Raw genomic sequence first — 72,089 nt, 5'->3', positions numbered from 1 at the left:
ATTATTAATTTAAAAAATATGTTTAGTATAAATCACAATTGATAGTAATTTTTTATATTTTTCTTATTAATATTGTTAATATTATTTATAACACCTATATAAATAAGGTGTTGGAATTGTTGTGTCGATGTGATGGATTACAAACAACTTAAACAAACATTATATGTATAGATAACACAATGGAATAAAATAAGCAATTAAAACCAAAACAACCATAAAATTCTATTTGTGCTTGTGCACGTAATTCAAAACTTTTAAACACGAATCTATTTGGAATCAAATCTAAAATCAAGACATCGTAATCAATAGTTAAAACAACCGTTGGTTGTGTTGAAAAAAAAAATCAAGACTAAACCCATCAAAGCGTTCGGCTTTCAATTATGATCCACTCAGCAACTATTGTTGAAACTTTCACAACGAAAGATTCTAACCCGTGCTAATATGTGTTTTAATTAGAAACCAATCCTTTCTTGGCTATTGTTGTAATGGTTTTGTGTCTATCCGACGAATTTAAAAATAAAATAAAAACAAAATAAAATCGCCACTAATTTTTTTTTATTATGTATGATTGATCACCTATTAAAATATATCTTTCTAATAAAATTTTAAAATTTATTAAAATGATAATTTTATGATCTACGTAACAATTTGAGTTCGGGAGTCGATTACGTGTTGGGAAGGATTAGTACCCCCACAGCGCCCATTTAAAACGGTACCAATTAACTACGTGTTATCTTTTGATTTTGATAAAAAAAATAGTCCTATTTTCGGTGTTTGAAATATAATTTTCTTGATTTTTTATTTATTGTTTTTATATTCAAATATTATTCAAGAAAAATAAATTAGAACATTTTTATTGAAATAATTCTTAAAATATTTTAATACATTAGTAACATTAAAAAAACTCTTTCTCACCTAGAGATTTCCTAGGCTTCACTTCTCGTAATACCTTAGAATCTCATCTTTAGAGGTTCGAATTTACTTTTCGTAAAAATTGTGTCATATATGCAATGCAAATATTAACATGTTAATGCACACATTTTTTTTATATTTTATTAATTGTTTTAATAATTTTTATTTTTTTAATTTTGAAGAAAAAAAAGAATTTTTATTGTAATGAAGATTTTTTATAAATATTCTCATACGTTGGTAATATTTAAAAAAAAAATATTCTCACCTAGGGATTTCTTAAAGCATCTCTACTCGGAATACTTTTAGAATCTCATCATTGGATAAAATTTCCTTTTTTCCTTGTTTATATTACGTATTCTTAATTTATTAATTAATTTTTATTTATTGTTAATAAAAAAAATTTGTAATTGTATTAAATTTTTTTTATAAATACTCAAATACACTGATAGTATTTAAAAAAATTCTTCTCACATAGAGATTTCATAGGCATCACTATTTGGAATACCTTTAAATCCCATCATTGGATAAAATTTCCTTTTCTTATTTTTTTTTATCAATTTTATATTATTAATTAATATTATAAAACAATAAAAATTTATTTCGATAAATTTAAACATTTTTACATGCATAAATAATAATAATAATTATTAAAATAACAAAAATAATATATAAAAAAATCTTTTAAAAAATTCAAAAAAAATTTTTTTTTTACCTGAACCGAACCGATCAACGGTCCGTTCAACAGGGGTCCGATCGGATCAGCGGCTCGGTTAGGTCTGACTATTCAGGGATGGTTCGGTCTGGAAGTTCAGGGACGGCTCGGTCTGGGTCGGTTCAGCAGTTCGGGCACGGTCTAATTCGATCTGATCCAGTTCAGATGGATCAGTCAGGGGCTGAAGGAGAAACGGATCGTCGATAGGGTGCGCGGATCCCGGGTCAGATCTGGGTAGACGCACGGATCCTCCTAAGTCCAATACGACGTTGTTTTGGCTTTTAGGCCTCTATATATAACTTAAAAAAAATTTTTCATTATTTTTCTGTTTCAAAAAAAAAAGGAGGAGAGCTTTGGGGAACGCTCCAAAGCTCTCGTAGTCCGGTCGCCAGACCATCGTGTCGACTGTCGCCTAGATCACTGCCGGTGGTTTCTGGTCATCGAAAACATCAAAATTTTTCTAGAAGCTCTATTCAACGTTCTCTTTCCAGATCTGACTTTCTTTTCGCCAGAAATAGCTCTGATCATAGTTGATCGGGGCTCAAAATTTTTTGAGTTTTTTGTTTTCTTCTTTTTTTTTTGAAAACCCGTACTAACCGTTCTCTTTTTTGTTGCAGGAAAGCTTTTGACGCTGGGGTTCTTCCCTATAGGAAAGACTGTTTGTTTTTATTTTTTGTGATTTTTTATTTTTTCTGGCAGAATGATTTTTTTTCTTTTTTTTGGGCCTTTTCGGTTTTTTTTTTTTAATTGATCCCTCTTTTTGTTTGCAGATTACAAGCTGTATTTATAAAATTTGTTGGGATTCGAATCCCAGATCTTCTGGGATTCGAATCCCATTTTTCAACCGAAAATTCACGTTTATCACGCATGTTAGGCGACTTGTCGGTTGGCCGCTGGCAGCTAACGATGACGATTTTGGACTTTAGGGTTGTGCATTTAATGCACTAAATTTGAATCGGATAAGAAAGAAGAAGAAAGAAAAAAAAAACAAAAAAAATAATAATAAATAACAATTAAGAAAAATGGTGTTTACAGTTGCCCCTCTTTGCCTATTTCTGATAATCAGGAATAAGGCAAAAACAAACAAACAATCATTTTGTTCTTGAAAGAAAAAAAACATTGAGCTAAAAAAAAATTTTTTTTTAAGGCTCAAGAAGTTCAGCAACATTTTTAAAAATTTAAAAGGCTCCTCTAAGCAGAGGCTTAATAACTTTAAAATTCTCTTGAAAAAACTCCTCTCAGTAGTTTAAAATTCTCTCATCTTGAAAAAGCTCCTCTTAACAAAGGCTCAACAACTTAAACTTAAAAAATTTGATCTTAAAAAAGCTCCTCTTAACAGAGGCTCAACAACTTTAAAAAAATCTTTCATCTTAGAAAAGCTCCTCTCAACAGAGGCTCAACAACTTTTAAAATTCTCATCTTGAAAAAGCTCTTCTCAGTAGAGGCTCAATAACTTTAAAATTCTCTTATCTTGGAAAAGCTCCTTTCAGCAGAGGCTTAATAACTTTAAAATTTTTCTGAAAAAGCTCCTCTTAGCAGAGGCTCAACAACTTTAAACTTTATCTTGAAAAAGCTCCTCTCAAGAAAGGCTCAACAACTTTAAAATTTCATCTGTTTTCAAATTCGAGTTCTCATCTTTGAATAAGTAAATTTTTCTCTTTTGAATTCTTTTGTTTGATCATTGTCTTTATCAAAATCTTGTTGTTCATTAAGAAATGGAAAATTTTTATCTTTGTTACAACTTTTCATAGATACATGTACTGAGTGCTCTAAATGCAATGCATGTAATACAATCAAAATTATGTATTGTAGTAAAAAGGTTCTCGAAAATCTTTCATTTTTTGCTTCTTTTATCTGAATTCTCAACAATTGCTATATAACCAATTTGTTCTTAACTTCTGACCATTTTATTCTTCATTTTTCTTCTTCTAAAGTCTGCAACATCAATGTCTTGTCATACTTTTCTTATCCTTTTTCATTTGCCTTTGTCAACTTTAAACAGTAATGTTGAGATCTTTCATGTTTGTTTTTTTTTTCATCATTTTAAGTTCGAGACAAACAAAATGCAATCACACATTTCTCTTATTTACTTATACGATGAACAAAAATATCATATAAGGATAAAGGAAATGATAGGCATTATTTTCAAAAGAAAGATAACGTGTTTTATTAGGCTAATAATAAGTGCATGGCAAAGTGTTTGAGTTGAAACAAAGGTGCCCAAATAATGATTACAAGATAATCATGAACAAGATATTCCCAGATTCTTTCTCTAAAACTAAATCAAATGACTTTCTTGATTCTTCAAAGTTCGTCAAACTATATTTGCCCCTATGTTATGGGATCTTTTTCTAATGATGCTTATGTTTCACATCCAAGCCACCTTTTTAGGTTTTCAGCTTAGATAAGTTAACCTTTTTTTAAGAAAAATATTTTTTTACAGCATCTGAATTTATTGGAGTGGGTAAATCACATCCATCCATCTCTGTGAAAATCAATTCCCTATCGGAAAATGCTTTTTTTACCATATACGGGCCTTTTCAATTTGGTGTCCATTTTTCTCGATTATCATGTTGATTTGAAAGGATTCTTTTTAGCACTAAGTCTCTTTCCCTAAAGCAACAGGGATAAATTTTCTTGTCATGTGATCTCATCATCTTTTTTTGATATAATTGACCATGACAAAGTGTTGACAGTCTTTTCTCTTTAATGAAGTTTAACTGCTCGTAGCGATTTTGAACCCATTATGCTTCCTTTAACTCTACCTCCATCAGGACTCTCAGTGAAGGAATTTTTACTGCGACCGATACCACAGCTTCCATTCCATATACCAAAAAGAATGAGGTGGCTCTAGTAGATGTTCGGACTAATGTTCTATAAGCATGCAAAGTAAAAGGTAACTTCTCATGCCAATCTTTACAAGTACAGTCATTTTTTCCAGAATTCTTTTGATATTTTTATTCTCAACTTCCACTGCCCAATTTATTTTCGGACGATTCAGTGTCGAATTACGATGACGGATCTTAAACTGAGTGTATACTTCATTCATCATTTTGTTGTTCAAATTTTTGGCATTGTTAAAAATAATTGTCTCAGAAAGCCCATAACTACATATTATCTCCTTTTTTATGAATTTGCATACCACAGATTAGGTCACACTAGCATACGATACAGCTTCTACCCACTTAGTGAAGTAATAAATTATCACAAAGATGAATCTATGCCCATTCAAAGCTTTTGGAGTAATGGGACCGATGACATCCATGCCCCACATTGAGAATGGCCACGAAAAAGCCAAAACATGTAATGTTGATGGTGAAGCATGAATCTTGTCAACATAAATATGACATTTATGACATCTCCTAACATAATCAATATAGTCGCCCTCTATTGTTAACCAATATAGCTAGCCCTCATAATTTTTCTAGCCATCATATGACCATTTGCATATGCCCCACAAACACCATCATGCACTTTTTTAATAATCTTCTTTGCTTCAGCTGCATTTACACATCTTAAGAGCATTTGATCTTGACCTCTTTTGTAAAGGATATCTCCATTAATGAAGAAACTCATAGCCAATCTTCTGATAGTCTTTTTGTCATTTTCTGTTGCATATTCTAGGTATTGCTAGCTTTTAATGTATTGCATGATATCATAATACCATGGCCTCCCATCAACTTTTTTTTCGACATATAAGCAATGTGCTGGTACATCTTTCACATCCAGCTAAATGGGTTAGATTTCAGTATTTGCATCTATTTTAATCATTGCAGCTATAGTAACCAGTGCATCAACAATTTGGTTTTTCTCTCTGGGTAGATGCTTAAACTGAACTTCTTTAAATTGCTTGATCAACTCAGAGATGTATTTATGATCGGATCAACTTAGAGTCTCTTGTCTCTCATTCACCTCGTAATTGATAAATAACTAAAGCTGAATCTCTAAACACATCTAATACTTTGATCTTCTTTTCAATTGCTGCTTGTAGACCCATAACACAAGCCTCATATTTAGCCACATTGTTTATGCTATTGAAATTTAACCTGGCTGTGATGAGATAATAATGCCCATCAGAAGATATCAAAATTACTCTAACACCATGACCCAAAGCATTAGCAGCTCCATAAAAAATACATTCTCCATGATTTTTCAACAAGTTCATTTTCTTTAATGGCTATCACATTCTCATCAGAAAAATCTAATTTCATTGGCTCATAATCTTTGACTGTACGATCAGCAAGGAATTCAACTATTGCACTTCCTTTAATAGCCTTTTGAGTCATATAAATAATATCATATTCTGAAAGCATAACTTGCCATTGTGCTATTCTCCCTGTCAATGAGGGCTTTTCGAAGATATACTTAATAGGATCTAACTTTGTTATGAGCCAAGTAGTGTGATAAAGCATGTATTGTCTAAGCTTTCAAGCTGTCCAAGTTAATGCACAACACATCTTCTCTAATGGTGAATATTTTGACTCGTAATCAGTGAATTTCTTACTCAAGTAGTAAATTGCTTGTTCTTTCTTATCAGTTTCATCTATTTGCCCCAGCACACATCCCATCGAATTTTCATACACTTCAAGTACAAAATTAAAAGTTTTTCTGGCATTGGTGGCACCAACATAGGTGAATTTAACAAGTATTCTTTGATTTTATCAAAAACTTCTTGGTATTCGTCATTTCATTCTTCAGGATCATATTTTTTAAGAAGCTTGAAAATAGGATCACACTTATAAGTGGAGTTGAAAGATGAAACGAGCAATGTAGTTTAATCTCTCTAAGAAATCTCGTACTTTTTTTGAGGTATGAGAAGGAGATAAGTTTTGAATGGCTTGTATCTTATCCGGATCAACTTTGATTCTTTTTTCACTGACCACAAAGCCCAATAGTTTTTTTGATTTGGCTTCAAATGTATATTTGGCAGGATTCAACTTCAACTGAAATCTTCTCAACCTGTTGAATAGCTTTTTAAAATTGACTACATGATCCTTTCCTTCACGAGATTTTATGATCATATCATCTATATACATTTCTATCTTTTTATGCATCATATCATGAAAGAGAGTCACCATTGCTCTTTGATAAGTAGCACCAGTATTTTTTAACCTAAAAGTCATGACTTTATAACAGAATGTTTCCCACATGGTCATAAATGTTATTTTTTCTATATCATTTTAAGCCATCTTGATCTGATTATAGCTTAAGAAACCATCCATAAAGGAAAATGTGGAGTGCCTAGCAGTATTATCTACTAGAGTATCGATATGGGGTAGAGAAAAGTTATCCTTGGGACTTACCCTATTTAGGTCTCGATAATTGACACGCATTCTCACTTTTCCATCCTTCTTGAGAACTGGTACTATGTTGGCTATCCATTCAAGATATTTTGCCACCTTCAAAATTTTTGTATCAAATTACTTTTTTACTTCCTCTTTATTTTTAGCAGCATCTCTGGTTTTATATGCCTTAGCTTTTCCTGTACTAGTTTAAATTTTGATTTCAAAAGTAACTTATGTTCTACAATATCAATACTGAGTCCTAGCATATCCTGGTAAGACCATACGAATATATCCACATGTTCTCAGAGTAGCTCTTCTAGCTTTTGCCTTTCAACTGGTAAAAAAAATGTACCAACTTTGACCTCTTTTTATTTTCACCATCTCTCAAATTTATTGATTTGATAGTTTTTTGGTGGGGTTTAATTGGCTTATCTTCATGCTCCATTAATTTTAACAAATCAGGAGGCAGTGTGTAATTATTGAATTTTCATCATTATCAAGTTCATCAATATGAATTAAGTTTTCAAAATTAAATCTAAGATTATTGCCATGATTATATTCATGTTCATTATTTGGGACCTTGTAAAAGGGTAAGATGAAGAGAATATTAGCACACAAAAATGGAATGGTAAAAAAAAATGATGAAAAAAGCAAATGGAAAGCAAAATGAAGATGAAAACAATAGAAAAAATACGGATGCATCTTCTAAGTCTTTTATTAAAATGACAAACATAAAGACACCACAAAAGATCACCCAATGCTCATAAAAGTAATTAGAGATTTAAAGTTTCACATTACTTTTCAGAAGTTTTAAAGACAACAGGCAGCTCTACTACTTTCTAGTTATTTAGCTCAAAATTTATAAGACAATGGTGCACGAACAACTCTTCATCTCGACTATTCTTTTTTTCGTCATCTACCATTTGAATGGCTAGCTTAGAAAACTCTCTATGAATCTTGCATTTAGAGCTGTAGGTAGATCTGGGTAAATATATTCTCCCGAACGAAAAGAATCATAAAGGTATGGAATGACCATGGGCTCTAACTCCAACTCATATCCCCCAAGATTAGCCATCATCTTATTTTTCTTTTCATTCACCATTCTTACTTTGTCCCCTCTTATTGGTTTATACCCTAAGCCAAATCTATCTTTCTTGTCATGTATGGCTGATAGCTTCATGATTCATTGTAAGTTTTTCCCAAGTTCAGCTCTAGGTCACTATCCTATCTTGGTAAGCTATTTGACAACCATTTCAGTTATCGTAAACAAGTGTAACGAATATAGTTTAGATCCCTCAGCCACATATGCTGCATTAGCAATCTTAAAAGATCTATATGAGCATTCTAGGGCTTCATCCACTACTTTTACATAATGAGTATTTACTGGTTAAGTGACCAATAAATCTTCTTCTCCTATTATATATATCAATTTTCTATCAACAATGAATTTAACTTTCTGATGTAATGAGTATGGAATAACACCTATCATATGAATCCATGGTCTACCCGGTAAGTAACTGTATAAAAGAAAAATATCCATAACTTGGAATTGTATATTGAAAGTGTACGAGCCAATCTATAATGGCATTTTTATATCTTCCAATACCTCTCTTCGGATCCCGTTGAAGGCTCGAACTATCATATGACTAGGTTTCATATAAGATTCATCAACATGAAGTTTTGCTAGAGTAGTCATAGGCATAACATTGATGGATGAGCCATTATCAATCAAAACCTTAGCCATTATATAACTCTTACATTTAACAGTAATGTGGAGAGCTTTGGTATTATTACGACCTTCAAAAAGAATCTCTTCATCACTAAAAGAGATATAGTTTGTAATTCTCAAATTACTTACAAGTTGTTTCACATATTCAACGAAAAATTATGAGACACATATGCCTGATTTAGCATTTTCAACAAAGCATTATGGTGTGACTCTGAGCTGAGTAATAACGATAATAACAAAATTTTAGCTGGCATCTTGTTCAACTATTCTACCACGCTATACTCGCTATGTTTTATTAGCTTTAAAAATTCACAAGCTTCACTCTCAAAGATTGGTTTCTAAAATTCTTTCCCTAGGGCTGTGACAAGATTATTCTAACTTTTCTCTTCTTCTCTTACCTTTGCTTTTTCTTTCCTGGCTTTCTCTAAATCTTCTGGAGTATAACATCTCTCACTTTGGGTCATGCCTTCTACACCCATTATGTTTACAGTATTTGGATTCACTATGACATCACAATCATACTTTCACGGTACTACTTTATCATTCTGATATGAAAAAAGATCAAGAATTTTAATTATCACCACTTATCGAAAGATGAGCTTTTTCAGCTTCAATGTCAGCTTTTCATCATAATAGATAGTTACCGATCTACGTATAAACTTATTCTTTGAATCAATATAGACACTTCAGCTTTCGCCAACTTTTTTTTTCTTCGTAAAACTCTATCTGGCCTATATCATCAACTTCTGCACCTCTTGATAAAATTTATGACAACTCTCGATAGAATGCCTCAAAGCACTTTTATGATAATTGTAGCTCTTAGTTGAGTTAATTACTTTAGAGCAATTTTGAGATTCTATTGACTTCAATATGTCAGCTTTGACTAAAGCTTCAAACACTTTAGCCATAAGAGTTTTGACCTCTTCTATTCTTTTTTTCACATAGCTTGTTTACCCATCAACCAAAATAGCTTGTTTACCCATCAACCAAAGCATTTATTGATGGCCTAGCATGATTCGGTAGAGGGTTCCTATTAACATTTGGAGTCCTTTATTGGTTAGTATCAAAGTTTAACACCCTTTCATTGATTAACCCTTGCATTTTATGCTTTAAAGCACTACAATTCTCAGTGGAATGACCTGAATTTCCATAGTAATAATCACAATGTGAATTTAGGTCATACCATTTGGGAAACAGAAGTTTCAAAGGTTTAATAATAAGAGGAGCAAGTAAATGTTTCTCAACAAGTCAGGGATACAAAATCTGTGTATGTCATGAGATCGAAAGTGAGTTTTTCTTGGGTATTTCTTTAGGCTTTTGGATCACTATTAGTCTCCATTTTGGTCTTATAGGTACAGCAGACAATTATAGGAATAGGTGGGTATTTAAAAAGATGGCTGAAAATGAGATGGATAAGCTGGTGGTTGTAGTGATTGGTATGGTTGATATGGATGAAAGATAGATGTAACATTATTTACGGAAGGGTAATGGTTTGGTAGATTGGTACAGAGTAAGGCATGAAACCTTTGAACTGTTGCCCTACATAGTTTACTGTTTGGGATTCATTCTTTTGAGAGCTCTACCTTTTTTTACTCCACTTATCTCTCCTATATCGAGCTTGTCATTCTTTATGGCACTTTCGATAATCTCACTCGATATCACTATATCTATAAAGTTTTTGGTTGCATTACCTATCAATCTCTCATAGTATGGTATTTTCAGAGTATTCACAAATAAAATAATTGTCTCTTTCTCGATGAGAGGAGGTTAGACTTGTGTAGCTATATCTCTCCACTTTTATGTATATTCATTGAAGTTTTTAGTTGCTTTCTTTTTCATACTTTGTAGAGATAGACGGTTTGAAACCAGATCCGTGACATGTCGATATTGTGTAAGGAATGCCTTTGTAAGCTCTTGCTAAGAACGAATACAAGTCTTATCTAATTGAACATACCATCTAGCTGCAGTACCTGTAAAACTATCTTGAAATATGTGCATAATAACTTCTCATCGCGAGTATGTGCTATCATCTTTCGATAGTACATGGTGATATAGGTTATTGGGTATTTTATGCCATCATATTTTTCAAATTCAAAGACCTTGAATTTAGGTGGAATGATCACATCAGGGACTAAACAAAGCTCGGTTACATCTGTGAAACCATAAAAATTCATTCTTTCCACTGTTCTAAGCCTTTCTTCTAATAACTTCATCTTTTCCTGGGCACTATTATCTTTTACTTTCTTAGATATCTTTATCCCTAGCTTTTCTCTTTCTTTGAAATTATCCAAATCAGGAACTAGGATTGGCTCAGGTGGTTTTTTCATCATAACAGGATTAACAAAATTTTGAAATTGTCCCAGAGCAAGTGTAGATGTCATTTCTGAATAAAGATTGGGATATCCACAAGGAATAAGAATTTGTACTCTAGTTTTTTGAGAAAGTTGAGTCGGTTGTGGCTCAAACCCTGGAGGGTAAACAGGATCCACCATGTCTGATGATTGCTCTTCAAAGTTGAGATTTTCTTCACTGTTTTTTCCTTAACAAGTTTTCTAAGCATATCCATTATTGTATTGAGATTCCCTCTTAATTCTTCTTGAGCTTTCGATTCTCTCAAATTGACTGGTCTGTTCTTATTCCATAATTCTTGTTTGAGTGCTTGTGTTGTATGAATGATGAATGGGTTGAGTCAAAATTTTTAAAGTGCAATTTATTCTTGAACCTTTATTTCCATAAAATTTTAAAAAAAAATCAGAATGCCATGTGTCAAAAATTTTATTTTTGTTTGAAAATGTTTTTTGAAAAAAAAAAGGTACCAATAATGCATGAATGCAAGTGAAAAATATTTACTTTTGGATAAATTTCAACATTAAAAATTTTCATTGATTCCATACAACTTTGATTACATGAGATTTATCATCCTAGAATTATATCCATAGAAGCATTTAACTTGCTCATAATGGTCCTTCACCTCATCTAGAAAGTTTACTAGGCGCTATCTATATTCTCCTACATGATTTACTTCTTGTCTTAATGCTTCTACATTTTCAACCATCTCCCATGCCTTTTTTACTGCCTTACAAACTTGACTGGTTATGTGCTTTATGTACTGTTGCTTCCTTAAACGTTCTGCTTTCCACATCATGCGAGCATCTCTTTTTGAATCACATATGAAGATCTAATCTTTTTATCTTTTATGCCACTCATCTATCATTGCTGAAATATGGTTCTTGTGACCTTGTAATTGTAGCTCTAATCCTTGGATTATCCAGTGAGGTGATTCTTTCTCATTTAGTATTTCAAAGTGCTTTTTTCTCTCTTTTGCAAGCATGGCTTTTAACCTTTCCTTTTCTTTTTGGCATTCCACCACTTTTGCTGAGGTTGTAGAGTATAACCCCTTCCAATTCTGGCATTCTTGAAAAATTCTAGTGGTCTCCTCTTACTTTTTTTGAGCTTTGCCTTTTCATTGATTTATTTTTTCTTAGAGCTCATCACTTCGTGTTACCGACTAAGGTAAGACTTAGTGACTTTTTCAGTTTTGAATTGGATTCGTAACTTCTTATTTTTCTGGTGTAGATCTTTCGAATCACTATTAATCACATCCGTTCTTTTATGGTTTTTTCTAATTTACTCTCTTGTATCTCTGCTTCATATTTTAGTTATTCCATCTTTTCATGAAGTCTCAAATTTTTTCTTTTTATTTCTTTTTTTTAGCTTCTAATTCTTTCTTCACAAGCTCAACTTCTGATAATTATCCTTTTGTTGAAAGATTAGCTGATTGGTGTGAGCTATCATCAGGAGAGAGTACTATGTCTTTAGGCCGTCTTATTTTATAAATTTGGTAATCAGGAATGACTTTATCGATGTGAGGCCCTAATCTTATTCTTCGTATTTTTTTTCATGCTTGGATTAACTGCTCCGAGGTTCTTGGTGAATTTAGTTCTCTATAAATGAATTCTACTTGAACCAAGCCATGAGTGGCGGGAACAAACTGTTTTGCACCAAATTGCCTAAGCACCATCAACGATGCGTAACTTACAATACCCCATAATCCTAACAACGATATCCACGGCTCATTTCCTCCACGATACAACAAAGGCACTCGAGGCATTCAATGTGCCATCCATTCAATTTCATCATCGATAATCCTTTGTAAGAAAATGACCCACTCTTCCTTAATCTTCAATGTTTTCCATTGACTCTCGCAGAACTCTTCAATTGGTGCTTTGTTTCATGGATACGGCTTTGAAAATGCACTTTTCTTGCATTTAAAATGACTTTTAACCCACACATATAATAACGATGCACATCCTATGAACCGTCTTTTTTCATTTCGTTGACAAAAATTCAATGATCGAATGGTTTTTACTAAGACTGCTAGTGCGAGATTAATTGCTTGGGTTTTAATTTTCTCAAAAAAATCCACCACAGTTATCTCAATGTAACCCAAAGTCTTTAGAAAGATTACCATGTCATACAATGATAAAGCAAACACAGTCATGCCTTTGTCATCATTTAAATACTCCTGAATGAAGTTTCGAAGAAAGTCCTAACGAATGTCGAGATGTTTACCTTTAGGCTTTGTAAAAAAATCAATGATTTTCACTTTAACCCCCATAAGCTTGGCCATCTTTTTACGATAACCTGATTTTGGCTTTCGGGTGAATACTTTATCTGGACACTGTAGTTTTATCCCAGCAAAATCGAATACTCTTCAATAGTTGGTATCAAATCTTTTCGATTAAAAGTGAAGCATCTATATGATAGATCCCAAAATTGTATAGCTATCCTTATCAATTGCTCATTGATCACTACTGAAATGAGGGTGCAATCTGCCCATACTTTTCACAAAAGCTTTTTTTTCTTTCTTCATTTAATTATCCCCAGATAGCAGCTAAATCTTCTAAATCATTTTGTGTGAGATCTAAATACACCTTATCGGGTAACTTTGACACATAGTCGATAGGCAAGCAATCTTCATTATTTTGTTGGGCTTCTTTTGACCAAACGTATACTTCATTATATGGCTCACATGGGACACTGACTGAAGATGAGCAAATATGAAGTTCTACGAGATCCATGTAAACTTCTTAGGGAGAAATATGTCATAGAGCAAATATCTCAATGCAAAACTATATGATATGATTTATGTAAAAAAAAAAAATTGAGTTAGTGTGAGGATGGGGTTTGAAAACAAATTTTTTTTTTGAGATTTTTTGTTTTGTTTTGTATTACATATAACTTTTATGCATAGGTATTTCCTACAAGAAAGTAGACGAGGCTGTACCTAAGGTTGGTTTTATAGACTTATTACATGCTGGGTTTGGATTGACACGTATCTAAAGGTTCTCAAATTATTCTTCACTGTCATTCACGTTGGACTGGTAAGGGACCCCGATCCTCACCCATTACAGCCTATGAACGAAAAGGGTTCAATTTGAGTGGAAGTACTTCACTTGCCATTGCGGAGGTTATCACCTCACGAGGGTATAAGTACTTTACTTCCTCCTATAAGGGACAGAGCTCGGGTATAGAGCTCATGCATGAGATGCAGCATGTCATTGTATGTGCAAATGTATCCTAATTTATTAAGAGTAATATATACAAAAAAATAAAGTATAAAAAAAAGGCATAGTAAAAGAAATGTGTGTGAACTTTTTTTTATTTTTTATTTTTTATTTTACTTTTTTTTGGTTGAAAATGAAAAATAAAAATCTAAAAAATCAATTAGGACAATTTAAATCAAAATTTGAGGATAACACGTAGTTAATTTTGACATGATTTTTAAAAACAAATGTGTCTCCAGTGGAGTTGTCAAGCTATCGTAACGGTTTTGTGTCCAACCGACGAATTTGAAAATGAAATAAAAACAAAACAGAGATGCCATCAATCTTTTTTGGTTAGGTGCGATTGGCCATCTATTAAAATATATCCTTTTAATGAAATCTTAAAATTTATTAAAAGGATAATTTTATGGTCTGCACAATAATCTGGGTTTGGGAGTTGGTTACATGTGGGGAAGGATTAGCACCCCCACAGCACCCGTTTAAAATGGTACCAATTAACTACGTGTTATCTTTTGATTTTGATAAAAAAAATTAGTCCTATTTTCGATGTTTGAAAGATAATTTTCTTGATTTTTTATTTATTGTTTTTATATTCAAATATTATTCAAGAAAAATAAATTAGAACCTTTTTATTGAAATAATTCTTAAAATATTTCAGTACGTTGGTAACATTAGAAAAACTTTTTCTCACACAGAGATTTCTTAGCCATCGCTTCTCGAAATACCTTAGAATCTCATCTTTAAAGGTCTGAATTTACTTTTCGTAAAAATTGTGTCACGTATGCAATGCAAATAATAACATGTTGATGCACACATTTTATTTTCTTTTTTTAAAAATTTTATTAATTGTTTTATTTTTTTAATTTTGAAGGAAAAAAAAGAATTTTTATTGTCTTGAAGATTTTCTATAAATATTTCAATACGTTGGTAATATTTTAAAAAAAATCTTCTCACCTAGGGATTTCTTAAAACATCTCTACTCGAAATACTTTTAGAATCCCATTAGTGGATAAAATTTCCTTTTTTTCCTTGTTTATATTACTTATTCTTAATTTATTAATTAATTTTTATTTATTGTTAATAAAAAGAAAATTTTTATTGTATTAAAAAAATTTTATAAATACTCCAATACACTGGTAGTATTTAAAAAAATTCTTCTCACCTAGAGATTTCATAGGCATCACTACTTGAATACCTTTAAATCCCATCATTGAATAAAATTTTTTTTTCTTATTTTTTATCAATTTTATATTATTAATTAATATTATAAAAGAATAAAAATTTATTTTGGTAACTTTAAACATTTTTACATGCATAAATATTAATAATAATAATAATTTAAATAACAAAAATAATATATAAAAAAATCTTTAAAAAAATTCAAAATAAAAATTTTTTTTACCTGAACCGGACCGGTTAACGCGAGCCTTGTCAGATTGGCAGCTTGGTTCGTTTGGCAATTCAGGGACGGTTCGATCTGGGTCGGTTCAGCGGTCCGGGCGCAGTTCGGTTCGATCTGGTCCGATTCAAATGGATCGATCAGGGGCTGAAGGAGAAATGGGTCGTCGGGTCAGGTGCGTAGTCCTAGGTCGGATCCGGGTAGACACGCAAATCCTCCTAAGTCCAATATAATGTTGTTTTGGCTTTTAGGCCTCTATATATAACTCAAAAAAAAAATTTTTATTCTTTTTCTGTTTCAAAAAAAAAAAGGGAGAGCTCTAGAGCTCTCGCCGTCCGATCGTCGGACCGTCACGCCGACCGTCGCCTAAGTCACCACCGGTAGTTGCTGTCAGTGGTTTTTGGTCGTCGAAAAATGTCAAAATTTTTTTGGAAGCTCTTTTCAACGTTCTCTTTTCATATCTGACTTTTTTTTCGTCATAAACAGCTCTGATCGTCGTAGATCAACGCTTAAAGTTTTTTGAGTTTTCTATTTCCTTTTTTTTTTGAAAACCCGCACTGACCGCTCTCTTTTTTGTTGCAGGAAAGCTCTAGGCGCTAGGATTCCTCCCTACGGGAAGGACTGTTTGTTTTTATTTTTTGTGATTTTTTATTTTTTTGGTAGAATGATTTTTTTTCTTTTTTTTTCGAGGCCTCCCTGATTTTTTTTTTAATCGATCCCCTATTTTGTTTGCAGATTACAAGCTCTATTTATAAAGCTTACTGGGATTCGAATCCCAAATCTTCTAGGATTCGAATCTCATTTTTCAACCAAAAATTCACACTTGTCATACATGTTAGGTGGCTTGTCAGTCGGTCATTAGCAGCTAACGGCCGCTAGGGACTAGTAGCCTATTCAGTCGCTTCTCTCAAAAGCACGGGCACATATAGAACACCAGCCTACCAAACAAGTTCTAACCATGAGTGTTCCATAGACAAGTGCAACGTCTTTACAAAAAATTTTCCTAAGTCCTCATCTTTTGGTCCCTATGGCTCTACCAACCTTCTAGCTCGTCCAAGGATAGTCACTGCTTCTTAATATGACACGTTAGCAATTGAGCTCACCAAAGATGCTCATATCGCCCCCAATAAGACATATCATTACAAAAGTCTCTCCAAGACATAGAAACCCCTTGTCAAAACACTTTTGCCCTAATTTTCTTTAACTTATTTCCTCAAGTTCTAGACAAGAATCAAAAGGCGATCACTTTATAACCCCCTCAAACCAAAGGGTAATTGTTATGCTTAAGTTAACTAGTCAACCGTTAAAGCTTGATCAACACAGTTGGGTCCTTGGATAACTCGAGAAAAGTACTCCTAAATGCTACATCACATGCTCTAAGGGGATGGCTTGCCATCCATCAAAGGAAGGACTCGCCCAAAGTCCCACTAATTACTTGTCAAAGCAACCACATTAGAAATGACCCATGCATCGAATTTACCTAAGATTATTAAATGTAGCCTAAACTTACCTGGGATTATTAAATGTAATTACCATCCATTTACGTGGATCTTTTTCGAGCTCTACACAAACATCCTATTGATTGTCAACTGTTTCAATTGAGCCATCACCTTTGATCTCAAATAAGAAAGAGGTGAAAAACTAGATACTCAAGGTAACACAAACTAGACCTAACATTTTTGAAACTTTCTCTCTATTGAAGCTTTACACACACATTTTACCATCTCCATCTTTCTCCTTACTTTCTAACCTTACCTCAGGCATTATACAGGCTTGAGTGTCAAGGTGTGCCTTGAAGTAACAACTCCAACACCTCCTGATCATGTTCTCTGGCTACATATCATAGCTGTCTTTCCTTTTTATCTCATTCCATTCCTTCCAACCAAGACATTCAAGAACACCATCAACAAAAATAATATTATATTTCTAATTAAATTGATAAATAAAATCAATCCTCAAACAAAACTCAAACACTATTTATATAAAGTTAAGCAAAAGGAAAAATATTCTATTTAATTTAAATGATAAGAAAAAATCAATAATCTACCATACTTCCGAACATATTGTACAAGACTTAATACAATGTTTCTTACCTTAGGTTCTTTTTATTTTAAAAATTTCTTAGTACCAATATATATATATATTATATGAAGAGAAATTTATTTAAATTAGTGTAAAAATAAAATGTTTTGCATTTTTTTGTGATCTTTAGATCAAAATTAAATCCCTAACTGATTGGGATAAAAATAAAATTTTTAATTTTATCCATATATTTATTTTTAATTCAAGGTATAAAGATAAGTGTAGAACTTTTTACATTAATATAAATAGATCTTTAATATATATATATATGAAATCTATTTATACTAACTAAAGTCTTACACTTTTTTATCCTTTGATCAAAATTAAATCTATGACTAATTTGAATTAAAATAATATTTTTAATTTTAGTCATTTTGATCTTAAAGTCAATAAAAAATGTAAAATTTTTATTAGTATAAATGAATACCTTTTTTTATATTTATATTTATGAAGTTAAGTAAAGGGGAAAATACTTTGTTGAATTTAAATGATTAGAAAACTTAATCAGCCATACTCCAGGGATTGTTGTGACTTGAACCAATGTTTCCTACCAAATGGTTCTTTATATTTTAAAAATGTTTTTGTACGATATATATGTATATATATATATATACATATATATATATAAGATTAACAAAATATAAATAGTATAAAAAATATAAAATGATTTACAATTGAATTAATTTTACATTGATACAAGTGGATTTTTATTTTATTTATAGAGAAAGAAACAGAGCTTGGTATTTTATGTCAAAAAATTTTGTGAATGTAAGCTTGGAAGAAGAAGCATTATCCTTGGGAGAATCAGCTGCAAGAACCCTTCCTCTTGAGACAATGTAAAGGTGAGAGAGCATTCTTGAAAGAAGTAAAGCAATAGTTCATTTAAGTAATCTAGCTTCACATTTATGGCAGACCTTCTTCATGAATTTTGTAGGGCATATACATATCTTTGATTTGACTATGAATATGATCCTAAGAACCAAGTTTACACTCGAGAACTCCCTCATGTCGCCTATCCATTTCTCATGACCTTTGTTATTATTAGGATTAACTCCTCATTTATTCAAATTCAATTAGTAAGTTTTTCTGTTGTTCCTTTTGAATTTATTGTTCTCTGAACGGTATGTTATGCTTTTTAAGTATATATAAACTATTAATTATTTTAGTTTCCAATTTGAAACTTTTCCCAATATATACATACTTAGATTCATTTATATTGGAAACATATTTTATTCCTAAAAAGTTAATATAACTCCTAAAGAGAATTGAATTTGAAATTTAACTCAATTGGTTCATGAGTCATTATGAAAAAATAACATTCAATAGATATGGGATTTGAATCCCAACATATGCAATCCCTTATCCTATGATTCCTAGATTGCAGCCTCATATGTACCAAAAACTTTTAAGTAGAATTGAAGTTGATCTGAATATAAAAAATCTGTTCGGTTCATCCATGTAGACACCGGTTTTGTTCGGGTCCACTATTAATAATAATAATAATAATAAATATATTTTTTTAAAAAATAATTATCAATTTTATAAAAAAACAAAAAAAAAGAGAAACAGAAAACGGTAGAAAGTAGGGCGGCTGATGCCTGGCACCAACCACCCTGCAGCCACTACTAGCTGCCCACACTCACCAGCTTATAACCACCCTACAGCCACCATCTATCCCCATATTTGAAGCTCTTTAAAACCCACAGCCTCTTCCCCTTCAACCTCTCTCTCGGATGCCCAAGAGTCCATTTTTTCACCCCTACCAGAAATCACCAAGCTTAGACGAACTACCCCCTCAAAACACTTTCAACAGCCCCAGATAGAACCCTCATCCCCACGCATAAAAAACCCAAATTTCTAACCCACACCAACCACCAAAAAAACAAACAAAAAAATAGAAACAAAAAAAGGGACAAACACAATCCTCCTCACAAGAAGGAACCCAGCGCCAAAGCTACCTGTAAAAGTAAAAAATCATGTCAGTCTTGTTTCAACAAAACAAATAAAAAAAAAAGAAAAAGGGGGAAACAAAAACTTTGAGCCTCAATATACGTTGATCGAGACAGTTTTTGATAAACAGAAGGTCAGATCTAGGAAGAACGCATTGAAGAGCGCTTCTGAGAGTATTTTGGCATTTTTCGATCACTGACGACCACCGATAGCGATCGCCGATGGTGACCCAGACGACGATCGACGTGGCGGTCCGACGATCGGAAGGCGAGAGAGCTCTGGAGCTCTCCCCTTTTTTTTTTGAAAACAGAAACAGAATGAACGAAAAAAAAATTTAGTTATATATAAAAGACTAAGAAGCAAAACGACGTCGTTTTAGGCCAAAGAGGATCTGCGCGTTGACTTGGATCCAACCCGGGATCCGTGCAACCCGACCCATGGACTAGCTCTTCCAATAGTTGCTGATCGATCTAATTGAACTGAGTCAAACCGTAAACCGCTAGCTCGAATCGTTAACTAAATCGTAGAATCGATCAGACCGGTTCAAACCAGCATTGATCGGTCCGATTCAAGTAAAAAAATTTTTTTTTATATTATTATTTTTGTTATTTTGAGTATTTTTTTATGCATAATAAGTTCTTAAATTTGTTAGGATAAATTTTTAATTGTTTTTAAAATAATAAAATTGAAAACAAGCAACAAATAAAAATATATATTAAAAATGCTAAAAAATAATAATAATTATTATTATTATTTTTTCTGCCTAGATGTTGGAGGGAATAAAAAATATTTTTCTAAAGAAATAATTTCGCCTAGATGTTGGAAAATTATTATTAATAAATTTTTTAAAAATATATATATAAAAAATTTTTAATTAATTTTTAGAAATCACTAAAATCGAACTTGCTTCGAAAATCCACCTAGATGTTGGAAATTTTTAGAGATGTTCGTATTTTCTTAAAAACGAAACCTTAAACACTATTTTTTAATTTTCAAAATCCTAAGTTTCTAAATCCCCCTAAAATCCAAAGCACCTTGAAATCCAAAATCCTAAAAATCTTAAAGACGCGTGTGAAAATTCCATTTGAAGCAATTTGTTCCCGAATGCCGCCTAGATGATGGGATATTTAGAAAATTTTACTTCGTTAAGTCTTTTCACATGATTTCGTAATTCACATTGATAATAAGATTAATAAATAAAAAGTATAATAGTAAATTAGGATCTTAAATATAAACAGTCGCACCTAAGCTTTGCCAAGATGTTGGAGAGTCGTGGTGGTCTCATTATACTTAAGAATCCAACTTTTAAATTACATTTCATTTTATATGACATTCATTAGCATACATACGTTAGTATGTTATTATCAATAATTATATGCACTATTCTGTCTTTAATTTTTATTTACTACTTGGTGATAACATATTTTATAATAAAAAAGAATAATACTTTTTTTAAAAAAAATTTGTGATATTACAAAATAAAATAAAAATAACATTCTGAAAGAAATAATTCTTGGTACTCTGTCTAGATGTTGGAGAGTCACCAATAATTTTTTATAAAGAGTGTTATTTCATTTTAAGGATTATTGTGCTAAATCTTAAGCGAAAAGAGTTATTTTAAATTCTGCCTAGATATTGAAGAATTTTAAGATAATTCTTTAACTTAAAGATTTTCTCAATATTTCTAAATAAAAATTTTAGCAAAAATATTTTTTAAAACGAAAGGAATTAGTATTAAATTTCAAGTCAAAACCATTTTTATCCAACACAAAAAATAACGCATAATTAAATGGTACCAATTTATGGGCGTTGTGGGGGTGCTAATCCTTTCCCACACGTAATCGACTCCTGAACCCAACCTAGTTTTTCGTAGACTGAAATTTATCTTTTTAATAAACTTTAAACCTGTTTTTATAGTTTTATTAAAAAGATAAACTTTTGGGTGGCCAATCACACCCTAATAAAGATTGGTGGCGACTCTCTTTTATTTTTTCTCGATTTTAAAACTCTTTTACGTCTGGCGGTCCCAAAATCGTTACGATAGCTTGGCAACTCCATCGAAGACTTGTTTGAGAGTCAGGCTAAAATTTTAATTATGCGCTATTGACAATGGTTGGATTTAATTGATTTTATTTGATATTTAATTTAATTCTTTTTATTTTATTTTTTGAAAACATTCATGTTAATAAATAAAATAAATTATGTGTTAGTTATTGCTTCATTTTGATTTTTTTTTTTGGTTATGATTTATTCATGCTATTTTGATTAATCTATTACCTTGCACACACTTTGCATATTCACTCGCATGAATGAGCTCTATACCTGGGCTCCATCTTTTTTAGGAGAAAGTGATGTAGTTATGCTCTCGTGAGGTGATAACCTCCACATTTGCTAGCAAAACACTTCCACTCAGATTGAACCATCTCCGTTAATAACCCATAATGGGCGAGGATCGGGGAACTTACTAGTCTATAATAGGCGATGATGTGAGGAATAATCTGGGAACCTTTAGACAGATAAATTCTAACCCAGCATATCATGAGCCATAAGAAGCCTGCCTAAGATAGAGCCATGCCACCTTTTTAGAAAATTACCAAAAATTAAGACATTATACATTATATTATTTTGTTGTATGGTTATTATATTATTTCTCTTACTTGTTTGTTTTGAATTCTTGAGTCATTTTATTTTTTTTATTTTATATATATTCTTTGATTGTGTGCATTATATTTGAATTTGTGGTATTTATTTTAGGTCAATCATTGAAAAAAAAAGAAAAAAAGAAAAAAAAGGCAAAAGACCATTTTCAAAGATTAATGATTTTTCTTAAATTCTTTGTTTATTGGCCAAATAAAGACTAATTTTCAAGCCTTATTTATTTCATTTTTCCTTCTCAAAACAAAAAATTTTGTATTTTACTTCATCTTTCGCATTTCATGCATCAAGATGAAATAATACATGTATCCCATCCTATGCGCATCATGATAGGATAATATGAGCATTCCATCATATCCACATCAATGGACAGTACATGTATCCCATGTTATACACTTGTTGATAAATGATACATGCCTACCATATGCATCTTAATAAGTAGTGCGCACATTCCATCTCATTACATGTTTAAAGGTAGCGTTAGTTCATTAGGATGACATAACATAAGCATTGCATTTCATGTAAAAATATAATGAGCACTTGATAGGTTCATGCATTCTATAAAAGTATGCTGCATTAGTCATAGGAATACATCTCATCATTCACATAAATATGTCATTGCATTTCATGCATATAGATTCATGAATAATAGGGTCGCATGAAACATACATTACATTTCATATCCTACCATTCTTGCAACATAACATTGCATTTTTTTGCATACAAATTCATGATTAACGAAAATTTTTATTTGGATCCTTGTACATATAAAAATCTATTGTCATAAGTATGCATGCATTTCGTGACATTCTCATATTCATGTATTCATAAACATACTTTATGTGTCTTTGTTTTTGTGATATTCATTCAATAAGGGTAATAGTCTAGAATTTTTAGTCTAAGTCTCGAAATAAAATGTCTGTCTTGGTAGAAATTAGAATGGCAAAAATGGGAGATCAATTGGAAGCAAGGATTAGTGCTTTGGAGTTGAATCAAGATGAATTATGGCTTGAGCTTCGAGAGATGATATGACAAATGGCTCAATTGATAAAATGGTTAAAAGTAGTGGTAGAGTTTAGTTTGTTCCTCCTCAAATATCGTTGTCACTTTCGATTCCATCAAGTCAAGATCAATCGACTCCTTTTAGTTCTAGCACTCTTTCAGAGCATCTTAAGGCATTGGATGATTTGAACAGTAATCGAAGTTTGGGTGAACTCAAGAGAGGAATGGGTGAACTAGCCACGTAAATGACTGAGCTCAAGAGTTTGATTTCCAATAAGGAGTCACCTGGCTTCAAACAACCATCACCAACTATCTCAAGTCCTAACCCGTTTCTAAATCTTCCTTATGACTACTTCCAACCTCCTTTTCAAGCACCTAGAATTAAGCCCCCAAGTGTTATACAATCTTAAAAAATTTCACACTTGAATTCATGTCCCCCACCTCATATTTCACAATTGTTTGTTCAACATGCTATCCAATCACCACTTTATTAGCCTAATTTTTAACCTAGAGTTTCTTAATTCACCTCGAGACTAACTATACCAGCACCTTTTCAGTAAAGCAAACTAGCTATAAGATAAAAAAACTCTAGCAACACCAAAGAAAAGGCTCTTATTGATTCAATACCCATGTCCTACACAGAGTTATACCCAATGTTCCTAGAAAACTACCTTATTGTCCCTATCCCTACTAAACCTTGCAAACCACCTTTTTTTAAATGGTATAACCTTAATGCCCAATGTGAATACCATTTTGGTGTTATGGGCCATTCTCTAGAAGACTATACAGCTTTGAAACATAGGGTACAAAGATTGATAAAAGTTAGATATCTGAGTTTTGATGCCAAGATAAAGCCATTTATTCATGAGAACCCTTCTTTGATCCATATCAAAATGGTAAGCAATGCTGCAGGCAACAGTAAAATTGGTTAGGATGATAAATAAAAAGCTTTTTAAGTAAAGAGTTGCCCCTCCTAGTAATCATAGTCAACTATTTTTTAGGTAAGACAAAGAAAAGTGGGAGCAAGTCTGGCACTTTTTGGCCCCAGCCCTAGAATGGTTTATGATGTGTAAACTTGATACTTTTGAAATAAATGAAAACTTCTTTTAACCTAAATTTCCTATGAATTGATGCTTCTGTCCACCTTTAATAATTGGAGCCAGTGAAAAAGAGTGACGGTTGTGAATATGCTTTCATCAAACTTTCAAAGAGGAAAGAATGTCTTTAGATAATCCAGCCAGAATATATGATGGAACTCGAGTTTTTCCCTTCTTAATAATAATAAAATTTGGCTTACACATCATGCATCATCTGTTTGAATTCATTGTTTTTCATGCAAGTTAAAGATAAAATATGATGATTATAAACATGCTTTTGTTAAACCTTCAAAGCCAAAAGATTTTTGATGATAAAATTCATGTTGTGTATTTCTGATTTTTGATAATTAATAAAAGGTTTAAGGATAGCTATCCTAGGAAACGAGGTTAGTTCAGTCTGTACACTTATAGCACTCGAGTTTGTATCAAAGTCATAGAAAATGAAAATGCAAATCGAATGGACAGAGTAGAAAAAGCTCAGGGAGAGATCAACGAAACAGTCACAAGAATGCAACAAAACATGAACAGACAATTGGTAGAATTAAAACAGATGATAGTGGAATTGACAAAAGAAAAATGAGTTGTTGAAAAGCATAAGACATGGGAGGAAACAATTATTGAGATACCATTGTATCCATCTAGGTTCACATATGTTCAAGATCCCCATGTGTCACAAGCACCTTCTACAACTCATCAACCTTATATTGGACATTTTGCCAAGTTACCATCAGTTCAGACAAATGTCAATCCTGGGCATACTCATCACGACTTCACTATTGTACCTAATGTGAATGATCATAAAGAATTGAAGAAATTGAAACGAGTGTCAGATCCATCAGAAGATTTAGTGATGAAATATAAGTATGATATGTTAGAAGAGAGATTGAAAGTAATTGAAAGCCATGATATGTACGAGAATATTGGTACCAGTGAACTTAGTCTAGTACCTGATCTTGTTATTCCATCAAAATTTAAAGCCTCAGGTTTCGATAAGTACGATGGAACAAAATGCCCTTTAATACACATTACCATGTATTGTCGAAAGATGACAGGCTACACTCATGATGATAAATTACTGATCCATTGCTTTCAAGATAGTCTCACTAGACCTATAGTAAGATAGTATACTCAGTTAGATCGAAGTAAGATTTGCTCTTAGAATGAATTGGCTAAGGTTTTTCTAGCATAATACAAGCATGTTGAAGATATGATGCCAAATAGGTTGTCCTTGCAGAATATAAAGAAAAGATCAACTAAAACATTCAAAGAATATATACATAGATGGAGAGACATAGCAGCTTAAGTACAACCACCTTTGTCAGAGAAAGAAATTACTATTATGTTTGTCAATTCTTTGGACACTCCCTATTATGAAAGAATGATTGGGAATCTCTTCAAAAACTTTTCAGACATGGTGATTTCTAGTGAAATTTTAGAAAATGCAATTAAGAATGGCAAGATTAAGTTAAAAGATGCGACAAATGTTGAAAAAAAAAGTACATCAAAACAGAATAAAGAAGAGGTACAAGTAGTCACAATAGATGTGCATCTACTTAATAGCTTTATCCCGTACCCTGTTTATTAACCCCATCATCCTACCATAAGTCATATCTCTCAAAACCCATATTTTTGTCAACCAAGCCAACATTTGAGCTTTCCAGTAAACTTTCATCCTCAAACGGTCATTCATGATCTTGTTCCTACATTTGAACCCACCATCCAACCAACAAAGAATCAAAGAAACCAAAGAATGATAAAAAAAAATTACCTATCCCTATTTCTCACCTTTTACCTTTGTTAATAAAAGGTCGATATCTGACTCCTGTGCCTCTAAAAATAACACCAAATCCATCAGTAAGGAGTTACAATCCCAATGACAAGTGTGATTACCATATGAGGGCAATTGGCCACTCAACTGAAAAATACAAGCAGTTGAAAGAAAAGGTTGAAGATCTTATCAAGAATGGTATTCTGATTTCGGAGGTAATAGAACAATGGAAGTTATTTACTCCATTCAATTGTCAAATGTGAGAAGTTGAGATGAAAAATGAGGTGTCAAGTTTTGAAAATCAGGATAAGATGTTTTTTTTTATTGTTTTTACTATGTATGTATGACATGCGCATTGTGTCTCTAGGAGTTATCTAACTTATTTGGAAAAATTGAATACTTTGGATCTTTTTCATGAAATTTTCTTTTTATGCATTTGTTTGAATAAAAGTTCCATATAAGTAACTTTCAAGATTTCAAAAAAAATAAAAATAAAAAAAAGAAAAAAAGAAGTTTTATTTTGCAATAAAGATGGAAGGATTCTTAAAGGAAATGGTGATTACTATTAGGAAAAGCTAATCAAATACCTCAACACCTTTTCAAATACTTTCATGTCCCTAATCATTTAAATGATTGGAATCATCAACCCTAACCTTTTAAGGAATGTAAGTTTGAGTTCATACCTTAAAGGGCCGATAATCTTTTCTTGGATAAAAAATAAAAGAGATTAATTTGAAAGTTTGTTTTGAATTTCAAAAATCGGATACTTTTTCAAATTTTCAATTGATAATTTAATGTGTGTCAAAATTTTGCTATGACCATGGATACAAAAACGCTTGAGCTTTTTCTTAAATAACCTTTGTTCCATGTCTTAAGGCACATTGAGAAAAAAAAAATCCCTTTCTTCCTAAGATAATTTATTTCATACCTTATACCTTTTCTCTTCCTTTCACCAAGAAAATACCAAAAAATTTTGGAGCCCAAAGAGACTTTTTAAATTATGCGATCGATCCTATACAACTTGATCGTCATTAGAACCTTGAGTAAAAAAAGGATGGGGCATAAAAAAACAAAAAAAAGGAAAAAAATAAACAAAAAGGACATATTCAATGATTTGCTTTTTTAGCCAAGTGATCATGTTTGAAATGATGAATGGCCATCTTTTTCTATCCTTTTCATACATAAAAATTATCCATTTGCTACCCATTTGAGCCTATTAAATTTTTTGTTCTAAAATAAACTCTAGCCAATGATCATTTTCTACATTGGGGGGTAAAATTAGAATATATTCAAGATCAACTTCAAGAAAAGTATCCAACAATTGAAAGTCATCTAACATGCCCTTCGGAGGTGAAAGTCTAGGGCAAAAAGTGAACAAGGCTTCAATTGAAATTTCAAGATTCAAGAAAGTGAACAGTCAAAAATGAAGTTAAGTATTTCTAAGGCAAGGCAAAGAAACCTTAGAAATAAGAATCTGAAGCTTTAGTTAGAAAAAAAAGGTAAGAGAAAAAGAAGAGAAAATATGTACTTTGAAAATGAAAATTCAGGGTAAAAAAGGGGGTGAATAAAGTTGCTGAAATTAAAGCCAAATGTTTTTAAAAAAAAAGGGGTAAAGGAAGAAAGTCAAAGAATGCTCCTCAAGATCCTTAGCCTAATTACCCTGAATAATATATTTTGAGCCTATTTATCCATTCTTTCAGAAGCCCTAACCTTGGCCTATATTACATACCTTGAAAAGTCTATTTTGATTAAATGTTGACACTTGGATTAAAGAGCAATGTCCTTGAATTTGTATATACTTGTTGAATTCTTCATTGATAGAAAATATAGCTCTAAGGTGAAAACCCTAAAAGGGCAATTTAGAGCTAAAGTCATTTTTGAGGCCCCAAAATGAATTTCAGAGTTTCAAGGTTCTATCCGAAATAAAATATCTCGACACAAAGCCTTTTGAAAGACCAGTACCTATTAAAGACATTCTTTTAAAAAAAAATAGCCTTATCTTCTTCTCAAATCTTGTTTGAAAAGTAATGGCTAGTTTTGACTCACATTAGAGTATCATGTTTTTAATAAAAAAAATGTTTTAAAAATTTATCTCTTTTGTGAGCCCAAGAGAAATCCTTGCAACCCTCGTCGAGCTTTCCATGAGATATGCCTTCCAGTAAAAGGAGTTGAATTGTTAATTACCCTCCTATCCATAAGCTTTCCAAATAGTGGTCACGACTTCCAAAAGATTCGGAAGTCTTGAGTTCTAAATTTTTCATTAATTATGAAGATACTTTATGTAGGGCAATTTTTTATCACTTTTAAAAATTTTCAAGATTATTTAAGCATTTTGTACATAATACTGAGATCATTTTTTGGGTCAAAATGAAACAATGAAAATTTAAACAGAAATTTTTCAACAAAAAAAAGAGGCAAGAAGAGTCTTTGTATTTGCATCACTTGCATCTGCATCATAAGAAAGACATTTGTATTTCCATCACTTACGTTAGCATTTGTATAAGATATTTGCATCCACACCATAAGAAGAATTTACATTTGTATTATGGTATCTGCATCCTAAGAAAAAGTATTTGTAGGAGCATCTACATGAAAAGGACATTATCATTTGCATTGTGAAAAATTCAAATGTATCAAGCATTTGCATTCTTACGTTGGCATTGACATTTGCATCGACATTTTCATTAGCATCATTTGATGAGAATAGACATTTGTATCATGTTTGCATTTATCAACTTTGTAAGTATTAAAAACAAAAAAAAAAGGCATGTTTTTAAAGTTTTAAAGTCTTTGTTTAAGAGGAACCATTCTCAATCAAGATTTCAAAGCCTTTGTTTAAGAGGAACCAATTTCAATCAAGATTTTAAACCCTCCGTTTAGAGGGAACCTTCCTCAGAAAAGACCTTTAGAGTCTCAAAAATCTATGATCAGGCGAAAGCCATGTTTAAAAAGATTTTTAAATTTTTAAAGTTTCATTGCCTCTTATTATAAGGAGCATTCAAAGATTTTGAGATTTGTAAGACCTCCGGACATAATCTTTAAGACCTTTGGGTACAACTTTCAAGACCTCCGGACATAATTTCGATTCGCGATGTTATCCCGATCAATTCTTTATTTTTTAACTTGCGGTGTTATCTCAGTCGATTTTGTAAAAACTCCGGGCATGATTTCTAAGACCTCCGGGCATAATTTTGATTCACGGTGTTATCCCGATCGATTTTTTATTTTTTGACTTGCAATGTTATCACAGTCAATTCTATAAGACCTACGGGTATAATTTCAATTCGTAATGTTATCTCGATCAATTCTTCATTTTTTGACTTATGAGGTTTGTCCCAATCGATTCTGTAAGATCTCCGAACATGATTTCTAAGACCTCCGGGCATAAATTCGATTCGCGGTATTATCCTGATCGATTCTTAATTTTTTGACTTACGGTGTTGTCCCAGTCGATTTTGTAGGACCTCTGGACATGATTTCTAAGATCTCTGGGCATAAATTCGATTCTCGATGTTGTCCCGATTGATTCATTATTTTTGACTTACGATGTTATTCTGATCGATTCTGTAAGACCTCTAAGCATGATTCTTAAGACTTTTGAACATGATTTCTAAGACCTCCGAGCATAAATTTGATTCGCGGTATTACCTCAATCGATTCATTATTTTTTGACTTGCGGTGTCATCCCAATTGTTTTGTGTTTTTTTCAAAAAAAAAAATCCACGATTTGCTTTCGAACAAAATCATTGTCTTTGTCTTTGCCCTATTCCTGATTCTCGGTAATGTGCAAAGAGGGGTAGCTGTACACATCGATTTTGTCTTGGTCTACTATTAATAATAATAATAATAATAAATATATTTTTTTTAAAAAATAATTTTTAATTTTATAAAAAAATAAAAAAAAAAACAAAAAATGGCAAAAAGTAGGGCGGCTGATACCTGGCATCAGCCACCCTACAACCACCATTAGCTGCCCATGCTCACCAGCCTACAGCCACCCTACAACCACCATTTATCCCCCTATTTGAAGCTCTTTAAAACCCACAGCCTCTTCCCCTTCAACCTTTCTTTCGGACACCGAAGAGTTCATTTTTTCACCCCTACCAGAAATCACCAAGCTCGAACGAACTACCCCCTCAAAACACTTTCAACAGCCCCAGATAGAACCCTCATCCCCATGCATAAAAAACCCAAATTTCAAACCCACACCAACCATAAAAAAAAATAAACAAAACAACAAAAATAAAAAAGGACAAACACAGTCCTCCCTACAATGAGGAACCCGGCGCCAAAGTTACCTGCAAAAGCAAAAAATCACATCAATCTTGTTTCAACAAAACAAACAAAAAAAAAAAGAAAAGAAAAAAGGGGAAACAGAAACTTTGAGCCCCGATCTACGTTGATCGGGGCTGTTTTTAACAAAAAAAAAGTCAGATCTAAGAAGAGCGCATTAAAGAGTGCTTCTGGGAGTATTTTGACATTTTTCGATCATCGACAACCACCGACAACGGCCGCCAACAGTGACCCATACGGCGGCCGACGCGACGATCCAGCGATCGGACAGCAAGAGAGCTCTGGACCTCTCCCTAGAGCTCTCCCTTTTTTTTTTTGAAAACAGAAACAGAATGAACAAAAAAAATTTCAATTATATATAAAAGACTAAGGAGCAAAACGACATCGTTTTAGGCCAAAGAGGATTCGCGCGTTGATCAGGATTTGACCCGAAATTCGTGCAACCCAACCCATAGACCCGCTCTTCCAACAGCTGCTGATCGGTCCAATTGAACCAGTTTGAACCGGGTCGAACCATAGACCGCTAGCTCGAACCGTTGACTGAACCGTAGAACCGATCAGATCGATCTAGACCAGTGTTGATTGGACCGTTGACCGGTCCGGTTTAGGTAAAAAAAAATTTTTTGTTTTTGAATTTTTTTAAATTTTTTTTATATTATTATTTTTGTTATTTTGAGTTTTTTTATTTATTTATGCATGATAAGTTCTTAAATTTGTTAGGATAATTTTTTAATTGTTTTAATAATAATAAAATTAAAAATAAGTAATAATTAAAAACATATATTAAAAATGCTAAAAAAAAATTATTATTATTATTATTTTTCTTGCTTAGATGTTGGAGGGAATAAAAAATATTTTTCTTAAGAAATAATTTCACCTAGATGTTAGGAAATTATTATTAATAAATTTTCAAAAAAAAACATATAAGAAATTTTTAATTAATTTTCAAAAATTACCAAAATTGAACTTACTTCAAAAATTCGCCTAGATGTTGGAAATTTTTAGAGATATTCGTATTTTCTTAAAAATGAAACCTTAAACACTATTTTTTTAATTTTCAAAATCCTAGGTTTCTAAAACCCCATAAAATCCAAAATCCTAAAAACCCTAAGGACACGTGTGAAAATTCCATTTGAAGTAATTTGTTCCCGAATGCCGCCTAGATGATGGGGTATTTAAGAAATTTTACTTCGTTAAATCTTTTCACACGATTTCGAAATTCGCATTGATAATAAGATTAATAAATAAAAAGTATAACCGTAAATGAGGATCTTAAATATAAACAGTCGCACCTAAGCTTTGCCTAGATGTTGGAGAGTCGTGGTGGTTTCATTATACTTAAGGATCTAACTTTTAAATTGCATTTCATTTTATATGACATTCATTAGCATACATACGTTAGCATGTTATTATCAGTAATTATTTGTACTATTCTGTCTTTAATTTTTATTTACTACTTGATAATAAAATATTTTATTATAAAAAAGAATAATACTTTTTTTAAAAAAATTGTGATATTACAAAATAAAATAAAAATAACATTTCGAAAGCAATAATTCTTGCTACTCTATCTAGATGTTGGAGAGTCACCAAAAATTTTCTATAAAGAGTGTTATTTCATTTTAAGGATTGTTGTGCTAAATCTTAAGTAAAAAAAGTTATTTTAAATTTTGCCTAGATGTTGGAGAATTTTAAGATAATTCTTTAACTTAAAGATTTTCTCAATATTTCTAAATAAAAATTTTAGCAAAAATATTTTTTAAAACGAAGAAAATTAGTATTAAATTTCAAGTCAAAACCATTTTTATCCAACATCGAAAATAGCGCATAATTAAATGGTACTAATTTATGGGCATTATGGGGGTGCTAATCCTTCCCCACACGTAATCGACTCTCGAACCGAACCTGATTTTTTGTAGATCGAAATTTATTTTTTTAATAAACTTTAAACTCGTTTTTATAGTTTTATTAAAAAGATAAACTTTTGAATAGCTAATCATATCCTAATAAAGATTGGTGGCGACTCTTTTTTATTTTTTCTCAATTTTAAAACTCTTTTATGACTGACGGTCCCAAAACCGTTACGACAATCCAAACTCGAGTGATTCAAAAGATTAACTCTAACCTTTCACATATTCAACCTTTTCCTCTCAACTTAAGGATTCACCCAAACTTAACGATGAGGAATGAGGTTAACAAGCCGTAGCGTTATTCAACTGAAAACACTCATAAAAAGTGTAGATTTAGTCCTTCTGTTGCCTGTATGTCTTGATTGTTGGGAAAAACAACAATACCCACGCGCAGCAACCACACACAAAATAACAAGCTCAAATCAAGAATAAGAACACACAAATATATTTGGTTCAGCCCAACTCAAAATGGCCTACTCCAACTTAATCCACTATCAAATAAATCTTTACAATTGTGAGACTTTTAGAATGAGAAAAGTCTCCTAAAACTCCTTACTCAAAACTTAACCCCAAACCCAATTACACCCTTTAATAGCCTACTTACTTAGCTATTCTCTTGGTGTCTAACTCTCTGGGGTTACTAAACTAAAACTAAAACATCTTATTTATAAGGGTGAAACCCTTTATACCTTTACTAAACTCCCGATGTGGGATACAAGACAAATTTAAACTTACTTAACTTTCAATGTGGGATTCTGAGATTCAAGGCAAATCCCAACAAATCCTCCCTTGACTTGAATCTCCAAAAGATAAATTTAAACTTACTTAACTTTCAATGTGAGATTCTGAGATTCAAGGCAAATCCCAACAAATCCTCTCTTGACTTGAATCTCCAAACACTTCAACAGTATCTGCAAAGCTAACATGCTTACCTTTCTTCTTTTCTTTCATCACAGGCATTCCAGCAACTGAGCCTCCATCAAACATGTACAAGTGATTGACCTTATTTCCTTGTAGAATCACACTATCATTTTTATACACTTTCAACCAATCATTACTACCATAAAATGTGTACCTCCAAGAAGCTAACTCACCCAAAGCAATCAAATTGTAGTGACAATTTGGTACATACCTTACATGACGAAGTGTCCTAATAACACCATTGTGAGATCTAAGGCGAACACTCTCAATGCCTTGAATCTGTACCTTTTCTTCATTAGCAACCACAATATCCTCATACTTTTCATTCTCATTCAACTCCACAAAGCAGCTCCTATCATTGCAAACATGAACTGTAGCAGCTAAATCTAAAACCCAATCTTTATCACTTTTCAAAGTCTGGGTCTCATCCACACAAGTTGTCAAAACAACATCATCATCATCAGACACGATAGCAGCAGTATCACTCTTTTCTTCATCTGATTTCTTCTCATCATTCGCCCTTTTGAAATCAGTCATATCCATTCTCAGCTTCCTGCAGCGCATTTGGATATGTCCCTTCTCACCATAATAATAACATACTACATCACTATAATCTCTATCTTTTGACTTGGATCTCCATTTTGATCCATCAATCCTCTTTTGAGTCCTCCCTCGATCAAAACCCTCTACAGCTAGTGTACTCCCCACAGGTGATGAGTTTTGAGCTCCCATAAACCTTTCATTCTCACGCAATAGAGCAGTCACATCATCCAACTTTAAAGTAGACCTACCTACCAACACAGTCTGAACTAAAGGCCTATAAGACTTGGGTAAAGATGCCAGCAAAATTAAAGCCTTCTCTTCATCTTTTAACTCATCAACAGAAATCGCTAGCAATTGAGAAACCAATCTATTAAACTCATTCAGGTGATTATGAAGACTCATACCTTCTTCCATCTTCAGAGAATATAGATCCATCTTCAAACATAATCTATTAGTCAACGACTTCGAAGCATAAATACCTTCAAGCTTATCCCACAAACTCTTTGGAGTACTCTCAGTCAACACACTGTATTTTACCTCTGGAGCTAGCGCCAATCTAATAGTACTAACAGCCTTCTTCTGAATCCTATTCCAATTAGCATCAGACATTCCTTCAGGTTTACTACTCTCTAATGCCTGATCAAACCCTTGTTGTACTAACAGATCTTGAATCGTACTTTGCCATAACATAAAATTACTCTTTCCATCAAATAACGGAATCTCAAACTTAGGCATAGACATACCAGACATACCTTCTTCAGACATCTTCAAACACTGCTTCACGATCTCTTGGACCCACGAACCTCGAACCTCGAACCTCGCTCTGATACCACTTGTTGGGAAAAACAACAATACCCACGCGCAGCAACCACACACAAAATAACAAGCTCAAATCAAGAATAAGAACACACAAATATATTTGGTTCAACTCAACTCAAAATGGCCTACTCCAACTTAATCCACTATCAAATAAATCTTTACAATTGTGAGACTTTTAGAATGAGAAAAGTCTCCTAAAACTCCTTACTCAAAACTTAACCCCAAACCCAATTACACCCTTTAATAGCCTACTTACTTAGCTATTCTCTTGGTGTCTAACTCTCTGGGGTTACTAAACTAAAACTAAAACATCTTATTTATAAGGGTGAAACCCTTTATACCTTTACTAAACTCCCGATGTGGGATACAAGACAAATTTAAACTTACTTAACTTTCAATGTGGGATTCTGAGATTCAAGGCAAATCCCAACAAATCCTCCCTTGACTTGAATCTCCAAAAGACAAATTTAAACTTACTTAACTTTCAATGTGGGATTCTGAGATTCAAGGCAAATCCCAACATTGATATGGTTGTCTCTAGCTACAACCCTGTTAAAATTATTCTTTTGGAACGACGACTTCTTGACTATTTTGTTTTTTGAATTTCGACTATAGTTGTTTTCAAATTTTGTTTGGTACTTTCAGGTTTTAATGTGCTTTTGAGTACCAAATATTACAGTAGGTTTAATTGTGGATGACTTACCAATTCATGTGAAATCCTTTTTCAACGGATAGCGGTGGATCAGGTGAAGTGTTTCAGGTGTAACCTCCTTCTACATTTAAAACCATCCTCCTGTCCCCCTCTCTTTTCATCACTACCCTTATATATACCATGCATCGTCCTTGACCAAATCTCCCCCCAAACATTTGGTTTTTCTTGCATGGTTTTCTATTCTGTCTGTCCCAATATCTCTCATGAAATAATCTTCAAGTTTCTCAATTTTGTGTAGTTTGATATGCAAAAAATAACAAAGAAACATGAAGAACTTCCCTCTTGGAGTTGTTGGACTAATGCTGGTTGTGATCTTGTCGATGTTTTACCTATTCTCAGAAAGCCTTCGGGTGCCCCATCGTCACCATGGTAAGCTCATTGCAAATATCTCTTTGTGTCTCCTTTTCTCCAATGTTGGTAGAATTTTGAACTTGTAATTTAGTTTAATCACTGATAACTTTATCAAATACCAAAATAAAATTAACCACTCATCAATTTCAGAGTGTCATGTTATTTCTTAGTGATTTAGTCACTTGGACTCCAAAATTTTTTGTTTTTTTGTTTGGAACAAGTGATGGTAAATAATGCCATTTTCTTCTATTTAATTTGTCACCGCTTAAATTATTTTTATGCATGTGCAGCCAGCACCCATGGGAAAGCTACCATATTTGGAGATGATGGACAAATGCACCCTGAGTTTTGTTTTCCCCCAAGTGGCCCTTATCTCCTTTATCCAATATCATAAATGCTACCCAGATTACCATTATTTCTTAAGCCTACACTTTTTCCTTTTTTTTAAAAAATAAATAAATGGAAAGGAGAAAGTAAAAAATAAAATTTGAATAGAAAACTAAAAACAAGCTGTAAAAAGCAAAAAGCAAAAATGAATTTATAATGCATCTTGAGTAGTAAAAAATAAAAGAGTCCATGATGACTTGATGGTTTTCCAGGAAGGAGTAAAGGAAGAGGTAGGAATGGAGTTATACCCAACCGGGTCGAGATTACCTGACTGTTCCTACGCTTGTGGCCCCTGCTTTCCCTGCAAGAGGGTGATGGTGAGCTTCAAGTGCTCCATGGCAGAGTCCTACCCTATTGTTTATAGGTGCATGTGTAAAGGCAAATACTACCATGCGCCTTCCAAATGACACAACATTGTAATTTGTTTAGTGATTAAGAAATTGTTCAGTTGTTAACTGATCTTTTCAGTCTTGATGCTCACTGTTCCAAGTGAGAAGAAATTCAGAAGGGAAAAGCTTGTAAATAATAGATTTGAGTTTTTGGTAGTTCTAGTTCATTTTTTGTCAGTTTGTAGAACTGACTTTTGTTTTGTACTCCCATTGAACCTTTTTTTTTTTGGCCTGATCAGTAGAATCAGAAATTCCAAGTGTTTTTAACAATTGTACTTTTTTTTTCTCTCTTAAACTGCTTACTTTTTTTAATTTATATTCAATATATTTTCGATATATAACATTTACACATTATTAATAAATCACATAATAATATTTCATAAAAATATTATAAATATTTTTAAAAATTAAATATATTTATTTTAAGGATTTTAAAATTTTATAAATTATCATTATAAATAAAATTTTAAATTAATTTTTTATAAATTATCATTATATAATTTACTGATATTATATAATATTTATATATTAATAAAATATCAAATATAAATTTTTTCAATTCACCATACATTTTCTTTTTAGGCATTGCACCTCCATACAATAAAATTAATTAAAACAAACAAATTTTGGGAACTTGACAAAGATAAAAACAAGAAACAAACAATTATATAGGCTCTAAAAATATATAATTTCAAATTTATGGAGGTTTTGAGACATGGCATGTCTAGAAAAAATTGGTAATCCATAACCACAAACCAAAGAATATTAAAAAATGAAAATATTTTCTTCCCCAACAACTAGTTTGCATTAACGTGTCACAAAGAAGTAATCTAACTCACTGTTGAGAACAGTCGTCGCAATGACATGAAAATTAAGAAAGAAAATGTTGAAGTTTGAGGTTCATTTAAAAGGCCCTACTTTCCCCTTCCTATCTACAATGCACATTTTTTTTATTTCAATGCCCTTCAGCTCTGATTTGCAAATAAATTTTAGTTTGGAAAAGTCTCTATTTATATTTCTTACTCACTTATTTCTCTCATAAATTTTTAAGTTAAAAAGATTAAAAAAAAAAGTCGTCAAACAAAAATTTAATAATTATTTAAATTTTATTATTTTGTTATTATTAATTAAATTTTTAAACATCTATTTTCATCACTTGAATATTTATTAATCAAAAACTAATTAACTATCAAAATCAATTTTCTACTAGTAAAAAGCTTAAAAGTGAAAATAGATATTTAAAGACTCAATTGAATGAAAATAAACATTTAGAGATTCAACTTATTTGAAATAAAAAATCCAAGATTTGATCGATTACAATAAAATATTAGGAGTTTAAATGATTATTAAATTTTTATTTAATGATTTTTTATCTTTTTACCAATTTTTATTAAGTAGGGGTAAAAAAATTTGAAAAATTCCAAAATCAATTTAAAATTATAGTGTTAAGTTAGATTTGGATGATTTTTTTTATTTTGTTTGGATTAAGTTCAAATATTAATATATATATATATATATATATATATATATATTAGATTCAAATTGAATTTTAAATCGTGAAGTGAAAAATTTTTTAAAAAATAAATAAATCAAAATTTATATTTTATTAATTTATATATTTTTTAAATTCTTATAAAATAAAAATAATTATTTTATATCAAAATATATTAAAATTTATTAAAAAATTATATTAAAATAATATATAAAAATAATAAATTTAAATTTAAAAAATCTATAAATTAAATCTAATAAAACTGACAAAATTCAATTCAATTTGGATTATATAAAAAATAAATTTAAATTAAATTAAAATTTAAAAATTTATAATATTATAAAATATATTTAAAAAAATAAAATCAAAATTGATCTAATATGAAGTATTATTACTCTTTCCCTAGGCATTTAGCCTTTAGCCAATCTAAACCTCAAAATTAGGCTTTTAATTTTTCTTGGCTGGGCCAGTTTGGACTTTTTCAGTTTATCCACATTTGCAATTGCAATTGGGAAATATTAACTTTTGATGGTCTCGTAGAATTTGTCCCGTTTAGAGGTGTAAATGATATATTAGTACTCACAAGCTACTCGGGTTCGATTCGAAAAAAACTCGAATTCGATTCGATTATTATCGAGTCGAGCTCGAGCTCGAGTAATTCGACTTATCGATCGAGTCAAATTCAAGTATTCTTATATTTGATTCGAGTAACTCGCGAGCTTAATCGAGTTTTTATATTTAAATATATTTTTATTATTTTAATTAATAAAATATTTTGAGTCCGAGTTTGAGTTCGAGCATGAATAATCGAACTCTTGTCGAGTATACGAATCGAGCTTATTTTTACATATTAATCGAGCTTAATCGAGTGAGCTCGAGTAGCTCGAATTCGATCACGAATCGAGCTCGAGCTTGAAAAATAAAACTAGATCGAGCTCGAGCCGAATATCGAACCCCAAGTTGTGAGTCGAGCTCGAGCTCGAGCTTGAGCTCGAGCTTCTCACTATTCAACTCAGCTCGGCTCATTTACAGCCCTAGTCCCGTCTCGATGTCTCGTCGAACGTGGTAATGTTATTTTAAAAATATATGTTGTAATTACTGCATGTTATTTTTTAAAAAAATTGGTGAGAAAAATACATTAAAAAAATCATTTTTTAAAATAACAATTTAAGGGATCCATTATCTGAATGTTTTAAAATTTTTTGATATATGAATATAAAAAGTTTAAAATAATTTAAAATTTTAATTTAATTAGTTCATATAACTATTTTTAAAAATAATATTTAATAAATATAAAATTTTAATTTTAATACTTATAACCTTTTTTTTTTTTAATTTTAAACAATAACCTTCTGTAATAAAAGAATTAAAATTAGCATTCAAACACTAACTCATTTAGAAATATATGTATCAACTTTTTTTTCTTTTATTTTAAACTGTTCAAAATTGAATCTTACCATTAAAACTAAAATTCAAGCACTTTAGGTACATATCATACCGGTTCTGCTTGAAAAATTAAATCTGAATTGGATATTGTCTCTTAGTCATAGCCTCATGATCCTGAACTTGAACACCAGTAGACAAAAGGCCTAGCCCAATTCACAAACTTTCATCAATTGCAAGGCTTATCAAATTGTCCCCGTAGAAAAGAAAGGTCCCATTCCATTACATAAAAGCCTACCCAACCAAGGAAAAAATTTTTTAAAGGAAAATAGAATTCCTTAGTTGAGAAGAAAGATTTTTTTAAATGGTTAATTATGTTATCAATTTAATTAAATCTTTAGAATTATGTGTTCACAATTTGTAAATAGAACATATCTTTTTATTGATAATGTTTTTGATTGTCTTACTTGGGAAGAAATGAGGTGAGGTTGTAGGGAAACCATCTGGAACATGTAGCCAAAAAACACTGTTAAGGGGTATCGGAGTTGATACTCCTGGATGCCCTCCACACTCAAGTTAGTAGAGTGTTTGAGGTGAAATAAGAAAAAAAGGGAGAAGGAAAATGGTGAGGTGTTGCGGAAAGTTTCAAAGGAAGGGAAGCTTGAATGTGGGTAGTATAGGGATGTCTTATGTACATAAGCTTCCTCGTTACTTTATTTATGAGATAACGGGTGATGATATGATTAGGATAATTAACGATTGATACAATATACACGTAAAGCTTGAGAAAGATTTACATAAGTAGTTATGAATCATATTTAATGATCTCAATTAAGATATGAGCTATATTTAATGATTTCAGATAAATTAAAAGTCAAATGATTAATTATGAAATAATTATCTTGATGGGACATCAATATGATGTTAGGCGAGTCCTTTCTTTGGCGAAGGGCGAACCATTTCCTCGGATGATCTAAGAATATAACTGTGCTGACCAAACTTTGACCAAATTGACCATTGACCAAGTAAATTGGGCGTACCAATTGCCGTTCGAGGTTTGAGGGTAGTTATAAAGTGACTGCCCTCAGACCATTGTCCAAAGCCTGAAAAGAAAAGAAAAATGAATTGTTTTGGGAAGGAGGCAACTGTAACTTGGTGAGTCTTGCTATGGTGGTGTGTTCCTTGATGGCGAAAGGAGCGTTGTTGGCGAGCCATTATGCTAAAGTGTCCTTTTGGGGCGAGACAAGTGTGCTCGGTAAGCCTAATTGATAATGTGTCATGCTGGGATGCAGTGAATGTCTTTTTGCAAGCTAGAAAGTTGGTAGAGTCATAGGGAAAAATAGGTGAGGACTTAGGAAATTTTTGTGAAATTTTGGTGCTTTGTTTGTGAAGCACACATGCTCAAAGCGTGTCTCGTGGGGCGGTACTAGGCATGCACTTGTGTTTCTGAAAAATACGACTGGATAGGCTATGTGTCATGCTTAAAATGGAAAGCCGTTTCCTACAATTAATGGTCATAATTTTTAAAGATGTATCGGTTTTTCACAAGGGAGTGAATGTTTTTATTTTGAAAAGTGGATAACTGAAAGGTTAGGTTTAAGGGGGAATAATGTGAGTTATTCATGCAGGGTTTGTAACGGTTCAATGAATCAATTGAAATAGTTCAAACATGTGTCATTTAAAAGGTATCGTTTAATGCTTAAAAATTTTGAATTGGTGCCTTTAGAATATACTGTTTGGCTAGGTATAAATAGGAGACTTCGAAATTTTTAGGTTTCACTTCTACTACTTGATTTCGAGAGAGAAAATTTTCTTGCTTTTGTTTTCTACTAATTTCAAAACTTTCTTCAAAATTTTCTTGCTTCTGTTTTTTGCTAATTTCAAAGCTTTCTTCTAGCAATTTATGTGCAAGGTTCACTTATTCTTTTTGTTTTACTTTAGCGTTCTTATTAGGGTACTTGCAAGGAAAAGAGAGATAGCACAAAAAAAAAAGGATTGTCATTAAGCGCTCTAATGAGGAGGATTTGGCTAGGGTTCTAGCCACCAATACTAGTGGTTAAGCTAGGGAAGAGACTACTGGGAGAGCCCAAGAGAGGGTTAAGGGCAATGCAAGTAGGGGACATAAGGGCCAAGGTAACGGTCAGGGTGTAGGGGCCATGGTTGTGACATTATTATCATGTGATAGGCGTTTTGCAACCGTGTAAAATCGTACAAGTAATATAAAGTAGAGTATCATTCTTATAGAGATTGTTTATATGAGTGTAGTATAATTGTTAATCTCAAGTAACAGAGACCCCATTTGGTCTTGTAAATTATGTCCGGAGAGGCAAGAAAGAATATTTATAAAACGGAATGGTATTAATCTGTATGCAACACCAATGATCAGTCCAACTACTTCATTGTCTAGCAGTGATCGTCCATATTCTAGCTGCAGTATGTATCTATCTCTTTTTTATTACTTAATTTGTTTCCATTTCATTTCAAGCTAAATGTTTTACATTTTTGTATCCTGTTCCATCAGGTGAATTTTCAGTTGATATAAACTCATATGATTGTTAGGTGCCCTTCTTTTCAATTGCGGTGCTGTTATATTACTAATCATTATTAACTGAAGTCTTGTTATTATATATGTGTGTGAGTATATACATATATTTTGTGTATTTATTTATATTTTATATTTTTCAGGGGTGAGTATGACCAAAAGGTTGGTTCAAAAAACAGTCATGGGCAGCTCAATTGTCTGACAAATGGCCAATTGCAGCACCTGAGATCAGAAGGCCCTAAGAAGGGGGTTGATAGGTCAAATATGATGACAGAAAGAAACTTGAGGGATAAGAAAAGTAGAAATCATATGGACATAGTGAGAGATGTTGAGATAACAGAAGCTAGTAATGATCAAGAAGCAAAAGAAAACGTTGTTGAAAATTCTCCTAGAACCTTTGACAATGAAACTGGAGTTTGTCAGTCTATTAATGGTGAAATCGATACTCAAGTTTGGGAACCTCCAGAATCTGACGATCCAGAGGACGACTTGAAGGGTACTGTGGCTTATGATGACGATGACGATGATGATGATGAATGTGGAGATGGCACAAAATGGGGAAAGCCAAATTCCTTGAGTCCTATTAAAGATGAGAGCAATGGAAGCTACAGGTTTAAAGAGGAAATGGAAGAGGTGATAAATGGGAAGTTCAAAGCCATTGTTGGTCAACTTCTTAAATCAGTGGGTGTTGCCAGTTCTGTGAATGACAGTGATGGTTGGGTGGATATAGTTACTTTTTTATCTTGGAAAGCCGCTCTCTTTCTGAAGCCTGATACTATTGAAGGCAAAGCAATGGATCCAGATGGATATGTGAAAGTGAAATGCATTGCAACTGGTTCTCGCAGTCAAAGGTGATGATTTCATTATAATGTTTTTTAAATTATATCTCCTGCTTACAGATATTTCTTCAGTAAGTCATTTAGATTTAAGAGACAAATTTTATGTTTCTTTTTAAGATTGAAGGGTGGTGGTCATGTGCTTTCTGAAAAAGCATCATCTTCGGATAGTTCTTGCAACACATGCTATAAACATCTGTTACCTCCATAAAATTTTAGTTAAGGGAGAGAATACTGGTTACTTTGCCATTTTGCCTTTAATTGGTAGCATGTAATAGTCATTCTCTTTTTTAAATTTTAATTATTTTTGTTGAATGAACATATTAGAGCTCACATGAAAGTCCATTTAGCATGCTTTATTTGAAAACACATTTTACAGGTCAGCAAAGCTATTGCTGTTATAGGATTTTTGTCTCTTCAACCCTATAAATTAACGTTTGTTTTGCAGCCAATTAATCAAAGGCTTCGTCTTTAAAATGCATGCGGCTCATAAGCACATTCAAACTAAGTACAAGAATCCAAGGCTGTTATTAATTCAGGGAGTACTTGGTCAGTCCTCTAGCGGGTTGTCTTCATTCAGTTCACTAGATGAGGTACTCGGCAAAACTGAACTCTGTTTTTGTATTACAGAAGTATGCTACTGTATTTTTCTGATTGTTGACCCATAAAAACAGGAAAAAAGTCTTCTGAAATCTCTAATTGAGATGATAGATGTGTACCACCCCAATGTAATTTTGTTGGAGAAAACTGTTTCACGTGATGTTCAAGAGTGTATCCTTGCCAAAGGAATCACACTGGTGTTTGACATGAAGCTACATCGTCTAGAGAGAGTTGTACGTTGTACTGGCTCACCAATCATACCATCTGATACTTTGATGAATCAAAAGTTAAAGAAGAATGAATCCTTTAAGCAGTGTGATTCCTTTCATATAGAAAAGTTTGTTAAGGAACATGCTTGTTTTGGTGAAGGGGGAAAACGGCCAAGTAAAACATTGATGTTCCTTGAGGGCTGTCCTAAACGTCTCGGTTGCACTGTAAGTTGATGACTTATTCTTCTTCTTTCTTTATTTAATTGTTTTTTCCTAGTAGTCACGATGCACTGGCATGTTCTTGAGTACATGCAACACGTGCTTGTGCATGGGAAGCAAGATAGAGTTAGATGTTGGACATGGGCACTGGTGATATGGTCTGAGTGGTGGACATTCGGAAAAATATAAATAAGCAGTTTTAATAAAAACATTCGTTCCTTTGACAGCTTACCCCGTATTTCTTGCTGTAAAACTTCTTGATAGGAACGCAACAAAACATTGTTCTGCCTTTATTTTTCCCAGTTGCTCTGAGATTAATGAAGTTGGATAACACCTTGAACTTCAAACCTTTTGAAACAAAGCTATTAAAATGTTCAAGTATAATACATATTAAATTAACTAATTTATTTATTATTTCTTAGGTTCTTATGGCTAATTTTTTTTGTATGTTGTAAGTTTGAAATGCAATAATAAATTAAAACTTGAGCCTCTTGTGTTGAAATGTCAAGAAAAGCAGCTTGCTATAGTCTTTATTCCTTCCCCTAGAAATACTCTACTTTTTTTTGCATATGGTCTTCCTGTATTAAGCAAAATACCACTCTTCTTCTTTTAAGCCATTAGTTAATTTACAGTTTTCCAATTTGTAGTTGTTTGTGGAGAGTGTTGTTCTGGGGTAGTCTTTCCTTCTTTTGATTCTGTTTAAACTTTGGAGGTTGGTGTGATTCTGCTTGAGTTTCTTTTGCATCATCCGTTTTTTTCCTCTTGTTTCTCAAAAATAATTCATGTTTAATATCTGGACTTGAGATATTTGGCTTGATGCTTTCTGCCTGATAACAAGTTCCCTCCTCCCTTATTTCTTTTCTAGCCAGATATCTATGGCATATTCCTGTGTATGTACTTCCTCATTAACTCAATATTATGATGTTGCAGATTTTGCTGAAAGGAAGTCATCCTGAAAAACTAAAAAAGATTAAATGTGTTGTCCAGTATGCTGTTGTCATGGCATATCATTTAATCCTTGAAACTTCTTTCCTTATTGATCAGAAGGCAATGTTCTCTACAATTCCTTTAACTGGAATAACAAATGTGTTGCCAATAGATCGGGAATACCATGCCTTAGACACTGGTAACTTGTGTGTTCCTTGCCTTGATGAGTTTACTGCTGAAACTGGATCACATGCAATTGACATTCCCATTCCAATGGGTTCCATGAAGAAGGTTACCACATAAATGGGGAATTAGATGGTGATCAAATTACGAAGTCAGGATTAGACTACAGTTCAGCTTTATCTCTGGAGCCATATAATCCAGCCATTTTCTCTGGGTTGTCATCTGTTTCTGCCTCTCTGAAGAAATCTATTGGAAACCGTTTCCCTCTTGCATCCAGCATTCCTTATCGGTCATTGTCTGTGTATTTTAGGTTAAATGGGAGGGAATCCAAGCTCACAGAAGCAGTTCATCCAATGAAAAGTTTTGAGGTCTCAGAGCTATTTGATGCCGAATCTAAGAATGGTCCTGATGAAGAGAAATCTCTTGATGATGGACAACCCCAATCTTTTTCAGCTTCCTCTGAAACCACACTTAACTTGAAAGTTAATGCTGATGATAATGAAGAAAAAACGCAGAATAAGGAGGACATCAATACAATGTTGGATTCACAAAGTATTTTGGTTCTTATGTCTAGCTGTAACGCCTTAAGGGGAACCATATGTGAGCGTAGCCATTTTAGCCATATCATGTTCTACAGGAATTTTGATGTTCCTCTTGGAAAGTTCCTTCGAGATAATTTATTCAAACAGGTATTTGGGATCTCCTTTTATTAGGGATCTTTTTTCAGTTGTGCATTTTTCTCCAGCAGGTGATTCTTGATGAGTTAAGTTTGATTAGGTTACCCACTGCTCTAAACTATTGCATTGGAGATATGATCTTTAACTTGTCATGTTATTAAATTGTGTTTGGGCAACTTCTTTGTTTTACCTTTATTATCTCTACGAACTTCATTAACCTTCAATTTTGTTACATGGTAGACTGCATTCGAAAACCTAACTTTTTCTCAATGTGTGGTGCTTTCGAATTTTCCACTGGTAGAAACTTTTGCTTTGTGCAGAGAAGCCAGTGTGCTATATGTGGTGAACTTCCAGAAACCCACTTTTACTATTATGCACATCATAATAAGCAGTTAACAATACAAGTTAAACGGCTTCCTAAGCATTTACCTGGAGAAGCAGAGGGAAAACTCTGGACGTGGAGTCGCTGTGGCAAGTGCAAAACTGAGAACAGAATTTCAAAATCTACAAAAAGAGCACTAATTTCAACTGCTGCTCATGGTCTCTCATTTGGAAAGTTCTTGGAGCTCAGCTTTTCTGAAAACCTTCATCCAGTGGATTATCTAGCTGTGGGCATTCTCTGCATAGGACTTCCTATATTTGTTTGGGTATGGATTGCTGTTCTATTTTCATTTAACAATAAACTCACAGTACTTTCAAATATATTTTTGAAATGGGAAAAAAGTTCCTTTCTGTTTGAGATTTGGACTTTTATGTTTTGCAGTAAAACTTTGTGATTTTTAAATGCTTGTGACTATATTTATTGACTAGAAGTTGGGGAGGTTTTCCCTGTGCTTATACTCAGGGACTTGTTGAATGTTAAGTTCTATTGTAGGTTTCCGATGCTGGTCTTTGAATGCAGAACATTTTGCAAAATTTGGCGAAAAATGATAACTCTTCCTATGGAGCTGTGTGATAATTACTAATCTCTGCCTGCTTTTCCTTCTATTTTTGTTTTAAAAGAAAATTTAGAAACTCTGCAAAGAACTGCCTTTTGAATTTTGTTTTCCTTACATTTCTTTTCTATGTTCATGTAACTGCAGTTTAGGCCCTATGGTTGCAATGTTTAGTCACTCTTCAGTTACCACTTATACCGTGTTTATGCCTCCACAACAGCTGGAGTTTAGCAAGTCAATTAGACCAGATTGGCTGAAGGAAGAATTTGAACATGTATGTATATATTCTGTTTTCACTTTGCTTTGACTTCTAATGTAATGTTTATTCTGTGATGAAACATATATTAGTCTTGTCCCCACATGCATTCACTTATGTTAACATATTGGACTTCGTATTGATATTTTCGTTAGGTTTACACAAAAGGGATGCTAATGTTCAGAGAGGTTGCAAGCTTTTTGGTGCAGATAAGGTCACAATTTATGGGCTCAACTCTAAACCTTAAAGGGTCATTAAAAGGATTTTCTGACGTTGAAGAGATGCTGAAACTGGAAGCTTCTGAATTTGAGGTTGGTTTTCACTTGTTCTTTCTTATATGTTGCTCGGTGCTCTTGATTTTTCTTTTTATTCATCACCACCCACAAGCAAGTATTTTCCTTTTCAATACTAGTGAGATTTTGTCATATTCGTTATGAGTTTGTGTAGAAATCTAATTCTCCTACATTAGTGTAGATCTCATTCTATTATATTAGTGCAGCTTGATTTCCTAATTTATTTTGGGAATATTTCTCAACTATTCTGATTGTCAAGTTTTTAAAGATTTGTTTTCATTTTAGAATAGAATAATTCTCCTTTCTTTTATTATTTTTTGTTTCCTGTTTCATGTAAGTTGTTTCCTAATAAAGAACTTTACTGTTCCTATTTATTTAGATGTACTCCTTCATTCTAGATAAAATAAGAAGAAATAAGGACAATTGTTTTTTAAGTTTTCTACAAAGTATTAGAGTCAGGATTTTTTTTCTGTTGCCTTTTTTCAAATTTATCACGTGATAGGCTTCTTCCATCTTCGTCTACACGTGATGAAGGCTTGTTAAAGTGGTGTTATCCCACATCTTACAAATATCTAATATCATGTAGTCTTATATTTAAGTTGGAGTTCTCCACTTACTGCCAATTGGTAGTAACTTGGGTGCTTAACATACTATCAGAGCAAGTTAGCTTAAACCATTAGACTATAGCCACACGAGTTTTTGTTATGGCTAGCAAGAGTAAGAAATCTTCTTCTGCAGAGGTATGGCATAAGGAAACTCACAAAGATGTGATGCTCAATCAAACCTTTCAAAACAAGTCTGCAAGGTGAGCAATAAAACAAGTCTACAAGGTGATGCTCAATCAAACCCTTCAAAACAAGTCTACAACCTTTGGAACTAGTTTAATAGCACAAAAAGGTAATATCCTAAACGCCTTAAGTATTCAACGGAAAAATATACAATCTTGGATTGTAACGAAAAAATACACAATCTTGGATTGTAGAGTCAGGAGCATCAAATCATATGACTGGAGATGCATCTTTATTCAACACATATAGATCTTGCTGTAATAGTTTTGCTATAAAAATTATTGATGGCTTTCTCTCAAAGGTGGCAAGAACAGGTTCTATTGTAGTTTCGAAAGACATAACACTTGATTTGTCCTCCATGTCCCCAATTTAAGTTGTAACCTATTTTACATTAGTAAGCTTACGAATGATAGCGGTTGTGTCACAAAATTTTTTTTTCCCAATTTATGTGAATTTTAGGAATTGGGCTCGGAGAGGATTATTGGCAATGCTAAGATGTGTGCAGGAGTCTACCTTCTTCAAAATGATGCACTTAAGATATCACAAAACTTTTGTACAGCCTTAGTCTCTAGTACCAATAAGGATGACCTTATCATATTATGACATTATAGATTAGGACATCCAAATATTTCATACCTAAAAGACTATTTCCCTTATTATTCAATAACATCTTTAAAGACTTTTAGTGTAAATTTTGTTAACTTTTCAAGTACTTTCGAAATACCTATCCTAGCCTTTTCTATAAATCATCTCAGTCTTTTTCAATAATTTATAGTGACATTTGGCGACTGTTAAGAGTTAACAATATCTTAGGTTCTAGGTGGTTTGTTACACTTATTAATGATCATACTTGACTCACTTGGGTATTCCATATGGAAGAAAAATCTGAAGTTAACCAAATCCTTCAAAACTTCAATAGCATGGTACAAACCCAATTGCAAGACAAAATCCAAGTCTTAAAAATTGACAATGGAAAGGAATACTTCAACTCTATTCTCGGCCTTTACCTCACAAATCATGGCATCATCCATCAAAGCTCTTACGTTGACACTCCATGGTAAAATGAGGTTGTCGAACTCAAAAATAAACATTTGATAGAAGTGACCAGATCATTCTTGTCAACTTTCAATGTGCCTAAATACTTTTGGGGAGAAGCTGTCCTCACTGCAACTTATTTGGTTAACATAATGCCTTCTCGAGTTTTTGGCTTTAAAACACCTTGTCAAACTCTTTGTTCCTAACCACAAACTCGATTAATCTTTTCCATTCCCATCAAACTCTTTGGCTGCATTGCTTTTGTTCATATTAGCCAACAAAACCACAGCAAGTTTGATCCCAAAGCCTTAAAATACATCTTCATAAGTGTTACTCACCCATTATAAAAAAAATTCTATAGCTCTATGGATGGCACCTTTGAGAATCTTCTATACTACAGCAAGAATGATATTTAGGGTTAGAATACTACTCAAAAGTATCAATTCTTAGCTGTTAACTTGCCAATTTCCCAACCAATCCCTTCAAAACCAAATTCCCAACCAGATTTCCAACCAACCCCAGATTCCCAACTAGATTCTCAATCTGCCCAATCTATCAGCTATGCAGATTTCTAAACCCAACTTGTTTAAATAACTCTTGATTCTTCAAACCTTAAAGGTTATGCAAGAAAAAATAAATAAACTGATAGTTTACTCAATGAAGCAAAAACCGAAAGAAGTGGACAATTGTACATAGCCTAGTACTAAAAATTAACCTAATTTGAGTCTCCAAGAACCTGAAACTAACACATATAATGTCCCTATTGAATCTAAAACTGAAACTTGTGAGCCAGTTGGTGACTTTTGCATTTTTATTGCATTAAAAAAATGTGTGAGATCATGCACCCAATATCTTATCTACAAGTACATCTGATATGATAGGTTAACTCCAAACTTTCGAGCCTTTACTAATAACCTTGACAATGTGCAAATTCTAAAAAATATTCAAGAAGCCCTCAATGAACCAGATTGGAAGGCTACTGTTCTTGAGGAAATCAAGGTACTAGAGAACAATGAGACATGAGAAATTTCAAATTTGCCCAAAGGGAAAAACTTGGTTGGATGTAAGTGGATCTTCGTAATAAAGTATACTGTAGATGAAAGTATAAACAAGTTCAAATCTAGACTTGTTGCAAAAGGGTTTACTCAATCCTATGGGATAAACTATGGGGAGACATTTGCTCTGGTAGCCAAACTCAATTCAATTAGAGTTCTATTGTCACTCGCAGCCAACTTGGATTGGACTTTCTACCAACTTGACATCAAGAATGCATTCTTAAATGGTAACTTAGAGAAGGATGTCTACACGTAAATTCCTTCTGGTTTCGAAAGGCAAGACAAAATGGGCAAAGTGTGCACACTTTGGAAATCTTTGCATGGACTTAAATAGTCTCATCGAGCTTGGTTTGAATAGTGACCAAGGCAATGAAGAGGTAAGGATTCCTTCAATGTCAATCTGACCATACTATATTTGTTAAGCTCACTAATATAGGAAAAATAGTTACTATTATTATTTATGTGAATGATATCATAATCATCAAAGACCACAAGGAAGGAATAAATGATTTGAAGAAACTCATTGAAAAGGAGTTTGAAATAAATGAGCTGGGGTTCTTTAAATATTTCTTTGGGATGGAAATGGCTCGGTCTAATAATAGAATATCAGTGTCTCAACGCAAGTGTGTACTTGATTTACTCAAAGAAACCAGCATGATTGGATGCAAAGCTACCAATACACCCATGGACTCAACTAATAAAATTAAAAGTGAAAATGGAAGCTCTCTCAAGGACAAAAAGCGATACTAAAGACTAGTTAGGAAGCTTATTTACCTCTCTCACACATAACCTAATATCAACTTTGCAATAGAGATGGTGAGTAGATACATAAATAATCCAACCAAAGAGTGTCTTAAAGCTACTCATCGCATCTTACAATACTTAAAAAAAAGTCTTGGTGAAGGTCTATATTTTAAAAAGTCAATGGACAGGGCAACCAAGGTGTACACAGATGCTGACTTGGTTGGATCAGTAATAAATAGAAGGTTCACTGTTGGATATTGCAATTATGTTTGGGGCAATTTGGTCACTTGGAGTAGTAAAACACAAGCTGTTGTAGCTAGGAGTAGTGCTGAGGCTAAGTTTATAGGAATGTCCCATGGTATTTGTGTAGGAATTGGGTTGACGAGGTTACTTGGAGAATTAAAAGTTCAGACTATGACATCTATGACATTGTTTTATGACAATAAAGCTTCTATAAGTATTGCCAAAAATCTTGTTTATCATTATAAGACCAAGCACATAGAGTTGGACCAACATTTTGTAAAGGAAAAGATAGAAAATAGGTTGGTCAAATTGGCCTATATCCTTACAAATTACAGATATTCTTACTAAAACTCTTCCTAGAAGCATTTTTGACGGATTGAAATCCAAGCTGAGTATGATTAACTTTCATAACCCAGCTTGAGGGGAAGTGTAAAAATCTGATTCTCCTACATTAGTACAACTTGATTTCTTAATTTATTTTGGGAATATTTCTCATTTATTCTTCTGATTTAGTCAACTATTTTGATTGTCAAGTTTTTAAGGATTTGTTTCTATTTTAAAAAATGAATAATTCTCCTTCCTTTTATTATTTTTTGTTTTCTGTTTCATGTAATTTGTTTCCTAATAAGGAACTTCACTATTCCTATTTATTTAGATGTACTTCTTCATTCTAGATATGCGGGTTCGGAGCTTGAGTCTCGACCCGTGACAAGTGGTATCAGAGCCAGCCCTAAACCGTTCGATCCACGCCGAGCGCCTCGAGGGAGGTAGGCAGGGTGGCCGGCCTCCGTGACGAGGGCGTCACGAGGTTGGGTGCGGGAGAATGTCACGGACCTAAGGGGAGTCCTGAATCCCACATCGAACATAATAGGAAGGTCCCTGGGGTATAAAAGGGTTCACACCATCTCCGCCTTGTGAGGCGCCTTTTGTAGGACAAAACCGTGAGGCCAGATGGCCAGAGCGGACAATACCTCACAAGGGTGTGAACCGTGGCGGAAGGCTGATCTGGGACGCCGGAAGGGTGAATGCCCGGGTCCCGGAGCCGCGCGGGTTCGGAGCTTAAGTCTCGACCCGTGACAAGTAAGAAGAAATAAGGACAATTGTTCTTTTAAGTTTTTTACAGTTTGTGCTTTTGTTTGTTCCCCTGTTGCAATAAATTGTTGTCCCAATTGAAACTTTAGTGTACATTAGATTTTCAATATACATGATATCTAATCAACAAACATAGTAAACTGAAGTATGTTGTTGCTCTGCTATGCAGTTCAAATCACTGTTTAATTGAGCTTTTTGTTTTCGTACAATATTTAATTGAGTTTATTTTTCTCTGATTCACATGTGACATTGGGCAAAATACTGTAGGTAAACATTCAGAATGCTGTTGCAAAGAATGGAAATGAAAACTTGGGTTTTCCCAAACTGCTCAGCTTGAACCAACTAAGGTGGGATCTTCTTCTGGAATCATGCATTTGGGATCAATGCCTGCAATCTCTCATGTTGCCTGATCCTAGAGTAGTAGTCACTGGTTCCATAACAAGGGAGTGTTGGAGCATTTGAAGTCGGATTCAGGTAGTACAAATAGAGAGGACAGTGGGGCAGAAACTAAATCTGAAAATTGTGATAAATGTTCTGATAATACTGGTAATCTGAAAGCTGGGACAGGTTCATTTGTTGAAAGAAATGAATTTTCAAGTGATGAATTCTCTTCAAATATTCCTGTTCAAAAATCTGAAGGATGTGACAACATACATGACAATTCCACTGTGGTTGAGAATATTGAAAGGCCAACATTGGATGGTGTATGCCCTGTGAAATCATCCAACCTAGAGTTCATTGTGGCATCTAATATTTCTATTCATCCTCATTTTGGTGATGAGAATTATCTAGCAAAGGATGCACCTTTGTCAGATCATTTACAGCTGGATAGAGCTATACCAATTTCTACAGATCCTGCCTACAATGATTCAATAGTTGATTCAAATGGATCTAGGAGGGGTGGATCTCCACGTTCATTGCTATCCAGCTTAGAAAACTTAAATGGATGGTTCTGGATGCCTTTTTCTGAAATCAGACAGATGTATATGAAGGATCTTCAGAGAGGAAATGTCCCCAAGTTTGAATCAATCAGTAGTTATACTCCAGCACAAATACCCAAAGGCTATCAATTAATCAGGGAGGAAGGTTCAAGGCTACACATACCCCTAGGAACTAATGATTATATAGTGTCAGACTATGAGAGTGAAATCTCAAGTATAATTACTTGTGCATTAGGGTTGCTGAAAGATCTGCCCACTGTAACAGAAGTGTCAAATGATGATGGGAGGAGAGATAAACTAATTGAAAGTTTACATAGCCTCATTCGAGTTCCTATGATAACATCCCCACATTGGTCTTCTAGTCGTTCATCTGATTCAGACACTGTCTCTAATTTGAGCATTTCTTCAGAAGAGTCACGCTTCTCCAGTTCTGATGGGTTACACTTGTTGGATTCTCTAGTTCCTCCTGATGCTCTTAATGTAGAGGTTTCTCTAGGGGTTTCAAAATCACTTGGGAAGGGTAAATACTCAGTAGTATGCTTATATGCTAACCAGTTCCGAGATCTTCGGGAGCGGTGCTGCCCTTCAAAGCTTGATTATATTGCTTCCCTTCAAAGCTTGATTATATTGTAAATACTCAGTAGTATGCTTCTGCAATGACTAAGTCCTTTTTTCGCTAAAAAACTTGATGACAGGTTTATCATAAAGGAAATTAAGAAGACAGTACGATTCATTTGAGAAGTTTTCTTCACATTATTTCAAGTACATGAATCAATCATTTGACTCTGGACGCCAAACTTGCCTTGCCAAAGTTCTTGGAATTTATCAGGTTTGCTTTTATTTATTTTTACACTGATTACTTTATTATTTTCTTTTTTCTTGAACATTTGAAGATTTTGCAGGTGATATTAAGACAGCCAAAAACTGGGAAAGAGTCAAGGCATATGATCTAATGGTGATGGAGAATCTTACATTTGGTAGAAATATTCTCGCTGTTTTGATCTTCAAGGGGCCTTACATGCTCGATTCAGTTCAGCTGCTTTTGGTTCTGGAGATGTTCTTTTGGATCAGAACTTTGTCAATGACATGAATTCCTCTCCATTTTATGTTAGTTAGTAATAAAGCCAAGCGCCTCTTGCAACGGGCTGCATGGAATGATACAACTTTCCTCAATGTAAGCTTTTAGTTCTTTCAATTGGACTTTGCCCTTGACTAGATAGATAAACTCTATTGTGACTAGCAGCATTTCTTTTTAATAGATTTTTCCCTTCAATCATATTCAACACTCCCCACTAACCGCTCAACACCCCCGCCCCAAAAAAAAAAGGAAAAAAAATCACTACCAGTTTTAAACTTTTTATTTTTCCTTGCGGTTTCATTTCTCTAATGTGGAATAAGGTATTGACTGACAGTTCCATTTTCTCCTTTTGTTTGCAGTCGATCAATGTAATGGGTTATTCTTTACTTGTCGGGGTGGATACCCAGCAGCGGGAGCTTGTATGTGGGATTATTGATTATCTCAGGCAGTATACATGGGACAAACAACTTGAGACGTGGGTTAAGTCTTCATTGGTTGTTCCTAAGAATTTGTTGCCAACTGTTATTTCCCCAAAGGAGTATAAGAAAAGATTCAGAAAGTTTATGTCGACTTACTTTTTGACTGTCCCAGATCATTGGTGCTCACAGGAATCCTTTGACCCTTGTGAGCTTTGTGGCTCTGGAGATGATGATTTACCAGAATCCAAGTCCCTAAAGTAAGCATTCCTAAATGCTATATCTATCTAGGTCTTCTATTCCTCGTTTCTCATTTTATTTTCCTTGAATTAGCCCTTCATTTTTATAGCCAGTTGAAAAATTGCTGTGCACATATCCAACCCCGTTATCATGCAATTTTTAGCAAATTTCTGGAGATAGTTTTATTCCTATAGGTCTAGCATATCGGCGTTAATGTTCATTTTTTTGTACAGTCAAGTGAGGAATTGTAGAAAGCCGCGGTTATTGAAAGACAGATAATTTGATATCAATGAAAAGTTTCAACCACCGTTAATAGCATTTTGTCTTCTTGATGCCTTTTGTTTTATTTATTTGTTATTCTTCTGAATTTCTGCAAACAACAGCCTTTCTACGTTTTTAGTTGCTGCTATTACGAAATTCTTATCTTCCTAGCAGCCTCCCGTCTGTTCTTTACATTCGCGACAGGTTTAGAACGGCCACAGGAACCTTCAGGGGAATTTGGACATTCAATGGTGGAAGGAAGAAACCTTGCATTCCATCAGATTACAAGCTGAGATGGTCTGATCTCTTCCATGCATGTCTTCTTTCGTTGCTTTTTTAAGTGATGTTGCGGGCTTCTATTATGCATGAATTCCAAGGAAAGTCACTAGCAGTGTTCCTCTCGTGGTTGGCTAAGTGTTTTGTTTGTGGTGTTTCCCTCCAGGAGAAGGGGAATTGGGTATCCTTTCTCCTGAGAGAGGGAAGCAAGGAACTGTACATGTTGAGGGCTGCTATTATCCAATCTTAACATGAAACCCAATTTTTTTTAGTAAGGATATGGTTAGGTATTAAATTTTAGAGATAGGAATGAAATGTGTATTGTTTTAAATTTTTTATTGGGTATAAGTACGATAATGGATAATATAGGATCGTTCTATACTTGCATCTTATATATAAATATATAAAATAAATAAATTATTTATTTAATAATATAAATTTTATTTTATATTTATTAGAACTAATATATTTATATTTAAAATATATATAATTACTTAAATATGCAAAATAAAAATAAAAAACTAAAAAAATAAATTTTATTTTTTCAAAAAACCATGGATACGAAAATTATTCGTATTAATACTTACGAAAATAAAAATAATGATGAATTTAAAATATTCATCGAATATGAGTATAAAGATGAATATAATATAAAAAATCAAAGGTGGAGATGCAGAATTCCTTGCAAATTGATATCCCTGATTTTGAAAGATGTATATTTTGATTTCTTCATGCAAAAATAAACTGTAATTTCTTTTTTTTATAGAGTAAATGAAATTAGTTATTGCAGATTTATATAGGGTTAAATACTTATTCGGTTTTTGTATTATATTTTTTTTCAGTTTAGTACTTAAAAAAAATTATCAATCTAGTTTTCAATTTTTAATCTATCATCCACTTCGTCAATCAATTTATTGATGTGACATAAATATCTAATAAGATGTTGACACGTGATTGTAGACACTCATCTGTATCCAACGTTAATTGGGTCGTTTATTACTGTTATTATCTTTGTTAGTATTACATTACTATAGTATGATATTATATTATTATTATTATTATTATTATTATTATGGTATAGTATAGTATAATTTATTAGTATAATATTTATTATGTTATATTTTATTATTATTATTATTATTATTGTTGTTGTTATTGTTGTTGTTGTTGCTATTATTATTATTATTATTATTATTATTTCATTTTCATTCTTCCCTCCTTAATCAGCAATCAAGGAAGCTAAAATCTAGAATTGAATTCAATCTAATCGGTCAAAGGGTCAATTAGAACCAAAATCAAGAGATTTTTATTTAGTTCAGATAAATCAGAAAAGAACCTAAACCTAAACTTGGGTTCGGACAAAATCTAATCTCAAGATTCAAGCTTGGATGGTTCTGTCTGTTTTCTAAAGATTCTCCTAAGGATGACTATAAATTGAACAACGAATCAAAGAAACAGAGACAATAGATAAGAGGAAAAAGACACTGTTTAAATTTTTAAAATTTTAGTTTGATGGAATTTTGAGTTTAGGTTTTAAGAATTCTAGGATTCTAGGTTTAAATTTGGGTTCCTAATATTAGAATTAAAGCTCTTGAGGGTTTCTAAAGAAATCTAAGAAAATATGAAAAAATTTGAGATTTTTTTTTTAAAAATATGGGTTTTGGATGAATCTTTAAATTTTTTTGTTGAATTTTTTCAGAAACCAATGGGTTTTTCAGTTTTCGGTTAAATGTTTGAATTTTTTTTAGAGAGAGGTCAGAGAACTTTTCGGTTTAGAGAGAGAGCATAGGCGCTTGAGAAAAAAATAGAATGAGCTGACTTTTATAGGGCTCCAAAATGATGCCGTTTTATCAAGTTCAGATTCGACCCGATCACAGGTTTTTATTATTTTATTTTATTTTATTTATTTTTATTTACTTTATATTTTGTAATTTTATTTTTAGTTTTTTATTTTACTGACTTTTATTATTTATTTATTTTTTGTTAAATAATTTTATAAAATTTTATTTAAAAAAAAGAAAAAAAAAGAACAAAAAGAATAAATATAAAAATAAATATTTTCAAATAAATTCATAAATCTTACCAAATTATTGAAGAATTTTCATAGATTTTAAATTTTAAGGAATTCACCAAACTATTAAAAAATTTCATAAATCATTTTTAAAAAATTATAATAATAATTTTCATCCTCCAAACTATTAGAGGATTGCTTCCAAAATTAAGTCTTATCAAACTATTAGGAGACTTAATGAAATTCTTGAAATTTTTTTAAATTCATTTACAATAAAATCTCTCCAATCTATTAGGAGATTTGCTTTAAAGTAAATCTTACTAAACTATTAGAAAACTTTATTAATTTTTTTAAATAAAATACATTAATCAATCTGATGACGAAACCTTTTCAGAGTGAAACACTAGTCTTTATGAATACTTTCAAGGTGAGAGAATTATTTTAAACTGCTACCAAACTATTAGGATAATTTTAAGGTTAATTCTCAATATTAAATATTTTGATAAAAGCATAAATAGTTTTAAGGTTTGGATAATTTGTATTCAGGTTGGTACTATTTTTTTATGGGCGTTATAAGGGCACTATAATTTTCCTCACACATAACAGTATTTTTGAACCTAAAATTTGATTTCGTAAATTAGAATCTACTATTTAAAGATATTTAAGTCAATCTTAAGACTTATCTTTAAATGGAATAAATTTAATTAGGTGATCAATCACACTTAAACAAAAAAGATTTATGGTGACTCTTATAAATAATGTCTAATGATAGATCCACAAATCTATGCATTACGACAATAACAAATGAACAACTAATAAAACACTTACATTTGTCAAAAGTCTAATCAATATCACATTATCAATTTCTATATCAGTATTAAAAAATTCAAAAAATTTAAAATTTTTTTTAAAAAATATGAAATATTTAAAAAATTAAAAATATTTGAAATATTTTTTAAAAAATATTTTAAATGTTTAAAAAAAATAAAAAAATTATGAAAATTAAAAAAAAAATCTAAAAATTTTATAACCATGAATGACTGTTGGAATAATTTTCTACTTAATCTAACAAGTTATAAAAAAAATAAAGTTTAAATATGAAAAAAAATTCTTGATTTAAAATTGAATTATCATTCTTACTTTTATTATTTTATTGCAATGAATTAAATTTTTAATTAGATTTCATAGTCGTGTAGCACACATGATTAATTTTTGTTCAATTAAAAATTTAATTAAATAAAAATAAATATTGAAAAAATAGAAATAAATTGAGAGACTTGAAAGATAATTTAATTTATTTTTATATTAAAAAAACAAATAAAATAAAAAAGTACAAAAGCATACAACCATATTTTTGTTCAATTTTTTTTGTTTTACTTAGTGTCTGATTTTAAATTATTTGAGGCGTATTTAATGTAAAAAAATTTCAGTTCAAATCTTATAATATATATATATATATATATATATAGAGAGAGAGAGAGAGAGAGAGAGAGAGTCAATTGTTATTTTTTTAATCTTTTAATTAAAATTATAATTATTTTAAATCAAAATAATATTTTTAATTTTAATAATTTTGATAAAAAAAACCTGAAAATAATATATAGGAATTACATTAATATAAATAAACCTTTTTTAATAATATATAAACATAAAAATAGTATTTGTGTTGTACATAAATTTGAGCACACCGATAGAGCGAATTGCCAACAAGGATTCCCCACAAATATAAAAGAGTAAAAAATTATCTGAAATCTGCTAAACAGTTTTGATATTTCAACCATCATATCTTAAAAGTAAAATCTAAGTAACCATTATTTCCAGGAAAAACAGAACATGTAAATTGTAAACAAGTAATTTTGAAGGTCAACAACGGAAGTAGAACAACAAATAAATTTGCTCTGCCCAGTATATTCATGCATGATTGGTTTTTGAACAGTAACAATGTGACAGCAAATTCTATTAGGCTGAATCTTGAACACCCCCCCCCCCCCCCCCCCTTCCCCTACTACTACTCTCTTTTATTTACCCACTTGCACGGATCCTTCTTTTTAAGTCTCCCAGTAACCAACAAGATAACAAGGAAAAAAACACTAGTACAACACAACTATCATTAAGCCCCTCAAACTTACCAAAACTGAAACCAACGGTTCCAGGTAATTTCACTTTCCTCAGATCTCAGCTTCTGTTTTTTTTTTCTTATGACAGCTTTGGTTTCAATTTTTGTATTAATTAGTATTTTGTTTTACTAATGTTTCTTATGTGGGGTTCTGTTGATTATAGCTTCACATATTTTTGTTTTTGTTTTTTTTTTTTTATTGTTTGTGTTTTTCAGTTCTGAATATATGGTATTGGATTCATGGGAACCCAAAATAGGAAGGTTTTTAAGATGGGTTTCTACTTGTATCTCTTTTCATTGCCGTACAAGTGAAAAGGGTGGTCATTGAATTGTTTTGATATGGTTTTTTTAGGGTTTTGGGTCGTTTGTGGAAATGTTGGATATGGGATGTGCATGTTGAACAATAACTAAGGTATTTCAGCTTCTCTTTTAAAGAAATGAATTGGTCCTGTCTTGGATCATGAGGTAAATTAAGCATAGTTTGATGGATATTGGTTGTAATAATGAATAGAAGCGACTGTTTTTGGTAATTTTCTGTCTTGTTACCGTTTGGGCAATTTTGTATCTCATGCACAAATTGGAGTTTTGTGTTTCACATATAAAGTTCGCTTGAGATTTGATGATAAATTTTTCGGAAGATAAGGCATTTCTTACTAGGGATGTTGTTGTATAAATACTGCAAAGCTAGCAATGTTGTCGGGCCATAAGTTGTCTGATACACTGTGTAGGTTTGCTGGAAAATCATGATGCACAAATAACTATATTCCCCTCCATTTATACTTTCAGCATGGTTGTGATTCTATCATGATCAGAGTCATTTCTATTTCTTTTTAAGAATCAGTGCAATAGATCCTTTAATTATTAGTATAATTTATATCAAGTGTCCAAGTGGACATATGAATGAGAAAAAAAGTTTTCCTAGTTCTTTGGTCAACTTCAAAGATTGTAACCTTGAAACTAAGAAAACAAGTTTTTTGTATATACTACTTATTTAGTATAGTATGGATTGATTCTCATGCACCATCAATAGAGCTGGGAATTACTACATGCCAAACACCTGCCGAGAAAGTATGCTTATTTGTTGCATTGTTTTGCTTGATGTTGGTTGGGACCAGGGGAGATCTTCAATTAAAGTCATTTACATAAAGGAAGATGGGCTCCGCCCACCAGAGCATCTTTAGGTATTTAAATTTGTTGCATATGTCAGTGAGTTTGATGCTTTTGTCTCTGATTCACAAAGAATGATGCACATTTAAGATGCTTTCTAGCATTTTGCATACCCAATTATGTGTGGGAAACATAAGAGATATCTAGAAAGTAAATGGAAATTAGTGTGTTAATCAAGGGGAACTAGAAGATATAATGATGATGGTGGACTCACACATGCACAAATTCAAACATAAGGAGATTGGTTCTTCCTGTTGGTTGTCCTCAGAAATTTTATGATGCCTGGCAATCTGCTTGTTAAGCATCATGAGTTTGTTAATGGAAAACCTTTTTGCAAATTCCACATTATCTTGTCCTCTGAGATGTGGTTCATCAAAGGTTAAAGTTAACATTTACCAATATAGCCTGTGGCAGAGAAAGTGAAAAGAGAGGGATGGTGGTATAGCATAAATGGTCTTAATTTTAGAATTCTAACTTTATATTCAGGAAAGAGCTAGCTTAATAAGTTGTCAAATCAGCAATGGTGAACCGAGAAATGTTTTGGTTTGTCTAGAATTTAAAAAATGAAGAATTGTTCACTGTTTTAGCTTGCTATTTGAATTTTGGATAATGTTGTGTTTTAAAGTTTAGTTGGTTCATGTAGTCATCCTTAAAAGGTGGCATCCAGCAGGTCTAAGATTCAAATCCTTGTATTTGCAACCTCTTACTATATCCCTAAGTAGCTTCCTATTGTTGAAAAAAAAAAAAAGCTTAAGTTCTAGTTGGAACTCTTCTCTTGCCTTTTTTGTTGGCTAATTGTTGATAAAAATTGCAGTAATTTCATCAAAGGCATACGTGATAAGAGTTATGCTTTTTGCTTTCATTCAATCAACGTGCCATAGGTTTTGATAAGTGAACAGGAATTCTCTGTGAAACCACTTTTTCTTTTTCTATTTTATTATTGCTAGATGCTAAGATTTGAACTTAAAGCATGCCCCAGTCCCATCCAGGTTTACAAATTTATCTTTTTCTTCATCTTTTTTTTTTTTTTTTTCAGTTCAGGTCTAGCAAGCAACTTTCTTTCCCTTGTCTGTAACTTCAAATAATGGCTGAGGAACTTAAATAGAACATTGTGTAAATTTCTCTAAATGTTGTTTAAGAAAATACTGAATCATATGTACTGTTTACTTGCTAAATTACTCAAAAGAAACACTACATACCAAGGAGCCTTTCTTCATTGCATTGACTCTAGAATTCACAATGCTCTTGAAATGGTTTAAGATGTTTTTGCTTTTTAAGTTTCATGGTTTACAAAATGGACACTTTTCTGGTTTTATCTTTTTATATATCCTGCTTAATCAAGATTTAGAGTCTCCATGTTGGGCTCGACTTAGTTTTGGTGATCTTTTGCATCCCATATACAGCATGCTTAGACGTAATTTTTGAACACGCTTCTGAAGGCAAGGTGGTAAACAAAAATCAATGATCCATTCTTCCTGATGATTGTTAACATAGAATGGTAGTCAGGTTTGGAGTTCCTTTTTGATTGATTAATTTGGTGTTGCTTGTTGTGGATGCTATATTTGCAATTTAAATGATAAGGCAATTGACTAGTAGCTTCTTTAGTCTTTCTATTCAAAAATTATTCTTTCTGCTGCTACACTTTTCGTTTCTTTTTTTGTTCATATAAAACTTAGCATCAATTTGTTGGGAGCCTTTTCAACAATGTATGATGAAAATATGCTATTTAATTTATGGAACATTTACGTTTTATCTTCTTACATTTGGTTGTACTATTGCAGGATATTAAGATAATCCCTAGCTTGAGGGTCTCCAAGACCAAAACATGAGTCTTGCATGTCTGGTGTGCCATAGTGTGGACAGTCCATCACATTCTTTTAGGAGTTACTCTGTTTCAAGTTCAGAAAACGAGGGAAGATGTTCAGCCATTGCTAACTGCTTGGCCCGGAAGTCATCTCTTCCAGCTGTGAGACCAACCATAACAACATCAACCTCCAAAGTGACCCCACAACCAAATTTTCAAAACAGCGTTGGAATGACAGGTCCCCCACGGCTTGTGCGTAGTTGTGCCTTGAGGAGGGATCTTGTAAGAGACTGGAATTTTGAGGAGGTTGTAATGGAGCGCCAGCTTTTTTAGTTTTCGGTAGGAGAGTGTTGTATTTTGTATTAGTTTAGTGTTGGTGCAACTCAACTTGTTCTGCTACAACATTTGTAATAATCTGAGTAATTTATTATTGAATGTGGAAAACATATCACATTTCCTTGCTCTTTTCTGCATTTTGGTACTGAATATTTTGGGTTATGGTGGAACCCAGCATGGAGTATCTTTTACGTCCCTTACGCCAGCAATAGCATGGAGTCTGACTTGAGTTGAGACCAGGTGTTGGTTTTCATTTTTATGATATGATTGATGATTGCTTAAAAAGATAGAATTTGAAATTTTCGATTTGGATTTGGATTTTATCTGTGAGAATAAAATGCAACATTCAATATAATTATATACAAAATATTTCACTTTCATTTGTCTGAACACACTTTATTTAAGTATTTTGGGGATTGTTTTTCCCAGGAAAACTTGTTCTACTCGTACCAAACAACCTCCTACTGTCGTAAGCTAACTGAAATACCCACACCCTGTCAAACAGGAATGAAAGTAAGACGTTCAAAGGAAACTAAAGAGCGAAGCAAAGCCAGAAAGAATGGCAATGAAAAGCAGCACAACAATAACAATAAAACCTCTGTTTCGCACGTTCACTCTCCTCTCCCTTCTCACCCTTTCTCTTTCCCTATTCTTCTTCACTTCCCCCACAAATTCCACTTCCCACAATGCCCTTGTTTCCTTCCAAAACTCCATTAAAGTCTACGTAGCCAACCTTCCCAGATCACTCAACTATGGCTTACTCGAAAAATATTGGGTCTCCAATCACTTTGATTCTCGAATCCCCACCGATCCAGACCATGGGATTCACGACTACCCATATCTCCAAATCCACCATATACCCTTCTTATCCTGAGAATCCATTGATCAAGCAATACAGTGCGGAGTACTGGATGATGGGTGACTTGGAAACCCCTGAAGAAATGAGAAGTGGATCTTTTGCTAAAAGGGTTGTTGATGCTAATGAGGCTGATGTGGTTTTTGCACCTTTTTTGCTAACCTGAGTGCTGAGAAGGAGTTGGGATCGGGAAGCGGCGCGTTTAAGAAGAAAGCTGGGAATGGAGATTACTTGAGGCAAAAGGAAGTGCTGGATTTTGTGAGGAATACTGATGCTTGGAAACGGTCTGGAGGACGGGATCATGTTTTTGTTCTTACCGGTAACATGCTTAATATCGATTTATATTTTTAAATCCATTTGCTTCTTGCATTGTTACTTTTTTTTTCTTCCAAATTGATACATTATTGGTTCAAAGCGAATATTGTGACTGATTTTAGCATGACTGTTTTATATACAAGTAAATAACGAATTTTGTTCTCCCAAAGAAATTGCAATTTTAATTTTTAATTCTCGAAAAAAGGTAGTATTTGCCTTGATAGTAGGACGATTTTACTGTAAACTTTTTGCTTTTTACGTCTGTAACTGCAAAAAGCAAGTAGCAAAAATAACAATCAAACAGTAATTAGTCAGTAGTGTTTCTTACTTGGCACTTATTTCTGCTATTGTGGACTTGCAGCTGTAAACCTAAAGAGGGATTCTTTTGGTTTCCTTGATGCTTGTTCTTGGATGGATCAATTGTATGAGGCTGGAAAGGAAATTTATATTTCTTCATCAGTGGATTCCTAGTTAGTTAATCTTTAGCAGCCAGAAGAATATGGTTATAAGTGCTGATGTTGGAGGGGTGGTTAATCTGCTTGGATTTAGGGCAATATGTGGGATTTGTAACATGTTAAAGGAACAAACACTAATTTTCTGAAGAATGCTAAAATGATTTAAAATTGGAAGAGAGTTTAAACTGGCACCAGAATTTCCTTTCTGGATACCAACTTGTTCTTGGTTGGAGTAAGGCTCTCAATTAGTTTTAGGTTTCCTAAGATGACATCTTTTTATCCATCCTGGTATGGATGCATCATTCTAGTTGCTGTTCTTGTATTAGAGAGTGACAGTGTAGAAAATTAAGCCCGTCTCAAAATTGGTCATAAAAGAGAGATAAACTACATAGCAGAAGATGGAGATAGTTGTGTAGCATTCAGCTTGTTCAGAAAGGTGTGGCCTATTGCACAAGGATCTGCGATTGTTGAATTTATTTAGCTAGCTTTAAGTTCTAAAGAATTAGTTTTACGTATATATTGGTTGAAATCTGTGCAGTACTCTTTATGCATTTTTTGTTTTGACTTAATTGCTCTCCCTGAGTATCAATATAAGAGAGAATAAGAGAAATTAACTCAGGGGAGCTATTTTGTCATTGTAGCTTGTAGGTTATGTACCATTTCTACCTCCTTTGTCTTCTATGGTTTAATTGTGTAATCCACTTTTTCTTTGTAATATTTTTCTTCCTATAGTTTTTTTTAATGGATTCTTCCTATACTTCTAAGCACTGTATCGTCGTTGACTCTTTACTTTGAAAACTATTGTCTCACGTAGGGTCTCTTATACTTAAATATATCATTCCCTTGATATTAATTAGCTGTACATTTAAGAATTTACTGATTTATTGATATTTTACCATCAGTTAAAAAAAAAAAAAAAGGAAAAAAGTGGGAAATTATTCTGCATGCTTTACATCTTATGCTTTAGTCTCTGGATTGTCAGGTTATGTTAAACCTTGAAGCATTCTTTGACAGACCCAGTTGCAATGTGGCATTTCAGAGCGGAGATAGCCCCAGCTGTTCTACTGGTTGTGGATTTTGGTGGGTGGTATAGGCTTGATGCGAAATCATCCAGTCGTAACTCATCGTATATGGTACATCACACCCAAGTTTCATTGCTTAAAGATGTGATTGTTCCATATACCCATCTGCTTCCGAGCCTGCAGTTAGCAGAAAACCAGAAACGACACACCCTCCATTTTAAGGGAGCTAAACACAGGCATTGGGTTAGTATCTAACAAGCTAACAGTGGATCTAGCTGTACCATGTTTTTTCCCAGCATATCATCCTATAGATTAAAATTGGTTTACTTATGCTTTTATACCTTTTACTGTGTAATGAAGGATAATAATATTATTTTCCCTGTTGAATGGATACAGATCAACATTGAGCTGACTTGTTGAGAAGTTCAGGCTGGGGCTTTTATCACAGCTATTGCTAAAATCTTAATGTCTTTTCTCTGTTTGACTGTGTTGCTAATGTCAATAAAATATTCAGGGTGGCCTAGTTCGAGAAAAATTATGGGACATGTTGGTTAACGAACCGGGAGTTATTATGGAAGAAGGGTTCCTTAATGCCACTGGAAAAGAGCAGTCAATTAAGGGGATGAGATCATCAGAGTTCTGCTTGCACCCAGCTGGTGATACTCCGACTTCATGCCGACTTTTTGATGCTATCCAAAGTCTTTGTATACCCGTGATTGTCAGTGACAATATTGAGCTCCCCTTTGAAGGGATGGCGGATTACTCAACATTTTCAGTATTTGTGGCAGTTAGTGATGCATTGAGAACAAGTTGGCTTGTTTCTCATCTTACAAGCTTTTCCAAAAAACGTGGGGATGAATTCCGTCAAAATATGGCTAAGGTGCTGTCTGTTTTCGTGTATGATAATGGCCTTCCAGGTGGTATTGGGCCAATTCCTCTTGATGGTGCTGCAAATCACATTTGGAGAAAGGTTCATCAAAAATTGCCAGCGATCAAGGAAGCCATTGTTCGAGAGAAAGGAAAACCGGCGAATACATCAATTCCTTTGAGATGTCATTGTACCTGAATGTAAGATTCTTTTCTTTTCTTCCCCCCCACCCCTACTTAATTCTTTTTCAACTATGCATCTATGAAGCAGGGATATGACATGGATACAATGATATTATGGTAAGTTTTAAAAAATAAAACACCAAGTATAACAAGACACGTAATAAAAAAATTTTTATATTACAATAAACAATTTCAAGACGCAAGTATAACATACATTTCTCACTGTAAGCACAATTTCAAATGGAAAGCAAAAGGCACTACTGGCCTCTGTTAAACAAAATCAACCTGCATTTTAGATCACAAATTCAACGGGCCAGAAAGATTTGTCTTTGCCTTTCATAAGATTGATTGAAGTTTGTTTCTTCTACCCCGTTCTTGACAATCCTGCTATGCTAAATCAATCAGAAATAATGTTCAAGGTTTTCTCACCCTCATTCTTCCTTTCATGCACTGCCTTCAGCATTTTTGTGATCAGCAATTTGATCAACAATCGGTGATGATATTGCTGATCAACAATTGGTGATGATATGGAGAATTCCTTTGAATGACCAGGCCAAACTGTCCTAGGAATGAACCCCTGGGTTCGCATTGCACAGCCATGATAATTTTTTTTTCATATTTTATTTTTGTAATCAATCTAAATTTTTCGTATAAAAATGGAAATTTTATTTAAAAAAAAAAAAGAAAAAGTCAGTTCATGTAATAATTTTGTCTATGTAAGTAGTAATACAATAAAGATGTGTCTTAAATACCTTATTTAAGGAAAAAAAATTTTAAAAAAATAAAAAGCCCAAACTTGAGAATAAAGATTTCAAATCAACTTGGCATGGGAAAACTCCTAGGAAAATAATAGGGAAAGTAAAATGAAAATTTGGATTTTTTTTTTTTTTTGGGTTAAGAGTGACAGAACGGTGAAAATTAAAGATAGTAAAATGTAGGGTAAAATCTATAATAAACAAGTTCTCTTGATTCTCTTAAGGTAATTTTGTAAGGGATTTACACATGATAATTAAATTATCATGTTTGATATGCATTTAAAGATTTTACTTTGTAATAATTATAGATCATTGAGAGTGATAAATCAATGCCTTTGAGAGTGATTTAATTTTTATCCAAAAAATTGAAAAGTTTTTATTATGAAGGAAATGATGTATAAAATTAATAATAATTAATATTATTCATTTAATATATTAATTACAAGTTTATTTTTCTCAAATTGTAATTATTTGTATTATAAATTTTTATATTTCAAATTAATATTAATTGTAACAAGTTAAAAAATAATTATTGTTATTTCTTTTAACTTTTTTAATTTTATATATATGGAGTAATTTTTTTGTGATTTTAATAGATTAATTTTATTTTCTGACACTAATATTTTCTTACATAATTTATATTAAAAAATTCAATTTACCTATAAATAAATAGATTTTTTAATTTAATTATATTTTGTTATAAAGTAAATAAAATATTAGTAATATTTTATAAATTAATATCTCTAAAAAATATTAAAATAATTATTTTATGTAATTATTATAACATATATGATTATTTTAATATTTTTAAATAAAATAATATTTAATTTTAAGTAATATAAAGAACATTAATCTTTAATTTTCAAAATCTAATAATTACTAACTAAATAAAATAATTTCAAATATCAGTAATAAAATAATTTCAATGATTAAATTATGATGGTAATCATGAAAATATACCTAAAAAAGAAAAAGAAAAAATAAGGGGAAAAAATTATGGTGCTCCTCTCTAGGGTCGGCAAATTAACCCGAAATCGTCGGGTTTTGACCCGACCCGATTATTTAGGGGCGGATTTTTTTTTTGAAAAAACAGATTTCGGGTCGGTTTTATTTTTAAAAATATCGGATTCGGGTCGGGGTCGGTTTTATGTGAAACCCGACCCTACCCGAGATATTTACCAAAATACCCTTATTATATATATAAGTAATTTCTTTTAGGGTTCTGAATTTTGTTTCTTTCGCCGAAAATCTTGTTTGTTTACTAACTGATTTGGGAGCATCCGGTTCTGGCGTAGTCCCTTTCGTTTCGACGGATCTACCTCAGGCAGGTGGGCGACTGGGCATAGTCCCTTCCGACGGATCGACCTCAGGCAGTGGTGGGCGACTGGTTGGAACAGATTTGGGCGCATCCAGTTCTGGGCGTAGTCCTTTCCGACGGATCGACCTCAGGCAGTGGTGGGCGACTGGTAGGAACCAGATTCGGGCGCATCCAGACTGGGGGTCTTGTTGGAACCAGATTTGAGCGCATCCAGTTCTGGCGTAGTCCCTTCCGACGGATCGACCTCAGGTAGTGGTGGGCGACTGGTTGGAACCAGATTTGGGCGCATCCAGTTCTGGGCGTAGTCCCTTCCGACGGATCGACCTCAAGCAGTGGTGGGCGACTGGTTGGAACCAGATTCGGGCGCATCCAGACTGGGGGTCTTGTTCGAACCAGATTTTGGCGCATCCAGTTCTGGGCATAGTCCCTTCCGACGGATCGACCTCAGGCAGGTGGGCGACTTGTTGGAACCAGATTCGGGCGCATCCAGTTCTGGACGTAGTCCCTTCTGACGGATCGACCTCAGGCAGGTGGGCGACTAGTTAGAACCAGATTCGGGCGCATCCAGTTCTGAGGGTAGTCCCTTCCGACTGATCGACCTCAGGCAGGTGGGCGACTATGTGTTTGTGAATGATAAATTTTGTTTCAAATTTTTTGAATGATGTCTTTGTGAATCTATGTCTAGACCCCAATATAATATGCTTGAATTGAATGTTACCAGTGTCATTGTTTTAGGTTTTGTAGTATTACTTTTGAGGCTTGTAGTTGTGACAATAGGAGAATATGTAATATTATTTTACTTGTGGTCTCAACCTAGAAAAGTCTGTATAAAATCATCATTTTCAAGTTTGTGATTAAATGCTTTTGTTGCTTGGAGTCAATGCTAGAGTAACTGTTTGAATTGGATGATATGAACTATCAAAGGAAAAAATTATTACACTAGACTTTTACTGTTATTTTCTTTTTGCAAGAAAAAATGAGTAAAAATAATCATGCTCTCTAATATATGATAGGCCTAAAATCTCTAATGGCAAGTTGGAATTCCAGTTTTGTTTTAAAGAAATTTAAGGAAACTTAAGTACAATATTAAAGTCTTGAGAAATGGATGCTGAGAAACGTGAAAAAGAATAGTTGTCCTTATGCTTTTAGTAACAGTTAATTTATTTAGTTGCTTTATTTGTTAATATAAAAAATAATAACTCTAATTTTTTTTTTTTTATGAATGAAGGTGAAATGTCTAATTTGGAAGATAATTCGTGTTCCCCAACACCTCCTACTTCTACCTCACATCAGTCACCAATTCAGCAAACTCCTATTCCAACATCTGACGAAAATACAACTCTATCATTAAGTGTAACTAACGAGGGTGCTGAAGTTGATAATAGTGGGTATAACTCAAGTAAGTTAAAATTAGAAGTATGGAAACATTTTAGAAAAGAGAAGATCAATAATGAATGGAAGGCAATATGCAATTATTGTAAGAAAAAACTTGGTGGTGCTTCTAAGAATGGGACAAGTCATTTGCGTGATCATTCAGAGAGGTGCAGTAAACGATTTCAAATGGATATTCGTCAACAAGTGTTGCTAGCAAATCAAAGGAAGGCAGATGGAAAAGTAACATTAAAAAATTTTTCCTTTGATCAAAATGTCACAAGGAGGGAGCTTGCCAAGATGATAATCATGCATGAATACCCCTTATCAATGGTTGATCATGTGCAATTCAGAAAGTATTCTTACAGTCTCCAACCTTTGTTTGCTATGCCTTCTCGAAATACTATAAAGAGTGATATTTTAAAGATTTTCAGAGAGGAAAAGGCAAAGACAATATCTAAGTTGGAAGCTAATGAAGGGAGAATTGCTATCACAACTGATATGTGGACTGCTGATCACCAAAAAAGAGGATACATGGCTGTCACTGCTCATTACATCGATAATCAATGGAACTTACAAAAATGCATCATCAGGTATATTTTATTAAATTATCTTATTTTGATATTGTTCATTTTTTATTAAGTAATTATTATTATTGAATTAATTATTAAACTAGTGTAAATAATTGATTGTTTAATTAGGTTTGAATATGTGCCAACTCCACATACGAAAGAGGTCATTACTTCAAGTTTGATGAAATGTTTCTTAGATTGGAATATTGATAGAAAACTTTCATCTATTACAGTGGATAATTGTTGTGTGAATGATGGTGTTATTGAGTTGTTAATTGATAGAATTGGTTGTGATGCACTTTTGCTTAGTGGGATTTTTTTTCATATGCGTTGTTGTGCACACATCTTGCATTTGATTGTGAAAGATGGATTAAGTGTGATTGGAGATAGAATTGATAGAATTCGTGATAGTGTCCTCTTTTGGAGTGCTACACCAAAGAGATGGGAAAAATTTGAAGAGGCAACGCGTCAATTGCGCATTCCAACTTTAAAAAAGTTGTGTGTTGATGTCAAAACACGATGGAACTCTACTTACTTAATGCTTCGAACAGCTTTATTTTATAAAGATGTCTTTCCTCGTTGTGTGCAATTACATGGTGATCCTTTGTACAAATATTTGCCAACTGAAAATGATTGGATCATTGCAACTGAGATTTGTGAGAAGTTGAAATTGTTTTATGATATCACTGAAGGTTTTCTGGCACAAAATATGCTACTGCAAATCTTTATTTTCCTAATGTTTGCAAAATCAGATTGGCATTGAATGAATGGATTATGCATACCAATAGAATTATTTCATGTATGGCTGTGAGCATGTTAGGCAAATTTGAAAAATATTGGAATGATGTGCATGGTATAATGGGTGTTGCCACAATTTTAGATCCAAGATACAAAACAGAGTTGTTGGAGTATTACTTTGAAAAGATTTATGGAGAAAATGCTGAATTTGAAATTGAAAGGATTGTACAAATATGTCGGGATTTGGTTAAGGAGTATGAGGAGAAATTGGCTTTGAAAAAGGAAGAAGGACCTTCTAGTTCAAGCTTTTCATTCTTAGATGGTGTTGATGCTACTGAATTGGGAAATTTGGGAGACTATGATGATTTTGTTTCAAGGAAAAAAAAAATCAAAAGTAAAATCAGAGTTAGATCGCTATTTGGATGAAGAAGTCATACCAAGAAAAGGAGATTTTGATATATTGAATTGGTGGAAACTAACTGGACCCCAATTTCCGACCTTACAACTTATTGTTAGAGATATTTATGCCATACCAGTTTCTACTGTTGTTTCAGAGTCTACTTTTAGTACCGGAGGGAGATTAGTGAGTGCGCAACGTAATAGACTTCATCCATCAACTATAGAAGCTTTAACATGTTGTCAAAATTGGTTATGGGCTGAAGAAGAAGGTACAATAATATATATTATGCAATTTTATTTTTTATTTTAGCATATTGTTAGTTATTATATTTTGTTGTTATATATTATTTGTTAATAGTTTATTTTTTTTATTTGTAGGGTCAATTTTATTAGAAGAAAAATATTTTTACGAAGATGTTGATGAGAGTGAGATTGAGGAAAAGATAACTAGTTTGGTAAATAATATTATTTTTTTAATTAATTTATTTTTATATTATTATTTTTAAATATATTATTTTATGAGATTTAGTTATTCATCTTATTGTTTTATTTTATAGGACTAGTGTGGTTACAGGAGAATGATGATATGGAGCTTAGTGA

At 32.7% G+C, this 72,089-nt stretch overlaps 2 protein-coding genes and 2 pseudogenes across 4 annotated transcripts; all 4 read left to right on the top strand.

The window, feature by feature from the left end:
* The first annotated feature begins 35,611 nt into the window (after positions 1–35,611).
* LOC111283310 (protein EPIDERMAL PATTERNING FACTOR 2-like) lies at positions 35,612–36,630 on the top strand. The gene is made up of 3 exons (XM_089757959.1): positions 35,612–35,725; positions 35,998–36,034; positions 36,297–36,630. Exons 1-3 carry the CDS (start codon positions 35,623–35,625, stop codon positions 36,499–36,501), a joined length of 345 nt encoding a protein of 114 aa, XP_089614085.1. The 5' UTR covers positions 35,612–35,622; the 3' UTR covers positions 36,502–36,630.
* Positions 36,631–41,634: 5,004 nt separating this feature from the next.
* LOC111283309 (putative 1-phosphatidylinositol-3-phosphate 5-kinase FAB1D) lies at positions 41,635–55,429 on the top strand (annotated as a pseudogene). The gene is made up of 13 exons (XR_016336484.1): positions 41,635–41,791; positions 41,880–41,910; positions 42,041–42,751; positions 43,185–43,329; positions 43,411–43,770; positions 44,695–45,563; positions 45,872–46,198; positions 46,634–46,760; positions 46,898–47,053; positions 52,260–53,762; positions 53,836–54,107; positions 54,371–54,687; positions 55,103–55,429. The product of XR_016336484.1 is annotated as a putative 1-phosphatidylinositol-3-phosphate 5-kinase FAB1D (transcript).
* Positions 55,430–62,323: 6,894 nt separating this feature from the next.
* On the top strand, positions 62,324–62,766 carry LOC111283645 (uncharacterized). Its single transcript, XM_022872213.2, has one exon. It carries the CDS (start codon positions 62,324–62,326, stop codon positions 62,633–62,635), a length of 312 nt encoding a protein of 103 aa, XP_022727948.1. The 3' UTR covers positions 62,636–62,766.
* A 120-nt stretch (positions 62,767–62,886) lies between these two features.
* LOC111283738 (putative arabinosyltransferase ARAD1) lies at positions 62,887–66,408 on the top strand (annotated as a pseudogene). The gene is made up of 3 exons (XR_016340959.1): positions 62,887–63,813; positions 65,279–65,529; positions 65,801–66,408. The product of XR_016340959.1 is annotated as a putative arabinosyltransferase ARAD1 (transcript).
* Positions 66,409–72,089: the final 5,681 nt, after the last annotated feature.

Source organism: Durio zibethinus, chromosome 3 (genome assembly GCF_047325235.1).
Source record: "Durio zibethinus cultivar Kanyao isolate XHJ-2024 chromosome 3, ASM4732523v1, whole genome shotgun sequence".
Classification (NCBI taxonomy): Eukaryota; Viridiplantae; Streptophyta; class Magnoliopsida; order Malvales; family Malvaceae; genus Durio; species Durio zibethinus.
Note: the sequence above shows the minus strand (reverse complement) of the source record. Positions and strands in the feature narration are given on the sequence as shown.

Bases quoted from the DNA above. Each gene is read 5' to 3' on its own strand.
- LOC111283310 (XM_089757959.1), top strand. From the start codon at position 35,623: ATGAAGAACTTCCCTCTTGGAGTTGTTGGACTAATGCTGGTTGTGATC. The intron at 35,726-35,997 runs GTAAGCTCATTG...ATGCATGTGCAG, and splicing joins GGTGCCCCATCGTCACCATG to CCAGCACCCATGGGAAAGCT. The intron at 36,035-36,296 runs TGGACAAATGCA...TGATGACTTGAT, and splicing joins GCTACCATATTTGGAGATGA to GGTTTTCCAGGAAGGAGTAA.
- LOC111283645 (XM_022872213.2), top strand. From the start codon at position 62,324: ATGAGTCTTGCATGTCTGGTGTGCCATAGTGTGGACAGTCCATCACAT.